Source organism: Equus asinus, chromosome 25, assembly GCF_041296235.1.
Source record: "Equus asinus isolate D_3611 breed Donkey chromosome 25, EquAss-T2T_v2, whole genome shotgun sequence".
In the NCBI taxonomy this organism is placed as follows: Eukaryota; Metazoa; Chordata; class Mammalia; order Perissodactyla; family Equidae; genus Equus; species Equus asinus.
The window spans coordinates 23510162-23567367 of record NC_091814.1 but is presented as its reverse complement, the minus strand read 5'-3'; the positions used below and the strand labels follow the sequence as shown (position 1 = coordinate 23567367).

At 44.3% G+C, this 57206-nt stretch overlaps 2 protein-coding genes and 2 long non-coding RNA genes across 6 annotated transcripts; all 4 read left to right on the top strand.

Annotated features, from left to right (window-relative positions):
- The first annotated feature begins 25949 nt into the window (after positions 1-25949).
- Positions 25950-27580, top strand: LOC123280748 (uncharacterized). Its single transcript, XR_006519974.2, has 3 exons — positions 25950-26288; positions 26367-26515; positions 27414-27580. It is a non-coding gene; the product is annotated as an uncharacterized lncRNA (long non-coding RNA).
- Positions 27581-28212: 632 nt separating this feature from the next.
- LOC123280655 (uncharacterized) lies at positions 28213-30781 on the top strand. Of its 2 annotated transcripts, none has more exons than XR_011498321.1 (3): positions 28213-28686; positions 29361-29480; positions 30615-30781. It is a non-coding gene; the product is annotated as an uncharacterized lncRNA (long non-coding RNA). The 2 variants fall into 2 exon arrangements; XR_011498320.1 differs by having other exon boundaries at positions 29361-29497.
- Positions 30782-39518: 8737 nt separating this feature from the next.
- Positions 39519-44928, top strand: LOC123280647 (putative NBPF family member NBPF5). Its single transcript, XM_044758125.2, has 5 exons — positions 39519-39645; positions 39746-39955; positions 41913-42015; positions 42820-43034; positions 44105-44928. Exons 2-5 carry the CDS (start codon positions 39778-39780, stop codon positions 44158-44160), a joined length of 552 nt encoding a protein of 183 aa, XP_044614060.2. The 5' UTR covers positions 39519-39645; positions 39746-39777; the 3' UTR covers positions 44161-44928.
- A 2980-nt stretch (positions 44929-47908) lies between these two features.
- LOC139041974 (NBPF family member NBPF6-like) lies at positions 47909-55588 on the top strand. 2 transcript variants are annotated; one of them, XR_011498103.1, is made up of 4 exons: positions 47909-47976; positions 51335-51571; positions 51876-52050; positions 54406-55588. XR_011498103.1 is itself a non-coding variant. In XM_070497190.1 (3 exons), exons 1-3 carry the CDS (start codon positions 51265-51267, stop codon positions 54425-54427), a joined length of 504 nt encoding a protein of 167 aa, XP_070353291.1. In that variant the 5' UTR covers positions 48577-51264; the 3' UTR covers positions 54428-55588. The 2 variants fall into 2 exon arrangements, 1 of the variants encoding a protein (XP_070353291.1); XM_070497190.1 differs by lacking the exon at positions 47909-47976 and having other exon boundaries at positions 48577-51571.
- The last annotated feature ends 1618 nt before the right edge of the window (positions 55589-57206 follow it).

Genomic DNA, 57206 nt, shown 5'->3' with positions numbered 1-57206 from the left:
GATCCCGGCCAGACCGGTTCTGAACTTTTGTGATGCAGAATTATAGAAAGGGCTGAACGGGAAAGGCAGCGTAAGGTAGTACAGGGCAGATTACTAAATCTACATTACAAGCGTCGGGGCAGGGAAGCTGCCCTGGAACTCGGGTGCGCAGCGAGGTTCGTGTGGGCTGGGGAGCGGGCGGGAGAAGGTAAGGGAGAAGAGAAAGGGGCTTATGGAAAGTGTTCCTGAGATTAAGCATTTATTCCCTTTCTCTGTCCTTCAGGGGGCAATGTAAAAAGGGATTTTTTCCCCTTAATTATTTTGCGTCTGTTTGGATTGTAATTTTCTAAATATGATTCCTCCAGGGGCCTTAACCTTACCAATTTTTTAAGCTTGTATGTCTACAAAGTTGTGGCAACTATTATTGCTAACACTACTGTTATGGGCCTAATTCCCACCTGCCCCCCATCCCATTCATAAATTGAAGGTCTAACCCCTGTGGATTCTTAGAATATGACTATATTTGGAGATAGGGCCTTTAAAGAGGTAATTAAGGTTAAATGAACTCAGTAGGGTGGACCCTAATCCAATGTGACTGGTGTCCTTATAAGAAGAGGAGATAAGGGGCCGGCCAGTGGCGCAGTGGTGAAGTTCGCACGTTCCGTTTCTCGGCGGCCCCGGGGTTCGCTGGTTCGGATCTCGGGTGCAGACATGGCACTGCTTGGCACACCATGCTGTGGTAGGCGTCCCACGTATAAAGTAGAGGAAGATGGGTGTTAGCTCAGGGCCAGGCTTCCTCAGCAAAAAGAAGAGGACTGGCAGTAGTTAGCTGAGGGCTAATCTTCCTCAAAAAAAAAAAAAAAAAAAAAGACGAGATAAGGACACAAATACAGACCCAGGGCTGACCATGTGAACGCACAGCAAGAGGGTGGCCATTTGCAAGCCAAGGAGCCAGGCCTCAGGAGAAATCAACCCTGCCAATACCTTGGGATCTTGGACTTCTAGCCTCCACAACTGTGAGAAAATAAATTTCTGTTGTTTAAGCCCCCCAGTCTGTGGTATTTTGTTATGGTGGTGTAGGGGAGGAAGACATTTCGTCTACCTGCTCTGGGTCGTTCTGGCCGGGAAATGAATTAAGTTCACATGAGACGGAATAACAGGAGAAAATTAAGCAAAGCTTTATACCATGTATGCATGGGAGAGGCTCAGGAAAAGTAAGCAACTCAGCCAACTGGCTGAGGCTGCCTGTTTAAGTATCTTCAGCTACAGACAGGGAGGACATTTGGGTTAGCGATTTGGGTCTTCAAAGGGAAGGAAGGCAACCCACATGGAAATGGAAAAGCAATGTTTGGTAAATAGAACTTTGATAAGAGTGGGTTTAGCAAGCATCTGCCTAGTCTACTGAAACCCACAGTTATCTATGGTGATGGCCTGCCCTGGAGACAGGCCTTTATTTTAAATTTGTTTTAGGCAGTTAGGGGGAAAGGTCGAATGTTTTTGCTGAGTCTGAGCCTTTATTGCCTTCAGCTCGAAATAATCCCCATGCCACAGTGGTGCATCTTGGGGCGGCCTGCCTTGAACCCCATCAGCGGCTCTAGCAAACTAATACAGCTATATTTAAGGATGATGCCAATTGAGCACACTCTTAACTTCTACAGGAAAAATAATCTGGGCATTATTCCAAGTTTCCATTCTTCCTTGACAGTTTTACTCATAACTCAATTTGACTTTTTCCACAGACGCTGGTGCCCCTTTGTATCTCGCCTGAATTCTGTTTTAGAGCCAGACTCTGCTGGGGCTCATACACTTCTCTACAGCTATAATAAGGTTTTGTTCCTGTCGAAATCTCATGCAGCTCATGTTTCCACTAGGTTGGTCTCATGCAGTTGAGGGCTATTGGCAGTTTCACCTTAGGAATCACTCTTGTGTTAGGTCCCCAGAGGACCTGTCTTTCTTTTGGCCCAAACAGAAAGAAAACAGGAAATTAAAAGCAGCATTAGATTGAGGACCCATTTTACATCTATTAATTTATAGCAAGAACAAAAAAACAAACAAAAATACACTCTTTCACCGAGGCAGGGATCTTTTGGGAAACGGGTATGTTAATGGACTGTTGGTGGTGGTATAAACGGTTACAACGTTTTCTGGAAGTGTTACAGCAGCATATTTCAATGGTCATAAAAGTGTTCACACCCCGAAGTTCCCCAATCCTTCTCATGGGAATCCACCCTAAGGAAATAATTAAACAGAAGCAAAAGGTCGTATACTTATATCTGTGAAAGATGTTCATTGTAGCATGACTTGCGAGAGTGAAAAATTGGAAAGAAACCAAATTCTCAACAATAAGCAAATTGTTAAGTTAGAACACAAAGGCAATGAAATATTAGGCAGCTATTGAAAATGATAATCATGAAGAACATGTAGAAACATGAAAAATGTTTATGATTTTTGCACATATACCTATTGAGAATGCAAAATAGCATCCATTTGATAATTACATGTATGTGAAAAAATATCAAATAGGCAAAAATTGATAAAAAAGAATGAATAAAAAAATTATCTTAGACTAGCAAGGTTATGAATTGTTTTTTCCTTTAGAAATTTTATTTGAAGTCCTACAGTCGGGGGGTTGGTTCCAGGACCCCCTTGGATACCACAATCTGAGGATGCTCAAGTCCCTTATGTAAAATGTTGTAGTATTTGCATATAACCTATGCACACCCTCTCATAAACTTTAAATCATCTCTAGGTTACTTATAATACCTAATACAATGCAAATGCTAAGTAAATAGTTGTTATACTGCATCATTTAGGGAATAATGACAAGTAGAAAAAAGTCTGTATGTGTTCAGTACAAACACAACCACTGTAGGCCTTTCATCTGGGCTTGGTTGTAACTGAGGACGTGGAACCTACGGATATGGAGGGCCCACTACATATTTATATCATAATTTTTATATTAAAGAAGTGAGCTGATTATGTAGGGCTGTGCCAGTAGGGTCTGTCAAAATGTAATATAAAACGTGCTGAAAACATGACTCGGCCAACTGTAAAGTGAGCACGTGTCCGTGGTTTATTTGACCCACGAATGAGGGACTTCATGGATAGCAACGCCGATTCAAAGAGCATTTTCAGCATGGATTTATGGAGCGAGGAAGGGCACGCTGGAATAAGTCAACTAAGTTAGAGACAAACAGGGCAACAAAACTTTGGGCTGGTCTTCAATCATCCGTGTTTCTACTGGGCCAAAATTTACAAGTTAACGTGTAACTTCAGAGTTTGGGTCTGAAGGGGAGCAGAATTTGTCACCCCAAAATATGCCACTTTGGCATGAGGATTATTTTGAGCTAAAGGCAATCAAAACCCAGCAGATTCAGGAAAAGCTCTGTCCCCCCCACCCCCTCACCCCCCCGCCCCCACCGCCAAGTGCCTAAAGTTACATTGGAAAGGAAGAGAGCTATTAGCAGAGATACCTTTTTACCTAAGAAACTTTCCTGCATAACACGGCAACCTTTGGTTTCTAAACATCTCCTCCCCTTCCTGTGAATGGCTGTTCTCCCCTCGGTTTCTCCAGACTCCTGCCCCTTTCCTTAGCTCAGGTTGGTACAAGCCTCAGTTACCTGGCTGCCCTTGGGTCTCATATTTTTATGGGGCTCCCAAATGTATGAAATTAATTTTTCTCCTGTCAATCTGTCTTATATCAATTTAATTATTGGACCAGCTAAAAAACCTAGAAGGGAAGAAAGGAAAATCTTTCTGCCCCTTCAGTCCCTAATTAAAACTAAATAGCAAATCAAACAAGTTATGTACCATAGAGCAGCACTGTCCAATAGAAGCATGATGCTAAAAAAATTTAAAAAAAAACAGGTGAAATTAACTTTAATATGTGTGTGTATGTGTGTAACCATCATATTATAATTTCAACATGTAGTTGATATAAAAATTTTTTTCTTCTAAGTCTTCAAAATTCAATGTCTAGGGGCTGGCACCGTGGTCTAGTGGTTAAGTCGGTGCACTCTGTTTTGGCGGCCCAGGGTTTCACTGGTTTGGATCCTGGGCGCGGACATCCCACCGCTCATCAGGCCATGCTGAGGCGACACCCCATATGCCACAACTAGAAGGACCCACAACTAAAAACATGCAACTATGCACTGGGGGGCTTTGGGGAGAAAAAGGGAAAAAATAAAATCTTAAAAAAAAAAATTCAGTGTGTCTTTAGTATTCACCGCTTGGCTCAGTTTGCATGCTAAATTTTCATCAGAAATTGTTCATCTGCATTTAGATTTCATAAAATTTACAGTTGAAAAAGTTGTTCCAAACATACTTAAAACTTTTCCCAGGAACAACAGATGATCAATTTTTAAATTTAAATTAATTAAAATTAAATATTTGTTTGTGCTAGCCATATGTGCCTCTCTCTCCATGTGGTATCTCACCCTGCAGGGCCTCATCACACAGCCCCTCTGTCTCTCCAGCAGGATAGCTTTGACCTCCTTATAGATGGAGGCTGGGTTCCAAGAGAACAAAAACAGAAGGTGCCACTTCTTAAGGGCTAGGCTACACCCACCTCATTTCTGCTACATTCTATTGGTCAAAGGAGGTCACAATGCCAGCCCAGATGAGGGAGGAGGGAAATGGGCTGCACTTCTTGATGGGAGGAATGAGTCACGTGTACAGGGAGGGGAGGGATTGTGGGCAGCATCTTTGGATTCTACCTACCACACCCACATTTAACAGCCCTTTTGCACTTAGGCAAGATCATTTGACTAGTTGCGGACAATGGCTGTGAGCAAAAGTGACATATTTCACTTCCAGGCAGAAGCAAAGAAAAGCCCGAGCAATCCTCCAGATGTATCATCTCTTCTGCAGCCAAGAAGGCCTCATGGTGAAATTATTCCATGGAAGACAATTACCTTGCAGAGTCATCCAGACCTGCAGCCAACTTCGCATTAGCAAGTGATAAACCTCTGTTGTGTTAAGCTGCTCAAGTTTGAACATTGCTTGTTAGGGCAGCATAACTGAGCCCATCCTGATTAAAACACATGGCTTGTGTCTTTGCCTCGCCCCTGAATTTGCTGCTGCTGCTGCTTCTACAGTTCTGACTTCTGGTTCTCTGCCTGATCTGTTGAACTTGCCCCTTTGTGATGTTGCTTCTGACTTCTCTAAGTAAACCTTTGCCTAATATAGCTTGACCCTGGAACCTTAACCTCTAGTGGCTAGTGTACCTGACACAAATTGGCCTTAGATACCCCCTTTCCCCCCAAGCTGTCTGTCATAGGTTTCATGAAGAACAGAGGGGGTTGCAGCCAGGTCCTTGAAGGTCCTTGTGGGTTGAGTTTAGACTTAAATGAGTAGGCAAAGGGGAGCTGCCAAAGGTTTTTATTTTTTAATTTTATTTTAAAGATTGGCACCTGAGTTAACATCTGTTGCCAATCTCCTCCTCCTTCTCCTTCTTCCTTCTCCTTCTTTCTTCTTCCCAAAGCCCCTCAGTACATACTTGCATATTCTTGGTTGTAGGTCCCTCTGGTTGTGTTATGTGGGATGCCACCACAACATGGCTTGATGAATGGTGTCATGTCTGTGCCCAGGATCTGAACCTGAGAAACCTTGGGCCACCGAAGCGGAGCATGTGAACTTAACCTCTTGGCCGTGAGGCCGGCCCCTACCACAAGTGTTCAATGTGGAGAGTGACTTGAAAAAAGAAAGATGTTTGAAGAACAATTTGCTGATGAAAGCAGGCTATCTGGCAGGCATGTGAGGTTGAAGAAAGAGTGATCAGTTAGGGAGATGGTAGTGTAATGCTGAATGCCAAAGCTGGTAGTAATTAAATTTGTATGTTTTACAGCTGAAGTTTCACTTAGATAATTTCTTATTAATCTTCATATTCCTATGGGCCTTTTACTCTCTTTGCAGCTGGAAAATCAAAGCTTGGAGAGACTGGTGATTTGTAGTATCTAAGAGGCAAAGCAAGTACTTTGATTTCCTTCATCAATTCATTCACGCAATCTTATTTGATTGATCCAAATCCCTTTTTTCGAATCCTGCTTGGCCAATGCTTCCAAACCTTTGCATCCTGGCACACACAGAAAAGGATAATATTTGCATGCTATTCCTGGGGGAGGTTCTTCTTGGTGTAACCAGCAGAGAACACTCTCTGGTGGTGGGCATTATGTCTGAAGTCTTTTGCCAAGATAGTAATAAGTGAATATAGGAAGTATACAGAGGAAGCCATACAAATAATGATCAAATATAATTTTAACTGAAGTAAAAATTTAAATGGTTGTGAAAACATGGTTTTGGGTTTTGTATCACTACAAAAAATTTGCAACCATCAGCATCTCCTGTGACACCTGTACCCTGTTTATCCCATGTCAAGGGGCTATGATACAGGAGCTGGGAAGCTCCAGGCAAGGCAATGTACTATGAGCTGAGAATACAAAAATGGAGGCAAAATCTTTATCCACAAGAACTCTATCTAAAGGCAAAACCCAACAAAACAATTGGTACAATGGAGTTTAATAAATCTGATGATACAAGTGTTTTCAGGGTGCATCTAACTCAGTCTATGGGAGTGAGGCCGTACTAATCATTCCTTTTATTTTCTGATGCGGTTACTGGCTTTTTCTATCTGAAATTAGAAGTATACAGGTTAAATAACAACCTGACTAGCAATGTCTTCCTTATCTGAAGTGAAACTTTCCCAGCAACTGAGGCTGGCAATTCAAAGTACGTATAATTTTTCCTTCCTCATGTTTCTCTGCTTACTCTCCCCCTCCCTTAGGACTTAAGAATAACTCTGGTTCCAGGGAGTCTGGATAACATCTTGCAACAAAGGGGTCTGGTTCTCGTGTCCTGCATCTCTCTGGCCATAAAGAAGAAAAATATCTGTGTCAGCTGACAAGGTCTGGCACCTGCCCAGCAATCTGAAGACCACCAGCAGGAAAGAAAAATGTGCCTTTTGGCACGTAGCCCTGAACTGGACTCTTGGACTTCCCCTATAAAACCCCTGACCCACTTCTTGACGGGGAGCCAGCAGTTCCTAAGGTGCTAGCCTGCTGCTGCTCCCTTTGCCTGGATTGCTTTCCTTTTCACCCAAAACTCTGTTCTCATTATTTGAATTGGCACTGAGTTCAGAGACTGAACTTTAGGTAACAACGCTTTGACTTCTTGGGGCCTTGTTGACACTGGAGAGACTGGAGGTTAACTAATTCCTAAAGATAGCAAGCAACTTGGTTGTGAGTGTGCCTTTCATATGCAATCCAGAGCCCATACCCCCAACCACCTGTCTTTTGGGATCTTATAGTCTAGGCCACTATCCACCTGCCCTAGTCACCCAGGATCAGGTACTAGACAACTAGGGACAGCCCTATGATCCAGGACCTGCTGAAATTATTCAAACTAGCCAATCCTAGGCCTGCTTACCCTGCCTCACCTGTTCCTTCCTATGGAAACCACGATAAAAGCTATTGCCCACATTTCTGTCTACTAGCCTCATCATACCTAATTATAATATAACATGTATGTTAACACATGGGCTGGTGTTCACATTGGCTTATCTGGTAGTAGACACTGAAAGGGAGTTTGGGGTTCAAGATTGTGATATTGTGATTTATAATAAGAAATATATGTTTGTTCTTTGTCCTCATTTTCTGCACAGAACTCCTAAAACCACTGGAATTTCCTAAGTGATAAAGATGTCTTTTGTGTGTTAATGAGGTGACTTTCGGAATGCCCCTAGGTCACCTAAGGGTGGGAACTGGTCAGCAGAGGAATCAACCATTTGATTAGAGGATTGGAACTTTTAGTCCCCCCAGCCTCCCTCCCCGGAAGAGGAAAGGGGCTGGAAGTTGAATCAATCACCAATGGCCAATGATTTAATCAATCATGCCTTATGTAATGAAGCCTCCATAAAAACCCAAAAGGATGGAGTTCAAAGAGCTTCCTGGTTGGTGAATACAATGTGAAACAGCAGGAAGCCAAGTGGGGTCATTGTAATCTAAGGAAAACAAGATGATGGTTAAGGTTTCAACCATTGGTTTTTCTCTCCATCCCTGACCCCACCCCCTACCCTTGTCCAGTCCCACAAAAACTCAAAGGCCAAGGACCCCTTGCCCTAAACCCCACATATCTCTGAGCTGGAATCAGGGCTCCCCCAACTCACAGACCTAGTTTGAGTCTCAACAGCACTTTCTTCCAGCTCACAGAGCTCCCACCTTCCCTCCACACTGACACCAGTTGCTGAGAGTTGCCAGCTGGGTGGAGACTGGGAGCTTTCTTGTAGAGGCTCCTGGTGTGGGTTGAGGCTCCTGAGTCCTTTATGGAGAAAGACCAGTGGGACCCAGCCCAGGCTTTCACGGCAGGATGCCCAGTGCAGGTGAGGCCTGTAGGTATCTAGGGGCAGGCTTTTTCTACAAGGATAATTCATGGAGATAACAGGCTCTAAAATACAAATCTGAAAGGTCACATTACCACACAAAATTGGAGTTCTCTGCCTGATGTGCATAAACAAGCCAATTAATTATGGCATCAGCCTTTGGGGGAGAATCAGCTTTTATTCTGTGAAATCAATCTTCAGGGAGACAGGCGGCATGTACCCTCAGATCTGTATTCCTGATTCAGGATTTGGGGTAAGATTTAAGAGGTTAGGGAGCATGGGCTGGTCCACAGAAACACTGCTAGGACAGGCTTTGATTGGTGGGCTTCAAGCATTTATGGTAAGGTTTTAAACACTTATGATAGGGTTCTAAACATTTAGGATGGAGTCCTAAACATTTTTGATGAGGCGAGGAAGGAATTTTAACACCAGATCTTCCTGAATGAGGGACCCCTCACTTCTGATAAGAGTCCAACTTTCAAGTTCTGGTCATGTCCCAGTCCTTGGGTTCTGTGGGTTGGTTCCAAGGTCATTTCAGGACATGATTTCTTCTTTTGCACATGTCATGGTGATGCGACTTTGCAGATTAAGACAATTCTTAATCACTCTGTTGATAAGAGAGAGGGTCAGTTGAACTGGTGCTGGAGGGCCTGCAGCTACAAATCCCCTCTTTTTGTTGTTCATTCCTCAATCTCAAGGGACATAGAGCAATGACTGTTGTGGCTTCTGCCTACTGATAAAGGGCATAGGTTGTTCCATTTATTAAACCAGCCTTTTAGTAAGGTGATGTAAGGGGGCTCCCAAAATTAGGCCTATATTGGGTAAGCAAGAAACCAGGTATTTAATAAGAAGCATTTCTAGGGAAACAACAAGGAAAACAAGGTCAACAGTCAGAGCAAATTATAGACCAGTTTCTGAGCCCGGGGATCAGCCAGTCAAAGAATTTCTAGATGTCAGAGTTGAGGCCTCTTTTATAATTTGAAATGTCTCTGATGATGTCATTAGGTGTTCAGGTATCTTTCAGAGCAGCTTACACAGCAACCAACATGAATCCTTTTTTTTTTTTTTTGAGGAAGATTAGCCCTGAGCTAACATCCATGCCCATCTTCCTCTACTTTATATGTGGGATGCCTACCATAGCATGGCTTTTCAAGGGGTGCCACGTCCGCACCCGGGATCCAAACTGGCGAAGCCTGGGCTGCTGAAGTGGAACGTGTGCACTTAGTCACTGAGCCACCAAGCCAGCCCCTCTCTAAAATTTATATAAAGATGTCCAGCTTCAGTTTGTGGGGCTTCAGGAAAAAGGACAGGTTCAGTTCTCAGTGATTCTAAATGAAAATGATGGAAAAATGGAAAATGTTAGTTTGGAGATTTATAGACAGATATTTCAGGAGACTAGTAGAATTCAAGATCCAGTCCAGTTAATAGATATAAAACAAAACCTCAAAGACAAGTATCAGAACTAGAACCTAATATCCATGAATGTGTACTATAGTTTCATTTGAAACAGAATTTTTGTCTTTAAATCACCTTCATTTTGACCAAACATGGCCAATTAAGACTCGTTGGTTTGTCCAATAAGTTTAGTTTTAATAAAATTGGCCCAATTATTTATATAAATACAACAAGAAAAGCAATTGACTATAGAGGTTGTTTTAAATCTGCTCCCCTGGAACTTTTTATAAGGAATCTCAGATTGAAATTTATTGGCCTCTCAAGGCCAGGAAAACCAAAGCAAGGAGTTGCCATCAGACTTTGGCTGCAATACCTATAGATTTCGGTGAATTCCTCTCTTTTTTTTTTGAGATTTCCCCAAATATCCTGAGGTCTTTTGCATCTGTCAGGGAAGAGACCTTCTTTACTCACTTGGAATCCTGTAACTAAGAGACCAGGCTAATGTTTCCAGGTGGCTTTATTCCATAAAGTCGACCTTTATTCTTCAAAAGCTGACTTGTCATATCTGAGTCTGCATGTTTCTCTCAAATATGACATTCCAGTCAGAGGCTTGGTAATATAATGAATTGTGTCCTGTTATAAGGAGAACAGATTCTTACTGAACTTAAGCAAGTAACTGTATTGCCATGAAAACAGCATTCACCTCACTAAGGGTTTCCAAATTCTGGAGGGATAAGCTAGGGAGAAAAAAAGAATGTTTCAATTTTGCCTACAAAGGTATAATTTTACCAAATTGTTATAAATCACAGTTAGCTTAAGGAAAAGAGAAAAAGGTTTCCTAAAATCTGGAAAAAACCCAAAAACATTAAAAAAATCAGCAATATCTCAAAAAAGTTATATAACTTATAATCACCCTCATCAGTTCATTCGGTCCTGTGTAATAGATTCTTAACCTTCTGTTAGCAGTTTCATGAAGTCATCGGTTTCTCCATTAGAGTTCTGTAATTTCTTACCCAGTTCAGTTTTATGATCTGAAAGTTTATCAGAAACCTGTATTCTAGAGTAAGTGTCAGTGTCTTTTCCATGAATCTCTCTGAAGATGAAACATATTTGCAAAAGCATCAGAGTAAAACAGCAACTATCTGCAAGTGACAAAAGACTCAGAAGGGAAATTGAAAAAGAAACTTGGCTATTTCTGTGACATACAACACTTCAAGATAGTAACTAGAATTATGGCTGGCAACCAGGACAGATCAGAATTTTAGGAGTGTTATATAATTTTTAAAACATTTATATTAATAACATCCACATAATACCACCTAAAAAGGTTTATCATCACTTATTTAATAAAGCTTCCCATGTAATTTAATCGACCAAATAAGCCTAATTAGTTTAGCACCTTTTTCTTTATAGGAAGAGAGAGAACAAATTTCTTTGAGTAGTCCCAGGGGCCTCTGAAAATTCTTAAAGAAAACTTTTTTCCCTTCGGGTCAAAAGAAAGACTTCACTTATGATTTGAATTTTGAGAGAAGCTTGTCAAAAATATCAAAAGTTTTTTAAAACACTTGGTCTAATAGGAAACAACAGTCACTGCAAAACAATTCAATCAAAGTGACAACAGAAACAGTCAAGGGCAATGAGGGAGTTAAAACAGTTTGAAAACCTTAATAGAGAGACTTCAGTATTATTGAACATAGGAAATTATTTTAATAAAACATTGATCTTCTGTCTTTTAGGTAAACTTACTCAAAAATAAAGAAAAACCTTTTATAAGCTCTTTATCAAGAGCAGACTAAAAGTCCGGGGAAATTATCCCAAGAGAGAGAACAGGGGCTGGCCTGGTGCTGCAGTGGTTAAGTCCGCACGTTCTGCTTTGGCAGCCTGGGGTTTGCTGGTTCGGATCCTGGGTGTAGACATGGCACTGCTTGGCAAGCCATGCTGTGCTAGGCATCCCACATATAAAGTAGAGGAAGATGGGCACAGATGTCAGCTCAGGTCCAGTCTTCCTCAGCAAAAAGAGAAGGATTGGCAGCAGTTAGCTCAGGGCTAATCTTCCTCAAAAAAAAAAAAAAAAAGAACAAAATTTTTATTTTGTACCAGCTTACTTTTTATGTTAAAGCTCATTCACTTAATTAAATTTATTGCAATCTTAGCTAACTTGACCATTCATAAAACTCTTTTCAGGCTTTCTCTTTCACAAATCTTCTATAATTTTCTTTTTACACTCAGAATTTGTCCCATGCCTTCTTTTTTCCCTTCTAGGGCTTTAGGGCAAATTTATTTTCTTTTTCTTTTTTAAAGATTGGAACGTGAGCTAACATCTGTTGCCAGTCTTCTTTTTTCCTTCTTTTCTTCTTCTCCCCAAAGCCGCCCAGAGCATCGTTGTATATTCTAGTTGTAGGTTCTTCTGGCTCTGCTACGTGGGATGCCACCTTAGCACGGCTTGATGAATGGTGTTATGTCCACACCCAGAATCCAAACTGGCAAAACTCTGGGCAGCTGATGTGGAGCGTGTGAACTTAACCACTTAGCCACAAGGCTGGCCCCTAAATTTATTTTCTCAACAAAACGAACAAAAATATTTCCATTCTTTTTTAAATTATTATTATTATTTTTTATTGAGTTATTGATAGGTTACAATCTTGTGAAATTTCAATTGTACATTAATGTTTGTCAGTCATGTTGTAGGTGCACCACTTCACCCTTTGTGCCCACCCCCCACCCCACCTTTCCCCTGGTATCCACTAAACTGTTCTTGGTCCATAGTTTTAAATTCCTCATATGAGTGGAGTCATACACAGATTATCTTTCTCTCACTGGCTTATTTCACTTAACATAATTCTCTCAAGGTCCATCCATGATATTGCAAATGGAATGATTTTGTTCTATTTTGCAGCTGAGTAGTATTCCATTGTATATATGTACCACATCTTCTTTATCCATTCGTCTGTTGATGGGCACTTAGGTTGCTTCCACATCTTGGCTATTGTAAACAGTGCTGCAATAAACATTGGGGTGCACAGGACTTTTGGGATTGCTGACTTGAGGCTCTTTGGATAAATACCCAGTAGTGGGATGGCTGGATCGTATGGTAGTTCTATTTTTAGTTTTTTGAGGAATCTCCATACTGTTTTCCATAGTGGCTGCACCAGTTTGCATTCCCACCAGCAGTGTATGAGGGTTCCTTTTTCTCCGCAACCTCTCCATTTGTTGCTATTAGTTTTAGATATTTTTGTCATTCTAACGGGTGTAAGGTGATATCTTAGTGTAGTTTTGATTTGCATTTCCCTGATGATCAGCGATGATGAGCATCTTTTCATGTGCCTATTGGCCATCAGTATATCTTCTTTGGAGAAATGTCTGTTCATGTCTCCAGCCCATTTTTTGATTGGGTTGTTTGATGTTTTGTGGTTGAGTTGAGAGAGTTCTTTATATATTAAGGATATTAAGCCTTTGTCAGATATATGACTTGCAAATATTTTTTCCCAGTTAGTGGGTTGTTTTTTTGTTTCAATCCTGTTTTCATTTTCCTTGAAGAAGCTCTTTAATCTGATGAAGTCCCATTTGTTTATTCTTTCTATTGTTTCCCTTCTCTGAGAAGACATGGTGTCCGAAAAGATCCTTTTAATACTGATGTCAAAGAGTGTACTGCCTACGTTTTCTTCCAGAAGCCTTATGGTTTCAGGTCTCACCTTTAGGTCTTTAATCCAGTTTGAGTTTATTTTGGTGAATGGTGAAAAAGCATGGTCAATTTTCATTCTTTTACATGTGGCTTTCCAGTTTTCCCAGCACCATTTGTTGAAAAGACTTTCTTTTCTCCATTGTATGCCCTCAGCTCCTTTGTCAAAGATAAGCTGTCCATAGATGTGTGGTTTTATTTCTGGGCTTTCAATTCTGTTCCATTGATCTGTGCACCTGTTTTTGTACCAGGACCATGCTGTTTTGATTACTGTAGCTTTGTAGTATGTTTTGAAGTCAGGGAATGTGATGCCTCCCGTTTTGTTATTTTTTCTCAGGATTGCTTTAGCAATTCGGGGTCTTTTGTTGCCCCATATGAATTTTAGGATTCTTTGTTCTAATTCTGTAAAGAATGTCATTGGGATTCTGATTGGGATGGCGTTGAATCTGTAGATTGCTTTAGGTAGAATGGACATTTTAACTATGTTTATTCTTCCAATCCATGCACATGGAATGTCTTTCCATCTCCTTATGTCGTCATCCAATTCTCTCAGAAAGGCCTTGTAATTTTCATTATATAGGTCCTTCACTTCCTTAGTTAAATTTACCCCAAGGTATTTTATTCCTTTTGTTGCGATTGTGAATGGTATTGTATTCTTGAGTTCTTTTTCTGTTGGTTCATTACTGGAGTATAGAAATGCTACTGATTTATGCAAATTGATTTTATACCCTGCAACTTTGCTGTAGTTGTTGATTACTTCTAACAGTTTTCCAATGGATTCTTTGGGGTTTTCTATGTATAAGATCATGTCGTCTGCAAACAGCGAGAGTTTCACTTCTTCCCTCCCTATTTGGATTCCTTTTATTCCTTTCTCTTGCCTGATTGCTCTGGCCAGGACCTCCAGTACTATGTTAAATAAGAGTGGTGATAGAGGGCATCCTTGTCTCGTTCCTGTTTTCAGGGGGATGGCATTCAGTTTTTGCCCATTGAGTATGATGTTGGCTGTGGGTTTCTCGTATATGGCCTTTATTATGTTGAGGTAGTTTCCTTCTATGCCCATTTTGTTCAGAGTTTTTATCATAAATGGCTGTTGGATCTTGTCAAATGCCTTCCTGCATCTATTGAGATGATCATGTGGTTTTTATTCCTCAGTTTGTTGATGTGGTGTATCACGTTGATCGATTTGCAGATGTTGAACCATCCCTGTGTCCCTGGTATGAATCCCACCTGATCCCGATGTATGATTCTTTTGATGAATTGTTGAATTCTGGTTGCCAAAATTTTGTTTAGAATTTTTGCATCTATGTTCATCAGTGATATTGGCCTGTAGTTCTCTTTTTTCATGGTGTCCTTGTCAGGCTTTGGTATCAGCGTGAGGTTGGCCTCATAGAATGTGTTAGGAAGTGTTCTATCTTCCCTAATTTTTTGGAATAGCTTGAAAAGGATAGGTATTAAATCCTCTCTGAATTCCCCAGGAAAGCCATCTGGTCCTGGGGTTTTATTCTTTGGGATGTTTTTGATTGCTGTTTCAATCTCTTTCCTTGTGATTGGTCTGTTCAAATTGTCTGCCTCTTCTTGAGTGAGCTTTGGGAGATTGTAGGAGTCCAAGAATTTATCCATTTCCTCTAGGTTATCCATTCTGTTGGCATATAGTTTTTTGCAGTATTCTCTTATAATCTGTTGTATTTCTGCAGAGTCTGTTGTTATTTCTCCTCGCTCATTTCTGATTTTGTTTATTTGAGCTTTCTCCCTTTTTTTCTTTGTAAGTCTGGCTAGTGGTTTGTCAATTTTATTTATCTTCTCAAAAAACCAGCTCTTTGTCTCATTGATCCTTTCTACTGCCTTTTTCGTTTCAATAGTATTTATTTCTGCTCTGATTTTTATTATTTCTCTCCTTCTGCTGACTTTGGGCTTCATTTGTTCTTTTTTCTCTAGTTCAGTTAGGTGTGCTTTAAGGTTGCTTATTTGGGGTTTTTCTTGTTTGTTAAGATGTGCATGTATTGTGATGAATTTTCCTCTTAATACAGCTTTTGCTGTATCCCATATGAGTTGGTATGGCATGCTATCATTTTCATTTGTTTCCAGGTATTTTTTTATTTCTTCTTTAATTTCTTCAATGATCCATTGCTTGTTCAGTAGTGTGTTGTTTAGTCTCCACATCTTTGTGGCTTTCTCAGCTTTTTTCTTGTAATTAATTTCTAGCCTTATAGCACTATGATCTGAGAAGATGCTTGTTATTATTTCAACTTTTTTAAATTTGTAGAGGCTTGCCTTGTTTCCCAACATATGGTCTATCCTAGAGAATGTTCCATGTGCACTTGAGAAGAATGTGTATTCAGCTCCTTCAGGGTGGAGTGATCTATATATGCCTATTAAGTCCAATTGTTTTAGTTTTTCATTCAGCCCCACTATTTCCTTGTTGATTTTCTGTCTGGATGATCTGTCCATTGATGTGAGTGGGGTGTTGAGGTCCCCTCCTATTATTGTGTTGTCTTTAACATCTTCCTTTAGGTCTGTTAATAGTTGCTTTATGAATCTTGGTGCTCCTGTGTTGCGTGCATAGATATTTATAAGTGTTATTTCTTCTTGATGAAGTGTCCCTTTGATCATTATATATTGTCCCTCTGTGTCTCTCTTTACCTGTCTTATTTTGAAATCCACTTGGTCTGATATGAGAATTGCAACACCTGCCTTTTTTTCCTTGCTATTTGCTTGAAGTATTGTCCTCCACCCCTTCACCCTGAGTCTGTGTTTGTCCTTGGGGCTGAGGTGTGTTTCCTGGAGGCAACAAATTGTTGGATCTTGTTCTTTAATCCATTTTGCCACTCTGTGTCTTTTTATTGGAGAGTTCAATCCGTTCACATTGAGAGAGATTATTGATGCATGTGGACTTAATGCTGTCAATCTGTCGCTCATTATCTTGTTTTCCTGTGTTTCTTTTCCTGTGTGCTTTAGACTACCCATTTAATACTGCAATTTCTTATGCTGGGTTTCTTAGATTTTTCCTTATCTGTGATTTGTGACTCTGTTCTGTACTTTATTTTAGTGTCTACCTTGAAGTTTGTATTTAGAATCTCGTGTATAATATAGTCTATTGTCTGGTGGTCTCTTACTTACTTGACCAATACTGATTTAGACCCTTTGCTCTTCCCCTCCTAAATAATTATTTTCATTTTTTATTCCAACTCGTCTTATTAATTTGTAGTTAGAGTGCTAAGATAGTCCTTGTTTTGGTAGTTTCCTTATTTTTACCCTAATGCTATAGTTGAATATTTGCTATCCTGTTCTGGTTCTATCCATCAGTCTCCCTAGTCTGTGGATTGTGTCCCCTTTCTTCCTTTTTTCTTTTTTCAAGTATGAGAGCCTTCTTGAGGATTTCTTGTAATGGAGGGCTTTTAGTTACAAATTCCCTTAACTTTTGTTTGTCTGGAAAAGATTTAATTTCTCCCTCATATCTGAAGGAAATTCTTGCTGGATAGAGTATTCTTGGCTGAAGGTTTTTATCCTTTAAAGCTTTGAATATATCATTCCATTCTCTCCTAGCTTGTAGGGTTTCTGTAAAGAAATCCGCTGACAGTCTGATGGGGGCTCCTTTATAGGTTATTCTCTTTTTTTCCCTTACTTCCCTGAGTATTCTTTCCTTATCATTCCTATTTGCCAACTTTACTATTATGTGCCTTGTGGTGGGTCTTTTTACATTGACAAATCTAGGAGATCTAAAACCCTCCTCTACACACATTTCTCCGTTGATCCCTAGATTTGGGAAGTTCTCTTCAATAATTTCGTTAAGCACACTTTCTGCTCCATTTTCCTTTTCCATATTCTCGGAAATTCCTGTGATCCTTATGTTCTTACTCCTCATTGAATCCATTATCTCTCGGAGATTTTCCTCATGTTTTTTAATTCTTAGTTCTCTTTCTTCCTCTGTCTGGCACCATTCAGCCTGTCTGTCCTCGATTATGCTGATTTGCTCCTCTATATTGTCTACACGGGCATTCAGGGAATCTGTATTCTGTTTTATCTGGTCCATTGTGTTTTTCATCTCAAGTAATTCTGTTTGATTCTTCTTTATGATTTCAATCTCTTTTGTGAAGCAACTCCAGAACTCGGCTTGTTTCTCTATCTTTCTCTCTACCTCATTTTTGATTATAGCTGCTCTGAATTCATTATCACTTAGTTTACCTAATTCCAAGTCCTCAGGACTTAATTCTGTGTTTTTATTGTTTTCCTTCTGGTCTGGGGCTTTTATAAATTGCTGGATGGTAGAGGAGTGGTTTTTTCTCATGGTGGTAGAATTCAGTTGCAGTTACAGCCTGTCGCCACTAGATGGGGGTCGAGAGCGGCGTGTTAGCTCTCTGCCTTGGGGCAAGATGGCTGCGCCCACTGGCTTTGCTGTGGGGGAGGGGCTGTTACTCACACGTGCCAGTCTGGGTTCAGATCAGTTCTGTTCTCTGGTCTCCCAAGGCCCTTGCTTTATAGGGTCCCCGCCGACGGAAGCTTCCCACCCGCCCCCCCCATCAGTGGGTCTCCACTGAATCATTGGCAGGAGTCCTGGATGATCCCCCGGTCCTGCGGCCCCTGCCCCGCTCCTTCCCAACCCGCGCTGCAGCCATCGCAGACTCTAGGGGACGGAGTGATGTTCTCTCCTACCGTTCCGGCGCCTCCGAAGGTGTAAAGCTAGGTTTATGATCTCCTCCTTCTTGGTATTGTAGGTCTCTAACGAGCTGGCATTATGTTTATTCTCTGAAATTCAGTTCTTCCAATCTTTTGTTGTATTTTGAAGGGGAGAGAATCCCGGGTCAGCTCACCCCACCATTTTGCTCCAACCTCTCAAAAATATTTCCATTCTTTATGCCTTCCTTACTGAAAACATATATCTTGCTTTCCTTGAATACCAAGATATTTTCCTTATTAATTTTTAGTAGAATTTTTAAACCTTGCAGACCTTAGTGAAAACTAAAAAGCAATTATGAGTTGTCTTTGATATTAGCATTCTAAACGTTTTTCATAATTTCCAGAAACATGCTAATTCATAGTACAATGTTTAATAAAATACAAGACGTATTTAGTAATAGGCCCAAATGTACTTTAGTTTGTCTGTAACAAGAAGCCAAAAGTAGATAAACATACATATTTAACAAAAATGTTTCAGTATGTTATTTGAAAATGACCCAGATATCCAATGAATTTTCATTTAATTTTGTCTAGCAAAACTTCTAAGTTTCAAGCTACCAGAAAGACTTTGGAAGTTATTTTAAATACACATGACATAATACATAATTATTGTTAAAAAGCACTTTTATCTTTTCCACATCTATTTAGTTTACTTGTTCCCAAAAATTATTTAGATTGCCTACAAAACTTCATGAGACATTAGACAAAATTAGCCACCATTTTAAGTTATTATTTTAGCTAAGCAGTTTTGTAGTAGAGATAATGTCAGCTTATATGACCCGTAAATGTATAATAAAGGCTGCATGTCTGCATCATATCCATTGCTGACAACTTGGAGAACGTGTCCATTTTAATCAAACCAACAACCTTAAATAAGCTTTCAGTTATCAAGGATTAACTTATATCATGTTAACTTGAAAGACATTTGGTCTAATTTCTATTACATTTAGAAATAATTTATATAAGTGCTTACTTTAAACCAATTGAATGGAACTCTTTAGAAATTATACCAGCCAGAGGCAAAATATCAGACATACATAACATACACATAGACACACACACACAGTCTCAACAGCTATTGTTTTAAAATTACTGCCAGGAATCTGGTACAGTAATACAAAGCTCCCTAGTTATGAATCCAAATTTTGTTTTAATCCTTTTTTTTTTTTTTACTAATATTTGTGAATAAGACACTCAAGATTCTAGATTTTTGTGAGGGTGCACTTATGGCCATTTTTCTTTCCCTTTTCCTTCTTTTTTCTTCAGTCCTAGGAATTAGTGATGGGCTAGATATTCCCCAGAGATATCTCTCTTTGAGATAAGTGAAATGAGTGGAACCTGAACTGCCTCTAGGGCTGAATTTCCAGTCTTGCAAGGATTTCTTAACAACAATTGCTCTTGAGGGGAATTGGAATTGGCCAGCCAAAGATATGTGTCTTTGGCATGAGGACTATTTTGGGCTGGTTACTTTTATTTTTTATTTTTATTATTTTTGTTTTATTATTATTTTATTTTCAGAAAAACATTTTATTGTGCAAATGTAACAAGTAATTCAGACCTGGTAACTTTAACATAATATGAAATGAAATTCAATGCAAAAGGCAATAAATGATCAGTGATAGATATTTCACCATTGAAAAGTAATTACAATTAAAGGAAGACTGCAATCATAAGCTCCTAAGAACTAACATGTTAATTTTAAATGAAAAATTAAACATCATTAGAAAATACAAGGGAATGATTAAAATTTCCCATTTTTAATATTAGTTTTAATATGTCATTTAAAAACAGATAAAATACTTTAAAATGTATGATATGTTTTAAAAACAAATTGAAAAACTGTAATTACATAGAATATATACAACCAACATATAGAATAATCATTATTTTATTTTATTTCTCATTTTTTATTGCAGTAACATTCAGTTATAACATTATATAGCTTTCAGGGCCAGCCCCATGGCCGAGTGGTTAAGTTCTCATGCTCCACTGCAGTGGCCCAGGGTTCGGATCCTGGGCGCGGACATGGCACTGCTCATCAGGTCACATTGAGGCACACGTCCCATGTGCCATACATAGAAGGACCCACAACTAAGATATACAATTATGTATGGCGGCGGGGGTGGGGGGCGGTTTGGGGAGATAAAGCAGAAGAAAAAAAAGATTGGCAACAGTTGTTAAAAAAAAGTTACATAGCTTCAGAAGTACATTGTAATATATTTCAAATTCTGTGTAGATTACATCATGTTCACCACCCAAAATCTAATTATAGTCCATCACCACACATGTGAGCCTAATCACCCCTTTTGCCCTCCCCCCTCCCCTCTTCCTCTGTGGTAAGCACCACTCCTGGGCTGGTTACTTTTAAAAACTGCAGATGTGAGAGAAACTCTGAAAAGTAGAAGTTACCTTTTGTTAAGAGACATTTACGTTTGTAAAGGAAATCATCATCTGTGAAGGTGTCTCCTTCTCTGTATCAGGAAGAAGAGGGGATGACCTTATCTCTAGAAACTCTTATCAATGCAGAAGGCAAGGACTTAAATCTGCATAATAACCTTACTCTTGTTTACTGTACTTTTCTGGTAATCTCCCATAACTGATTCCACACACCCTCAACATCCTCTTTTGTCTTTAGCTGAGGATGGTATTGAAGGTGAGAGCTTCTGCCATTTTGGTGGGTTACTTAGTTTTTCTGGGTCTCTCCCATGTATACATGTTATAAAGCTTTGTGTAATTTCCTCCTGTTATTCTGTCTAATGTCAATTTAATTCATAGCCCAGGCAGAAGGACCTAGAGTGGGCTGAGGAAATGTCTTCCTCCTCTACACTCTTGATTTCTCAGAAATTGGGTTGCAAGTCAAATGACATTACAGGTTGATCTACGTGTCCAGCTATATCACAAAGACACAGAGAAACCACTTAAGTTTTCTTCAAGATGATGTTTCTGGGGCATATTTGCCTTGTCAGTTTCTAACGTCCCAATATCTTTGAGCATTTTGAGAGGAACAGGGGAGTCTTTGGGATTGGAAAAGGACAAGTGAACTTTGAACCACCCTCCAGAGCCTGGCCCTGCAGGGATTTTCAAGACAAAGATGGTCTGAGTTTCCCCAAAGAAGTGAAAAGAGGTTGACCCACCCCTTTCAGCTACATTTTTCTTTTCAATTTAGAAGTTTTTCCAATTTAAGGATCCATCCTGGGGCTGGCCCCATGGCTGAGTGGTTAAGTTCGCGTGCTCCACTGCAGGCAGCCCAGTGTTTCATTGGTTCGAATCCTGGGCGCGGACATGGCACTGCTCATCAAACCACGCTGAAGCAGCGTCCCACATGCCACAACTAGAAGGACCCACAATGAAGAATATACAACTACGTACTGGGGGGCTTTGGGGAGAAAAAGAAAAAAAATCTAAAAAAACAAAGAAGAAAGGATCCATCCTCTGACCATTGGTGAGTAGGATCTTAATAGTGACGCAAACCAATAAGCATTTATGGCTTAACTATGGACGTAAGAGGCGCATGCAAAAGAGAGTGCAAAAGAAGCAGCCTTCATAAGATCTGGTAAGTTCACCCACAAAGAGAGTCCAAGAAAGCAAAGGCTTCAGTTGCGTAGGCAGTAGTGCACTAACAAATGAGGAAGGTTGAGACGACAGAAGCCCAAGATGAACTGGGACCCCTCGTGAGTAAAGGGGTCACAAAGCCAAGCTCTCAAGACATGAAACAAGGCAAAAGAAAAGAAAATCTCATCTTACATGCACATTAACAGTTTTAGCTACGCTTTGGTCTTTTGCAGCCACACTAATACCTAGGGAGAGGTGCCACAGGGTTGGGGATTGTGCTTTACAGAGTACCTCATCATTGCATGGACATTTTCTTGAGGTTGGTGGGAGACCTGTCATCATCTACCTCATTCTGTGACCAACTTAGCCTGTGACAGGAGACTTCTTGAGGTGTGAGTGCCGTAATGGCTCTTAACTGCTTAACACTTGCCCACCAATATTGTGGCCTTGTTTGACCTCCAAGATATCCCTTAGCAACAGCTTCCACCTTTTGCACATAGTCTATAGGCAGGCCCTATGGCAAAGTCTACTTGGGCTACCCAGACAACAGGCTTAGGGAGATGCCTGCTTCTTGCCCTACATTTTTCCATTTTATGACAAATGACACAGAAAAACAGAGATAAGGAAAAACAGCAACTGTCTTTGGGAGGAGAAGATGAATAAATCAATTAGTACTCAGTAGCTCATACTAGGTACTCATAGCTAAAAGTCTCCCAATTCCAGAGAATGCAGCCTAAGGGGCTACAGGTGGAGATCAAATTAGGATTTCCCCATTGTTTCAGAATTTAGATTTGTTTTAGAATTTAGCTAGAATCAGATGGTGAAAATTTCAAGCGTCCCTGAAATCAAAACCCTTACAGTGAAGGCCCAGCCAAGGCTTTCTCCTAATGGCTGATGTAATTCCCCTGAGGCTGACAGAGGTTTGGTGGGACCCTTAGCCACAAATGAGAGTGCAACCTGCATTTCTGCCCATCTCGGACTGCAAAATGGAGTGCAACCCCAATTTTGTTTTATGCAGCCTTCTGCATATTGTGTTACGTAATTAAAGAAAAATATCATTCTGTCAATGTACATCATGCCAGGAAGCACAAACTATGCTAAGTGAGCAGTTGGGTTATCTTCATCTGCACAACACTGTGAGGTGTGGGGCACCATTACAGCCACGTGACCCACGAGGAAATCATAGGATGTAGCCCCTTGTCCCAACCAGACCAGTGGTGGCACCAGGACTGGAGGAGGCCACGTCTGACAGAGACAATGCTGGCAACCACAGCCCTGACCTATTGTCCCTGGACCAACAGCGGTATCTCTGAGGAGCTTGGAACCCAGTGCATTCTAGAGCCATGGAATGAAGTGCCAAGCTTTTTGGGGTAGAGGTAGGAATAGAGAATTTTCCTAACTCGAGGAGGCTTTCAAAGCAGGAAGTGTGTGTGATAACCATGGCAGAGAAGGGAACTTCCCAGTTACCCCCAGGTATTATGAGGGCCCGTTGGGCAGAGCTCCTCAAGGGCAGGATTGCCAGGACATTCCAAATATCTCAGAGCCCTTAGACAAGCAATGCCCAAATGCAGAGGTGAGGGGATGGTGGCCTCCAACAGAAGTCAACAACGTGGGAAAGAACATACAGCCAGAGAAGAGGCAGAACCTACAGAAGATGGCCTGAGGTTCCCAGCAGCCACTTTCTCAGGTGTCCCCAAAAGCTCACCCTCCATGGAAGCACATGGGAGAAACACACACACACTCCCTCACAGGGCGACAACAAATGGAAAAACAACAGCTGACGCCAACAGTAGCAAAGCAGCAGACAGTGGAGACAATGGACCTAGCCAAGGCTGTTCCTCCTTTAGAGTCTGTGGTAGGCTTCGCGCGACATACAGGCGAGAACCTCGCTGTCCACAGCGGGGAGTCAGCGGAAGAGCTAGAGTGGTAAATTTGAAAGGAAGGAAGAACAGATGGGGAAGAACCAAAAAGTAGAAAACGGAGCTAGAAGCTCGGGATCAAGGCAGCTCTCCTGGACTCCCAAATAGAATAAAACCCATACACCGTAACTCCCCACCACATATTACAAAGTCAATTTGGTAGAGTCAGGAAAATGGCAGAGAGAAGAAAATATGAGGGATAATCGAACCAGCTTACCCTGAGGAAGCACAGCCATTTGGGGGATATCTGGGGAATTTGAAAACTTGCTTTCTGCCGCCCTGGCATACCCTTACATTCCTTACGCCGTCCACTCACCTTCTCTAGAACCACCCCCACCGCCCTGCCCCCTGTAGCCCCCCAGAGCTCCTCTACACAGAACTTGCACTCAAATTCATGCAACAGTCCTTGACTCGGTCCCAGTGGCTCAGGAAGTCTCCTAGAGCAGGAGTAACTGACGTCTAAACAGCTGCCCCCGGAGCCGCGTCATCCACATGAGACACGCCCCACGCAGGACAGCGCCGGCGTTACTTTCCTTCCGGCCCATGCCCCGCCCCCTGCGCACAACTTCCCCGCCCACTCTACCCTCCCAGCCAATGGCGGTCAGCAGACATAACAGGAAGTGACGTCCTCACCCTCCAGGTTTAGGCTGCCTGTGGAAGGTAAGGCCTCGTGTCCGTTGTTTTCTCTTCATCCAGAGATAAACTTTGAAAACGAGGTCGAGCTCTTGAAAATGAAAAGCACAATAGTAGGGTAAGAACAACAACAACAAAGATTTGCAGGATCATGCCGAGGACGTATGCCAGAGATCAGAGCAAAAATTTTAAGGGACTAAAAGGGGAAGAAAGCTACTCGCAAAAGGCGGGTCTGGTAAGTCCAGGTTTGAGGAACAGGATTTCCAGGAACAAAGAGCTGTTACCACAGTCACAAGCTCACCACGGAGAAGGAATTGGGAGCAGCATCCCACAGTTTAGTGGGAAGAGGCAGGGAGGGAAGGGCCACACACCTTTGTGGCAGGAGACCCCACAGAGCATGCCAAGTCCTCCATGCCTTTGGCCTCGGCTGCTGGGCACCAAAACCAGGTAAAGGCCTTTGCTACAGGATCCAGAGAAAAACATTCTAAAACGCTATTTAAATTGGGTGGGATAATGACGTCTTTATTTTGACTAATCTCTTTAAGAAATTAACACAATTTAATTAATTGTTTTATTGTGGTAACATTAGTTTATAACATCATGTAAATTCCAGGTGTACATCATTATATTTTGACTTCTGTATAGACTGCATCGTGTTCACCACCGAAAGCCTAGTCGCCGTCCGTTACCATACACACGTGCCCCTTTACCCTTTTCGCCCTCTCTCCATCCTCTTCCCCTCTGGTAACCAACAGTCTGTTCTCTGTATCTATGAGTTTGTTAGTTGTATCTTCCACATATGAGTGAAATCACTTCCTTTTGAATGTGGGTACATGAGAGTACTGTAACTTTGTCACCAACAAAAAATTCCAATTCTTATGATATCACGTTATGGTAGCTATAGATATGTCCACAGGATTCTTGGGCTCTTTCTCTGGAGCTGGCCAAATGTGCCAAGGCAGAAGAGCCCTGGCTGAGGAAGCTTGGGGCTAGAGAGACGTTGTCTAGAGGATCAGTGCCTGCCTTCAGCTGGGTAATCCATGAGCTCCTTCATCTGTTAACTGAAGGGTTGGTGGTTCAAGCCCAGTTGGTCATACTGGGTTTTGACCGATTCCAGGTTCTTTTCAGATCTGCTTGGGCTGCACATTTTCTCTTAACTAGCTTGTCTCTTAACCTTATCCTCAATCTCCGTACTTTAAATCAGACGTGGAAAAATCCTGCTTGAACTTGCAAGGTTCATGTTAGTTACTGAAGGGGCTTGGTAGAAAGAATTTTGTTTTAGGGGTAACAGCAAGTTTTGGAGTTCCAGAGCCTACGTTTCTTACAGACTGTGTGAATAATCTTTCTTCCTGAGGCTGGGTTTTTACAGCTGCTCGTTTCTGGAAACCTGATGTCAATACCCTGAAGTTAAACCATCAGGAAGACACGTCTTATTGAACAAGTTGCATTTTTTATTCCTTGCAGCCAGAAAAAACACACCCCGTGGTCTAACCTATGAAAGGACTTGGGCTTCGGTTGGGTGATTTGGGGAGGATGGGAGGAAGCAGAGTGTGCCCCCTAGTGAATAGTGTGGTCCGCACGGGCAGTTCTATGATTGGAGTAAAGAGGTAACAGTCATTTCCTATGGAAAGAGGAGGGTATTTGGGATTTTGTAGATTGCACAGTGAACTTGCCTTTGTCTGTGCCTGGACAGAATTATGAGGTAGCATTGTTTTGTCTCATTTTTATCTAGATTTCGGAGTAATCTTGTGTGAGGCTGATGTTCTACGTCTGAGGTGATTTCCGACAGGAGAACTAAACAGTCAGGCTGTGTGTCAGAGCAGTGCAGCTGAGCAGCGGAAGCTGGTATTTTCTATCTCACTGGAAATCCCTAAAATAGAGAAGAAGGCAGAACACTCCAGTCTCACAAGCTGTAGGGGCAAACCTGGCTGGGTAACAGTGTGACTTTGACGAAGTTTCTTGACTTGTCTGTGGCTCGATTTCTCCTTTGAACATGTGTCGGATAGGAGTTCTTCCTGCATGGTTTGTCCCAGGTTTACATGAGACGTGCAGGTGAAGCATGGAGCCCAGAGCCTGGCACATAGTGAGTACTCAGCACATAGTAGCTCTTGCCTTCCATCCCTATCAGCATTTCTTTGATCTGCCTTGTTCTTTTGAACAGCTGCGGGCCCTTTCAGGGTGTGGATGGAGTGTGACGAGTCAAGGTTCTCCAACTGAGGAACATGAAATTGGTTCCAGTGTCTATTTTTACAAACAGTGCTGCAGTGGACGTGTGTATATCTGTATTTATACATCTCCATCACCGCCTGTGTAAGTGTTTCTCTAGTATATACTCCTGGAAAGAGAATTGCTCAGTTTAGAAATATGTTTGTACATACCTAATTTTTGTTTATTCCTGCCCTATGGCCTTGCAGCGAAGCTTTACCAATTCGTATTCTGAATCATTTAGGAGAATATTCTTGTCTCCACCCTCTTGCCAACACTGGATAGCATTTATTTTTGCCAACACCTATCACTTATTTTTGCCAACAATTAACCCCTTATTGAGAGATTTACCCAGTAAGTACACTCATTGGCATAACTTATCTGACATCCTGGAAAAGCTGAAATCAATATGATTTTTCTCTATGCTCTTCTGTTTTCTGACTGCTGTGTTCTCTCAGATGATCTGGGCCAAGAGCAGTGCAAACATATCCCTCTTACTTGTTGGATGCTACTGCCTGTGGGTTCACATGCTGTTCTGGATTTTGAGGGTGAGGGGCTGGTTCACAGGAGAGGTTTGAGGTTGGGCTTACCTAACTTCCCTTGACAGACAGGCCAGGCTCGAGCAATTGGGAACTCAGTCATTCTGAAAAGTGAGGTTTCCACGATGGGGCTTGAGAAAAATACAAATTGGTAAACAGAGACGTTTGAATTTTTGTTAGAATGAGACTTTAAAAAATAGATCTTTTCTGTATTCCCAGTCCAAATAAGTGGGGAGATTGCATTCAAAGGACTTTGTCTGGGGAACTTACTCTAGCGGCGGCTCTCTTGCTCTCCTTGAATTGGTTCGTCCATGCTGGTAACTGGCACTTGCTAGAACACCTTGTCTGGTGAGTTCAGGAGAACAAGGAGCTAAACATAATCTGCAGTAGGAAACAGAGACAGCTGATGGATTCGTAGACAATGTTACATGGAGTTAAGTGTTGTATCCTCTTTATTCTTTTAGAGGTCTGCTTGGTAACGTGAAAGAGACGTTCGTCCAGTGCCTGAAATACCCTTCACAGTGTGTTCCCATTACAAGGGCTTGGGAATAGTCACCTGAAGTGAGCACACCATTTCTACTGTGGTCTTTGATTTTTTTGCTTTATAGGGATTAGCATACATGTTTCTGAAAATTGAAAAGTCAGGAGAGTAGAGGTAAGTATCTGAATTAGTTCCTTATTGATGCATATTAACAGATTACAAAAACAGTGGTGTGAGACATCACAGATTTGTTGTCTCACAGTTCTGTGGATCAGCATTCTAGAATGATGTGGCTGCGCTCTCTGCTGACAGAATTGGTCGGTATGTCCTCCCCACCTGAGTAGGTCTGATATTGATCATGTTGTGGTTCTATGTCACCTGAGAGGCTGCCCTCATGATCCGCTGTTTATCCCTCTCCCTCTTTATTAATATGATTTCTAGCAGTCACAGCATCTTTCAGCTCACCAAGGTGGCTTAGGAGAAAGCCTAGCTCTGTGGAGCCCCAGAATTGACCTCTGCCATATGTTTCTCCAAGAGGAGGCTAAAATAACAGAGGTCTTCATCAAGAAATGACCCCTATGAGGGCTGACATCCCCCAGTGATCAGAGCAGAGGAGAAAATCAAAGGACAAGGGAGACGCTAAAAGTCCAGACTGGGAAGCAGAGTCCTCTTTGCGTCCCACATCACTTAGGAATTCTTCCTGGACACGGGGACGTTTCCCGTTGAAAGGTGACCTTGGACAAGGGACTTGCTGTGCTCAAAGCTGAGTCATTCTTCTTACCAATGGGAGTCTCAGAGTCTCCATCCTAGGCTTTTTAAAATTTTTAAATGATGAGGCTTTTTCCTTGTATGAGAATCTCCTTGGAATTTTTGTCTGAAATGCAGTTTCTTGGGCCTTGTCCCCATAAGTTTTGAACAAGCACCGCGTTGACTCTGACGTAGGGGTTCTTTAGCTCTGCAGCTGGTGCCCAGGGGTTAGAGCCCTGTCTGCTGCTTGATATCACGTTCAATCATCCAAAACTGTAGTGGTCAATGCAGCTTCTGGACTTTACATTCTACATTCTTCTCTCTTGTACAGGGGATAGACGTGCTCAAAGCAGGCAATGAAATCATCCACTGAAGCATGTGTGGTCCACGGTGGAGCTGGTGTTTGAATCTTCCTCTGCCTTTCCTCAGGCTGTGCCTTTATTGCTTCTGCTCACACCTGGAATAGGATTTGTGTGGAAATGTGATTGGAGTAGAAGGCATCAGGGAGGGTTAGTTATTCTTGGAAACTGTTATTTACCCATTTGATAAATATTTACTGAATGGCTTCTCTGTCAGGCCCTTGTGGAGGCACTGGGGAGATGGGGCGAACGGGTGGACAGAGTGCCCGCTCTCTGGAAGATGAGCTTCTGTCACGAGAGCCAGACATTTTACAGATAATCATATAAATAGATTTTAATTTTGGCTGTGATAAATTTTATTTAATATTTCTGTGTTCCTTGGTCCCATGGTGTCAGCCAGGTGTGAAAACTGACTGAATATTAATAATAGGACTAAAGAACTGTGGTAAAAGATTTGTCCCTGGAAAGGTTCTTCAGCCGTTTTTGTTTGAAGAGTGGAAATCCTCATGTTTGAGCCATTGGCTCCTGAAATTCAGCCGTGGGTTCCTGGAGGGTGTGGCAGGCACTCTGGATGGGAAGCTTGTGACCAAGGCTTATGTGGGGGCTCTGCTGTTGTCAAGCGTTGAGGGAGTGTGGGAAAATCTCCTATTCCCTCTGGGCCTCACTTTCCCCATCGGTAAGATAAGGTTGTTAGTCAAATTCTCCAATGTCCCTTCCTGTTCAGTTTTCTCTGAGTGCGTGGGAGACTGAGATGTGTGTGGAATGTGCCCTGGGAACTGCGGGTGAGACCTGGCCTTGGTCCCTTCTCTGTGTGTCTCCTGTAGGAGCCTGAGCTGAGACCACATCTTGAAAACACGGAATTGAGGGAGCAGGTGGAAGAAAGAAAGTCAGCAGGCTTGGAGGATGATGATAACCCAAAGAAGATTAAGGTGCTGGTGGAGGAGGTGCGTTGGCAAAGGAGGTGAGAATAAGGACAAGTTGAGTTCAGAGAAATCAAGGGACACTGAGGAATGAGTACAGCATCCTCCACTCCTCAAGGAGCAACCTAAGCTGAGCAGTGAGGACTGGGAGAGTAACTTACTCCACAGGGAACCTGTGCAACAGCCAGGGAGACCCAAGGATGGATCAGGTTTGGTTTCTCCTGCTGGGGAGCACCAATTCCAAGAGGAGGAGGGAGGCACCCCCAAGGCTCTTCGCCAGACCCCCCAGCCTTGACCTCAGTGCTGCCCTCACAGTGGACGCCCTCCAAGTAAATGTGGGCTTAGAGGGATAAATGGTGTTTGGAGAAGGGTTGGAGATGTCCATTCTTACCTTAAGCAGTTGTGCCCTCGAGTCAGGAGGGGCCAGGGTAATGGGACCCTTGCATCTGAAGCAGTGATAGTAATATTCTTTTGCATTTATAGTTGAATAAAGCTTTAGCCACAATATCTCTTAAATATTTGTTGAGTGCTTCATTTTCCTTATGCTGTGATAAGGACTGGGAGTTCGCCTATTGGTAATATTTCCCTAAGGAAATCAAAGCAGTGAGAGGAAGAACACGAACAGACGGTTTCAACAAAATGATAGGTCTCCTCAACTGGGGAGTTGCGGCAGCCCAGATGATGGGAGGGTAGGCCAAGGCCATCTCTTCCTAATGACAGAGTGAACCATTGTCAGGAATCCCTCAGGACAATCCGTTCTTCATCAGAGCTCACCACAGGTGAGTGTCCTCAGACATGGAGAGTGTAGGGCAGACCCCATCCTAAGCAAGGTGATTTGCTACATCTTGGGAGAAAGCAGAGCATCCCTGACAGGACATTGGGGACAGGAGTGTTGTTGAGATGACTGACGACTTGCAGCCGCTTTTGTTCAGTCCGTTGCACAAATGTTGCTGAGAGCCTCCTCGAGTGCTTGAGTCGGTGCTAGGGGTCATGAACGCAGAGATGAATCAAAATTATCCCAACTTCCCGGAGCTCTCGGTCTAGTACCAGGAAGTCTTGAGAAGTGTAGTGGTGGTGGATTCCTTGGAGGAAGTGGCCAGTGCTACCCAGAGATGACCTCAGCGGTTTTCCTGGACCCCCTTCTGCTTTTTCCGACAGCTGGATGACCTGTCCTGACCCACGACCCTGAACCTCAGCCAGATTGCGGCCTCTCAGAACCAGTGCTTGGACTCCATGTTGGCTCCAAGCCCTCAACACTACCAAAGTCTCCAGAGGAAACAGCTGATGTCACAGCTACTGACTGTGTCCTGGCCAGCTGCAGAAATAAAAAGGCAAGTTAATCTGTCCTTTTCTTATTATTTCTTATTTTTCATTTTTTCTTGACGTAACTTTGGTTTTGTCACATTTTATAGATTTCAGGTATACATCATTATAACTTGACTTCTGTATATACTACATCGTGTTCACCACCAAAAGGTTTCCATTCGCTACCATACAAATGGATGGATTTTAAAGTCATTATGCTACATGAAGGAACGCAGACATGAAAGAATACAGGTATGGTTCCATTTGCATAAAGTTGTTAAAGGGCCAAGCCATCTGTAAGGACAGTGGTTGCCTGGAGCTGAGGGTTGAGGGGGTGACGGACTGCAAAGGGACAAAGGAATGCTGTGAGATCATGGAAATGCCCTGCACCTCGATTGGGGCAGTAGTTTCATTAGTGTTTACGGCTGCTGAAATGCACCGAATTGTGTACTTTAAAGTGGTGCGGTCTATTGTACCTAAGTTGTACCTCAATGGCATTCATATAGCAATGTACTGTATTTCTCCACATTAGCACTGAGTATTTAGAAAATGAAATTCAATAAAACACAATAGAGATTAACATTCACACATTCACAGTCATTAAATGCCTAAGAACACATATAGTGAAGATCCCTGAAAACTGTTTCTGAGAGAAATTAAAGAACACTAGATAAAGAGAAAAATATATATCAATTTCATAGATTGGAAGATTCCATATTGTAAGAATGTCAAATCAAGATTGTTCCAGTTAATATTGTAGCAGGCATTGGGAGGGGATTTACCAGCTATTTCTAAAATGTATATGGAAATCAAAGTACCTGTAATAGCCAAGACAGCCTTGAAGAAGAATTAACTGGAGACACACTTACTAGATTTCAAAAGAATTAGAGGACACACTCTACTGGATTTCAAAACTCACTTTAAAGCCACAGTAATTAACACACTATAGTATGGGTGGAAGTAGACGCCACACAAATGTATCATGTGAAAGAGCGGAGTGTAAGAAATTGACTCCCACACATACAATTATTTGATTTTTTAAAATAAAGTCACCAAGACACTTCACTGGGATAATGAAAGATGTTTTTGGTAAAAAGCTCTAGAATGAGTGAGTAATTATTTAGAAATAAATTAATATTCACAACTACCTTCTACCACACACTGAGTTAATTGGAGATGTGAAAGTTAAAATTATAAAGGTTTTGGAGGAAAAATGGACATATTCTCATGAACAAGGAATAAGCAAAGAAATCTTAGACATAACACCAAGACACTCACCGTGGATGAAAATTTGAGGTCAAACGAAACTGGTTTCTAACGCTTACTCCTCTCCTCCCTAGACTGTGACCTTGGAGTATTTTTTAACCTTTTTGAGCTTTTTTCCTCAAAAGGAAAAGGATAAAACCTGGCTAATAAGATAGTGCATAGGATTAAATACGGTCACTTGAACAATAATAGACGCTAAGAACAAATTTGTCTCTGAGTCCTCCTTTACCCACTTTAAATGTGTAGACAGAAAGCAATTGGCAGAGAACAGACAAGATGTTCTAAAATAAGTATTTTCCCACCATTTCTAGAAAGAAGTCATGTATGTACTACAAAGAATTAGAGGGGGGCAAGAGTCTTTTCAACAGCCATCCGCAAACCCAGACGCAAGGCTAGTTTCTCTCTAAGACCAGAGATGGAAGTCTACACCCTATCCAACCCCCACAGTCTTCTCTGTCTGGAGCGGAATGAGGAAGTCCACTAGGTTCAGAATAACCTGGACCCTTGAGTGTTCCTCAGAAAGACACTCAATCAGTTCTTCAACTCCAAAGATATTGAACAAATTTTGAAACCAGGAGAGGTCAAGGAGAAACTGAAGCACATGACCAGGACTCTCACCTGAGTCAAAGCCGGGATAGTCATAAATACGATTTCCCAGATCTCTGCAACGGCACAGGGATGTTCCTTTGAAGTGACTGGCAGACCTGTGAATATCGGTCAGGAGGGATCCATATCAATTTATAGGACTCCAAATTCAAAAATATCCCTGTACCCTAACCCAGGAAAGTTCTTATTCAAAGCAATGTGGTGAAGAAAGCATAGGTGTAAATCTTTGTAGTCTTTGATTAGATAAGGATATCTTAGATGTGACAGCTAAAGCAAGAACAGTCAATGAATAAATAGATAAATTGGATTTCATCAAAACTGAAATCTTTTGTGCTTCAAAGGATGCTAATAAGGAAGTGAAAAGACAACGCACAGAATCAGAAAAAACAGTTGCAAAACAGATATCTGACATGTGTCTAGTATTGACTCTTACAAGTCAATAATAAAAAGACAATTCAGTTTATCAATGGGAAAAGGATTTGAATGGACATTTCTCCATAGACGATGTACAAATGGCCAAGAAGCTCATGAAAAGATGTTTAACATCATTGATCATTAAGAAAACAGAACTGAAATCCACAATGAGATACCACTTCACACCCACTAGTGTGGCTGTAATTAAAAGATGGGCAACCACAAGTGTGGAGGAGGATGTGGAGAAATTGAAATCCTCATGCATTGCTAGTGGAAATGTAAAAAGGCGCAAACGCTTTGGAAAACGGCATGTCAGTTCCTCAAAGTTACATACAGCGTTGACATAGATGTAGCAATTCTACTCCTGGGTACATAGCAAGAGAATTGAAAACCCACGGTCACAAACAAACTTGCACATGAATATTCACAGCAGCATTACTCATAGTAGTAAAAGTGGAAACAACCCAAATGCCCTCAGCTGAAGAATGCACAAAATGGAGTATAGTCGTAAAATGAAGTCTTATTCAAGGATAGAAAGAATAAAGTACAGATACCTGCCAAAATCTGGATGAACCTTGGCAACATTATGGCAAGTGAAGAAGCCAGACACCAAAGGCAACGTGTTTTATGATTCCATTGAGAATAGATGTCCAGAGTAGGCAAATCCATACGGGGAGAAAGTAGATTAGCAATTGCCAAGGGCTGGAAGAAGGTGAGGAATAGGGAGTGACTGCCAATAGGGACGGGGTTTCTTTTGTGAGGTAAAGAAAATACTCCAGAATGAGATGGTGGTGATGGTGTCACAACCTTGTAAATAGACCAAAAGTCACTGAATTGTACACAAAACGGAGAATTTTATAGCCTGAAAATTACATCATCATCGTAAAGCAATGTGTCTTTGCACATTCCCACGTCCTGTATTTTCATTAGCAACGTGTCCCAAGTTAATAGTCAGTGGCCAGGATAGGATGCTGTTAGCCTGTTGTGAAATATGTCAGATGGAAATATATCGGATGGAAACATTAAAATCAGGAAGTTTTTGGTAGAAATGTGGTATAGGCAGGAAGCATGTACGTGGAAAGACCTGACACAGAGTGAATTGGAAAATGTGGGAGAGGGTTTGGGGTGGAGGGGCACTCTACCTGACACCTGGCTCCAGCACTTAGAGCGAGGGCACTTTGGGCTAGTCTCAGACCCTGTCTGTGTCTTGGTTTCTTCATCCGCAAACCAGGGAAAGGCCACGCTCTCCTCACAGATCGATCGTGAGGATTAGAAGTAGTATGTATGTGAAATGCTCGTCCCCAAAACTGTGAGGAAGGTCGATGCTATCAGTAGGTCCTCAACCTGACTGTACATCTGAGCAACTTTAACAATAGATTCCAGGCCCCCTCAGCCCACTGAATCAGAGTCACTACAGATGAAGACTCTGGACTTGTATTTGTACTAACTCTCCCAGGTGATGCTTTTGTTTTTTTTTTTAAATTTAAATAGGTTTAATTCCCCAAACCCAGTAAAACTAAATGCAAGGTTGTTGAAGTTGTTTTTACACTTGACCATGGAGTCATCTATGAAAATCAAATGTTTCAACTCAGAACTCTGATACACAGGAGTTCTAATGAAATAGTGAGGAAAGTGGTAAAATGTCGATTCAGGAAGGCTCCAGACATAAGAAGCAACGGTGGGCTAGAGTTTGGGCTGAGAGGAAAGGTGGCTTCCTGGGAGAGACAGGAATTCCTTCCACGTCGGGCCTCAGCAGCCACAGAGTGGAAGGCACTGGCAGGAGAGCTGGCACCGGAGATGGCAGAGATCTTCATCATAGAGTCCTTGGTGGCCTCAGAGCATAGTTGCCCCTTTGGTTATCTGCAGCTACCAGATGACCAAATGGCAGGTGCACCTTGGTGACCAGAGAAGTTTCTGGAATGCAGATTTCAGTCCCCTTGGGGGATTCCCAGAGCTATTTCAAAGGAATTTGAAGAGAGTTGGGGTTCTTAAGAAATTGGTAGGAGTACAGCCAAGAACATTCATCTTTGTAATATTGTTATAAGTCTTCGGTCAAATCCATTCTTCTTGGTTTTTCAGTGATCTTCTTACCACTTGTTGTGAGCCTATGATGCTGACAGAATTAATATTCCAGGTAAGCTTAACATTTTAACAGGGTATTCCTGTGGGATGTTTTGATCCGAAGAGGTGAATTTTTAATGGCAGAAATTTAGACGCTGCAAGGGTATGCCTCGGCAGAGGACCTCTAATTTCTCGCAACAGGTATTCCATCTCTGCTTGACATATATTTCCTTTTTCTGTTAAATTAATTTTTATTGCAGTAATACTGGTTTATAACATTATATCAATGTTAGTGTACATCATTATATTTCAACTTCTGTATCGACTCCATCAGATTCACTACCAGAAGTCTAGTTGTCATCAGTCACCCAGCATATGTGCCCCTTTACCCCTTTGCCCTCTCCCCTCCCCCCTTCGCCTCTGGGAAACAGCTATTTATTCTCTGTGTTTATATGTTTATTTGTTGTTGTTGTTGTTGTTTTATCTTCCATGTATGAGTGAAATCCTATGTCATTTGACTTTCTCCGTCAGACTTATTTCGCTTAGCATAATACTCTCAAGTTCCCTCCACGTTGTCAAAAATGGCAAGATTCCCTCTTTTTATGGCTGAGTAGTACTCCATGGTGTGTGTGTGTGTGTGTGTGTCACATCGTCTTTATCCATTCATCTGTTGATGGTCACTTAGGTTGCTTGCAAGTCTCGGCTGTTATGAATAATGCTCCCATGAAAATAGGGGTGCATAAATCTTTTGGAATCAGTGAGTTTGTGTTCTTTGGATAAATACACAGAAGTGGACTACCTGGCTTATATGGTAGTTCTGTTTTTCATTTTCTGAGAGATCTCCATGCTGTTTTCTATAGTGGCTGCCCCAGTTTACATTCCCACCAGTAATATATGAGGGTTCCCTTTTCTCTACATCCTCTCCAACACTTATTTTCTTTTTCGTGATAGCCATTCTGACAAGCATGAGGTGATATCTCATTATGGTTTGGATTTGCGTTTCCCTAGGAATTAGTGATGTAGAACGTCTTCTCAGGTGCCTATTGGCCACCTGAATACCTTGTTTGGAAAACTATCTAAGATCCTCCGCACATGTTTTAATTGGGTTTTTCCTGTTTGTTTTGTTGTTGTTGAGTTGTATAAGTTCTTTCTATACTTTGCATATTAGCCCCTTATCTGATTTATGATTGGCAAATATCTTCTCCCAGTTGGTAATGGTCTTTTCATTGTGTTGATGGTATCCCTTGCCATGCTTAATATCCCAAGAAATAAAAGGAGGACAGTTTTGTCTCGGTGTTTTTAGACACACACATAAGAAAGAACGGTGAGAATTATGCTTCGATATTTTTAGGAAACAGGTCGCTATCAGCAGAAGGGCAGACAGCTATTGGGAGTGGTGGCTGAAAGGTGGTCCCCAACAGTGGTGGCCTTTGGAAGAGACCAGGCAGCCTTGGGTATCAGCACAGCCCAGGCAACTGGAAGGCAGGGGCTCCTAAGATTCCATGACACCCCCACCTTCCAATTCTGTTATTGCAACACCAGACCGTTAACTGGCGCACTGAGTCCTCTCTCCATCACTCCCGTCTGACTCTGAGTTACAGGCGGTGCCTGTGGCTCTGAGCTCTGGCATCTTGAACCTCGTTTGGCAGTTCCGGACCCTCAGCTATTGTGGAGTGCTGATCAAGTCGTTCTCAACCGTGAGTTAAGAAGTCTCGTTTGACGTAGTCCCATTTGTTTCTTCTTGCTTCTGTTTCCCTTGCCTGAGGAGACATGATAATCCAAAGGATACTGTGAAGACCAATGTCAAAGAGTGCACTGCCTATGTTTTCTTCTAATTTTCTGGTTTCAGGTCTTACATTCCAGTCCTTAATGCATTTTGAGTTAATTTTCTGTGTCGTGTAAGATAATGGTCTACTTTCATTCTTTTGCATGTGGCTGTCCAATTTCCCATTAACATTTATTGAAGAGATGTTCCTTCCCCACTGTACGTTCTAGGCTCTTTTGTCAAAGATTAGCTGTCCATAGATGTGAGGGTTTATTTCTGTGCTCTCCATTCGGTTCCATTGATCTTTGTGTCTGTTTTCTTTCCAGTATCATGATTTTTTTTTTTTGAGGAAGTTTAGTCCTCATCTAACATCTGCCACCAATCTTCACCTTTTTGCTGTGGAAGATTGGGCCTGAGCTGACATCCATGCACATCTTCCTCTATTTTCTTTTCTGTAGGACCGGTGCCACAGCATGACTTGTTAAGCAGTGAGTAGGTCCACACCCACTATCCGAACTGGCGAACCCTGGGCCGCTGAAGTGGCACATGTGAGCTCAAAGCACTCTGCCTGCCAACGGGCTGGCCCCGTAATGTTTTGATTAATAGAGCTTGTAGTATATTTTGAAATCAGGGAGTACCATACCTCCAGCTTTGTTTCTTTTGTCTCAGGACTGCTTTGGATGCAGGTGCCTATTATAATGATTGACCTGGGGGTAGGAAACATGGAGCTGTATAACTTTTATGCAAAAGACAAAAGCAGGACAGAGCAGAACAACAAGGATACTTTCAATCAAGTCGCTAAAGCAGGGGAGAAACTGTTGGAGGACTCTAGAATGGAAGGGGACCTGGCCCATCTGACTGCATTTTAACTTCATCCATTTTATAGCATAGACATGAGGCCTTAGGGACATACGCCTCAGGCACCCGGCACTCCACCTTGACAACAGTGAGAGCCATAATTTCAAATTCTAGCGTGCTTTGAGTAGAAGTGAAATTTACTCTTTCTGCTCATCGATGAGACCAATCTTCTCTGAGTCTCTCACTTTACAAAGTAAGTCCTGTCATTATTCATTCAAACTTCAACAGTGAGGTTTGAAGTCAGAAAATCTTATAAATATTCTAGCCACCTAACAAAACACCAGAAAGTTGGCAAGTCCATTCCAGTTCAGGACAGTTGGGCCCACTAGACCACAGACTTTCAGACATAAAGAAAAGAATGTCACATCCAACTGACACCAAAAGAGAGATTTCTTTAAAGCTTTTCATGGCTCTGACACACCAATAGCATTCCACAGTGTCGTTGGAGGATGGCGTGGCGTGGGGAGGAGATGAGCCTCAAAAGCGGTTGATGCGGTCCTCTGTGCTTTACCTTGACATGAAAGCTCGGTGGTACATGGCCAGACCCATCACGCCCTCAGCTCGGGCAAGTCCAGCAGCTAAACTGAAGAGACCAATGCCACAGGGGGTCTCCCAAGTCTCCTCTCCACAAGATCCGGGTGGGAACAGATGACAAGAAAGTGAGCAGGGCATTCAGGGCACCACTTTCCCCTGCCTGCCTGTGCCTCTCTTGCCAACCTCACCTTCTCTGTCACTGAACCCCATCACACACATAACACTGTGGGTCATCCACCATCCCTGAACCGTGACCTTGAAATTCCACATTCTGGTAGAGGAATATAACCGCAGGTCAGTAGCATGATGACAGCTCGAAGGGATCTGTCCAGCAACAATCCATCAACACTGCTCCGCATCCCTGATCTGTTCCAAACGTGAGTGAACTGAATGATGACAAGAAATAGCATCAGGTTGACAAGTGTTTGCAAAAGAAAGGGCCACTACGTGTATTCAGGATATACTCATAAACCACTGTAATCATTTTCAGAGCTGGAAAAGAGCTCTTGTTTGACTAGAAGGCATAATATGTGGATATCCGGAAGCAACAAGTAGGAAAGATAGTGTTTACGGACATTTAAAAAGTAACAACCACAAAAGCGGCCCACACATAGAGAAGGATTTTAGGAGGTAGAGATGTCACACTGACTTAAGTTTGAAGATAAGCCAACATGCTGCCCTAGTGAGGGGCAAGAAGTCGACACAACACAGGGGTGCAGCAAGAGGAGTATTGTGAGTCAGGACAGAGAATAATTTTTTAACGAACTATTCATTCACTTAGTATTACACTCTGCTTTTGTCCCTTTTAATGGATGTAGAAAAAACTGGAGAAAGCCCAGCGAATAGCAGCATGAGAGTCTAAAAGTTTGCCATCTTTCACGTCTGGGAAAACCTTAAGATCTGTTTACATTTAGAGAGAAAGTGGGGTGACTTCGTGACGGTGCTTCAGAAGACAAACTTTGTTGGGACACTGGTTTCTCTTTCTGTTTTGAGATGCACACAGGAATGGGCACTGAGAACCAAGCTTAGATATTTTCTGGAAAGAGACAGGTCGGTAGTGTCACCACGAGAGTAGACAGCTGCTTTGGGGTGATGCCCATCAGCAGTGGCCTTCAGAAAAGGCCGGGCAGCCTGGGGTAGCAGCAGGGCCTAGGCAACTGGAAGGCAGGGCCTCCTAAGATTCCATGACACCTCCACCTTCCAATTCTGTTATTGCAACGCCAGACCGTTAACCGGCGCGCTGGGGCCTCTCTCCATCACTCCTGTCTGACTCTGAGCTGCAGGCGGTGCCTGTGGCTCTGAGCTCTGTCATCTTGAACCTTGTTTTGGCAGTTCCGGACCCTCAGCTGTTGTGGAGTGTTGATCTAGTTGTCCCCAACGGTAAGTTAAGGATTCTTGTGTAAACACCCCTCTGGCCTGATGAAACCTTTTTGTTTTTGCTTGTTTTTAACTCGTTATGTGTTTGGGATTCTCTGCCCAGTCTCTGGCTCTACCTCTTCTGCCAACATCACCATGGCCGTGTGTCCTCACGCTTTGTCTGATCCGAGGGCAGAGGTGACCCTCCAGGAGTCCAACCAGGAATTGCGTTCACAGCTGGCACAAAGCAAGCAGGACTTCCAAGCCCTCATGGAGGAATTCCTTGTATCCGAAGCTGCTGCCTACTCCCTGGCCACCGAGCTGCAGAAGCACAGTAAGTCTCCCAGGGCCGTGCTCCCCAGATGGGTGAGTGATCCCTGTCTGCCCTCTAAGACGCTAAAATTTCTCCAGACTTTATCCTCTGGTCCCTTTGTCAAAATAACTTTCATTCTGACCACAATCCAGGAAAGTCAGAGGTAGGTATTTTGCCCTCATTTTGCTGGGGATGGAGAAACTGATGCACAAAGAGTTTAGCAACTTTTTCAGATTTGCAGTGTGGCATAGGGCGGCTTTAGAATTCGAGTCCCAGACATCGATTGCTGGTGCAGCCACACAATTGCGTCTTCCTCTCAGGAAAGGGCTGCACTGTTTCTCTCAGCATCCTCTCTGTCCTTTACCACATCCTGCATCGCTCTTGGCCTAAATGTCTGGGACAAGTGAACTCCCTCAGTTCAAGCTTCTCTGAGGTCCCATGGGCAAAGCACTGTGCTACTTACAGTGGGAAAACAGATGATAGTAGCTGCTTTATAGGAGCTTAAAGATGAATATGCTCCTCACCGAAACTGTGCTATCCAGGAGTGACACCATCAAGACAGGGAATGCCCTGGTGAGAGGGAAGCCCTCTCTTCCAGGGCACGGGCTCTTCTTCCTGAGTCTGAGGAAGACGTTTGACACCCTGTGGTAAGGTTGGGGCTGTTTCTATGGAAACCAGAGAATCTGTCCCGCCACCTGTATCTCCCTCTCAGCTGGTGAACCCTCAGGGATGCAAGGCAACCAACAGGTCCAGGTGACCTTGAGAGTCTGGGCTATGAGACCTGTGGCCAAATTGAGGCCACAAAGTGAGGTAGGTGGGGGAGACCACCAGCCCCAGGAAAACTCAAGCCAGTGTGTGAGGCAGGCCCTTCCCTGCCCCAGTCAGCCTCAAAACTGGAAGCTCGATTGCCTGCTCAGTGAGACTGGGCTGTAGTGACGACAAGAACCGTGACAACCAGGGCATGTGCACAGCAGAGTGTTTAGAAGGATCTTGACAACTCGGAGCCTGAATTGGGGTCGTTTCCTACAATTGCTTTTCAATAAGCCATTGAGGGGGGAGTAACTAAAATGACTGACACAGAGAAAATCAAAGCCTGCCATTTAAAAACTGAAGAGATGAGCTTTCAGGAAAGGACAAACGAAGTTTTATTTACATCCTGCCTTAGAATCACAGCGTAACTGTAGGAAACACATTTTGAAGCTGATGAAGAAGAAAGATATCACTTAAGACCTGGGTGTCAATGTAACACGGTGCAGTGGTGAAGAGCATGGACTCTGGGCCAGTCTTTCTGGGCTCCAATCCAAGCTGTGTGTCTTTCTGTGCCTCAGTTTCCTCCTCTGTTAGTACGGTGCTGTCATGGTACCTACTTGTTTGAGTTGTTGCAATGCATCACATGGATGATTTCTGTAAGTCCCTGTCACAGGCCAACACTATTTGTTAGTTCTTCCTTCTATTGCTTTTAATTTAACACAAACTTTCTTAGTATCTGTGCACGTTTCCTTCAGAAATTTATGGGCAAATGCATAATATTTTACAGGGTTGAATCCATATAAATGTCTTTATCTTGGATGTACTTGACCTTGAAATTCTGAGCTCAAGGGAACCAACAGTCAGTAGAGTCCACAGGGCCTTCCCAAGCACAGCGCCTGCTTGGTGTTTCACTTAAGAGGCTGCGAGGCTTGGTAACGTGACTAAGGCCCACGACTCAGGGTCAGTCTCAGGGGATGGGAATTCTGCCTTTGTCAAATAGAAGTTAATGTATCTAGTTACTTTCTGTGCCTTGGAGCTTCTCTTTCCTCAGCTCTAAAATGGGGAGTAACCCAATGCTGTGTAGTAGTTTGGAGGCCGAAGAATAAGATGCGGAAATCCCAGTGTGGAGCCTGGTACTGGGCATGGACCCTGCTTCCTCCCTTGAAGGCAGTGACCACAGCAGCATGGCCAGCTTTCCACTGAGGCAGGGCTCTCTGTCCTTTTTCAGAGTGTGGAGAGTGCAAAGACATCATTGAATCCGTGCTTGGGGACAAGCTGCCTTTTGAGGAGGGGAAGCTGGCAGAGGAGTCAACGCTAGCCAAGAAGCTCAGGTAAGGAGGGCTGTGTGGGGGTAGGCTGGTGGGTAGCTGTGGGAAAAGCTGAAGTGGGGCAGGGAGCAACTTTGGGCCAAGAGAAGGCAGAAATGTACACGGCAGGCACTTGTGTTCAAATGTTTATAAAGCAACTAGGGAAAAGTAATTGGAAAATTATGGACTCCAGTTATCCAGAGGCTCACTTACTCTTTTTTTTCAAAACTATAAATTTTTGAACTGAAATTCACCAAACACGAATTTGCACAAATTGAGGTGAACAATTCAGTGGCATTTAGTATGTTGACAGTGTTGTGCCATCACCCGCTCATTTCCCTTTAATCACAATCACCGCCTGTCTCACGAGGGCTTGTTGTGTTTTCTTTCTAAAGAATTCTGTCTCCTTGACCCTGTCATTCTCGTGTTCTTTCCAGCTAACCCAGCTGTGCTCGTGCACATTTCTGTGTGTGGCTTTGTGTCCATTCACTGCAGAATGCACCATGTGTATTTCAACATAGAAGCGGGCATGGCTGAAGGGGGTAACTGAAGAGACACGTTTTTAAAACAGGTTTAGGAAGACACCTGGTTTTGTTGACAGCAGGAACAATGAGTAGGATGTCCAGGAATCTGACAGGAGCTCTCTCTGATACAGAGGAAACCTGTGATTTACCTTCCTCTTTCTCTTTGCCACAGGCAAGTCGCCACACATCGGCCAGAATTCTCTGAGGACTCCTTGGGGGCAGTTCTCACAGAAATCTTGAAAATCTTTAGAATCTGTCACTCATCCCTTTGGACTCTCAAGTTTTCTCTTCTGTCCCACCTTAGGGAATCCAATCTCCTAATTCAAGAGCAGGAGCAGCAACTGGCCTATCTGCGGCACAAGTTACAGGAAGGGCGAGAAGTGTGGGCCCTGCTGAGTCAGCACCTCAATGACCTGCTGACACACAACGGCTCTGATGACCACCAAGGGCAGGCCTTCCGCCAGCAACTGGCTGAGGGATATAGGCTGGCCAAGCACCTTGCCCACATACTCGGCCCAGGTAAGGTGGCCACAGGCCCTCACTGCACTGAACTTCTCCAAGGTGCCTGGCTCACAAGACCCTCTACACCTCCCCTCGTAATGTTTTGACTAGCTGTCCCAGTTTGCGTGTTGCACTTGGGACCATGGTAGGACCAGGACTGGCTAGGTGGGCGCAGAGAGCAGATATGCCCAGGGTGGAGGTCATAGTGGTGCAAGTGTCGGCTTCCTTCCTGATGGACTGTGACCTTTAGGGCAGGAGGCCACACCTACCTACTGTCAGAGGACACAAAAGAGGATGTGACAGGAGGCAGCTTGTTTGAGTGAAAAGAGCCTTGGACTAAGGGTGGCCATTCCCAGGCTCCAGCCTGAGAGCTGACGGTACTAACACTGGGTGAGAGATTGATTTTTACTTCATCTGTATCAATCTCCTCAGCAGTAAAATGGATCCAATAATCTGTTCACGGTAGCTGTAGTCATCAAACGTAGGAATGTCTATGAATGCACTTGAGAACAAAGCAAGCCCCTCGCTCTGTGGGGTTGGGCAAGGTACTGGATGTGGTAGAACTTGGTGGTAGAGAGTTTAGACTGGAGACCTTTCCGTAGAGAGAATTTCCCTCCACAACACACAGAAGCCAACTTGGAGGGCCCTTAAAGTCCCCAGATGAGGGATGTTGGCTTGGGTTCTTTCTTGTCTCCTTAGAGAAAGGACGAGGTTCTCTGTGTGAGAGCTGGGAAGGGATATAGGGCCTGTGCCTTTGGCAGGATTTGTGGCAGAATGGAGCACGCAGTCGCAGAATTCAAGATGGAAGCTGGACAAGTACCCAGTGATATGAGGAACAAAAGACAGCTTAAACTTTTGCCCAATTTCAGGCAGAGTCTGCAATGATGGTGATCCAGCGGATCACAGACACACCGCCTGGTAAATCAGAAATCCATGCTGGGGCAATGCTTTCAAGACAATGCACTAGGACTTCAAGACCATATGGACTCCTGCATAGATATTTATGTCTCTATGGCTGTTGAGGTCACTGCGTTTATAGAGGTTAAAGTGGGAAAGAGCTAACTGGACATTTCTGAATTTATTTGCAGGGAATAACGAAGACAAGGAAGATGAAAAGACACAAGGCACACTGACTCACAGGTGACAATGAATAATCTGGTGCCGGTAATGGGTGGGGAAAATGTGGAGACGGTATCAGAAAGAACAGTAAGTGAGGGGAACAAAGTCACAAATGCCAGAGGCAAGAGAAGGAAACGTGGAGGTTGTAATGATTTAATTCACTCAACCAACAAGGAAAAGGCTCTGTTAACTTCAATGTTACTCATCTCTATGGACCTGTAAGTCTGACACAAGAGAACGCAACACCCTTAGGAAATCATGCACATAGAGAAAAGCTCTATTCTCTCCTGCAAGAAAAATCAGGGTGAGACGCATATCTAACTGCTACACATTAATGATGGTCTCTGGAAGGAAGTAAACTAGCAGTGCAAAAACTAAAGGGATGATTAACCGCATTAAACAACAAAAATGGAGTGAGATGAGAAAAATGTACCTGTTCTGTAAACAGTCAGAGAAAGAAGCATAGAATGGAGACCATCATAGGGATTATACAATGAAACAAGAAGGGACTTCATTTGAAGGGGAAATGTGATGATCTCAGGTATAGGGACATCAGGAAGTGCTCGCTATCCCCGTTTCCCCATGCAGACAACCACCAAGTGTCCCTTTCCCAGAGTGCTCTGTGTTTCTCACCGTGGTCCTCAGATGGGCCAATTCCGTGATCTCTCTCCAGTGTGGTCACGTGCAGTCAGATGCCGGAGGTGTGCTCATCTGTCAGCGGATGGCGTGCGCTCTCCCGTTCTCTCTTTTTTCCGTCACCCAGCGGAGGACGCATGTCTGCCTCTGCCCGGTTTCCGTTCCCACGGTGGCGGCTATTTCCCGGCCAAGACGGTCATTCGTGACCAAAGTCCGCAGCATGCCCCAGTCGGGAGAGAGGCAGACCTTGCAGCTTCCAGATTTCTAGGAGTCGACAGTGGTGCCAGAGCCCAGGCAGGGTTCACTTGGCAGCTGTCTGTGCATTTCCACCAACTGGATGCAAGAGTGTTGACGCCGCCTTTAGGGTCCTCTGAGTGGGTGGGTGTGTGATGACTCTTGTGGAGTGGAGGCGCTCGTTCTCCTTGCTCAAGAGCTCATTTTCTGCTCGGTGCTCTGAGCAAGCTCTGCTCGCTCTCTCCTCCTCTGTCTCTGTCTGTGTGTCTGTCTCTCTCCCTCTCTCTCTCTCTGTGTCTCTCTCTGTCTGTCTCTCTGTCTCTGTGTCTGTGTCTGTGTCTGTCTGTCTCTCGTCGGCTCACGCTGGATCGCTCGCTCTCTCGCGCTCTCTGTCTCTCTCCCTGCGCGCCCCACCCCCCGGCCCTCTCTGTCTCTGTCTCTGTCTTTTTCCAGCTCTCTCTCCTGTTCCCACTTCAACTGCGGCCTGGCCCCAGCCAGAGGAGGATTGTGTGATCTCCCTGGCTGAGCCCTTCCTATTGCTCTTCTGTGAGCAGACCCTTCCACCTTCCAGGGAAAGCAGCTCTAGGAATGTGTGTTTCCCAAAGCCGCTTGTCTCCACTTGAGCCCTCCCTCCCCCCACAGGCTCGGCAGGGATGTGCCGCCCACGGTCGAGCCTCCGCTCCCGAGAGCGTGCCTGGAGGAATACTCCTGGACATGTGCCACGGATGTCGGCCAGTCCGAGTCCTGCTGGACTCAGTCGAGCAGTGCCGTCTTCTGCTTCCAGGGCCTGGCCGTCTCCTCCCTGGCAGACACCCCCAGTAAGTATTGCCGCTGTGCAGGGGATAAGGCTCCAGCTGGACTCCCTGGGCGGTCCGTGTCCTTGGCATGCCAGCCCTCGGGCTGTGCAGACACACACATTGAAGGGAAGCAGGCTGGAGGATGGAGTTGGAAGCACAGACGGGAGACGCTTGAGGGCGCTGCGCTCCCTTCCTTCTTGCCAGGATGCGCCCAGGTGCCCCTGGCCCCAGTGACACATCACGGGACCCAAAGCCGGCAGGACAAACTCAGCTCCCCTAGGCCGCACGTAGCGCCAGGGCAGGTGTCTGTCCAACATCCCCACTGGCGTGAAATGTCTCCTCGCACCTTCAGTGCCCTAACTTTCACGCCTGAGGCGTGTCCCTCCAGATTCTAGGCCCACCCCGTGCGCCTGGCCTCCTTGTGGACATCTGCCTCCGAGACGCCTCCCGGGCTTCACTCTTGTGGGCCCCACTCTCCGTCTCCGTCACGTTGGCCTCTCTTCCGAAGCAGTCCTCGGAAGAACGCCCCTAGCCACCTGTCCCGTTTCCCGTGCTCCCGTGTTTCCCGCGTGCGAGCCTAGGCCTTGGCCTTCTCCCAGCCCACAGGGTGGCCAGTGTTTCTGCGGAGCAGGGGGCGACGATGCCTCTGGATGCCAGGGTTTGTAGAGTGCAGCCGGCCTTCTCCCCTCAGGCGATGAGTTCGACTCGAGCCTCCACAACTAGTGTCCCCGCGCAGAGAAGGCTGAGTAGCGCAGCACTTGTGCGAGCAGGCACTTAGGCTGGTGCCCCAGAAGGCGTGAGCCCCACGCCTCTTTGGCTGTTTTCCCAGACTCGGGAGAGCATCCTGGGCTGAGGGCCTCCCCGATCGGGGAGACGCGGCCCGCTGGCTCAGGAAAGCCAGGCCGGCGCTTTCACGAGACACCGCCTGAGGTCTCCTGGCAGATTGCTCTTCCCGTCTGCCGTTGTCACGCTGAGGGTGTGGAGGTCCCTGGGCTGGGACTGGACACTGGATTCCCAAGGGTCGAGTGGGGATCTGCTTAGTGTGACTGGCCCCGTGCGAATTTCTTTCCAGGCCAACACACCGATCCGGAGGACGACGGGGGCGTCCAAGACGGCCTGTGTTGCAGGTAACTTGGAAGAATCCCGGGACTCCATTGGAAGGGGCCATCTGGGCATCTCCGATCGAGGGAATTCAGCGAGCGCTGACTATCCCCGTTTCCCCCACGCACGCAACCGCCAAGCGTCCCTTTCCCAGAGTGCTCTGTGTTTCTCACCGTGGTCCTCAGATGGGCCAATTCCGTGATCTCTCTCCAGTGTGGTCACGTGCAGTCAGATGCTGGAGGTGTGCTCATCTGTCAGCGGATGGCGTGCGCTCTCCCGTTCTCTCTTTTTTCCATCACCCAGCGGAGGACGCATGTCTGCCTCTGCCCGGTTTCCGTTCCCACGGTGGCGGCTATTTCCCGGCCAAGACGGTCATTCGTGACCATAGTCCGCATCATGCCCCAATTGGTACTAAAATACATCCGAAAGCCCAGCTTCCTCTGCGTTTACCCTCATGCCAGAGTCAGTTTACCCTTGGCTGCTTGGTTTATGTCCTGCCCACTTTATGCAATACTATTCATGCCACCCTTCTTCTTCTCTGAGTTTACGTTTTTCATGTCTCTCGTCTCCTAGTATACTCAATCCTCTTTCTCATCACATTTTTTCCCTCTTTCTCATAATCTTTTCTTTTCCTCCATCCTCTAAGCTATGTCTGCTGGGTCCTTGTTCCACTTGTCTTTCCCTCTTTCTCTTTTTCTCTCTAATGATCTCCCTCTCTCTCCTGTTCACTTTCCAACCACACTCTCTTCCTAGACAGGGCAAGTTTCCTTTTTCTCTCTTCATGGGTGCCTTAATTCTGTTTTAGGTGATCCCACTCTCATCCTTCCCATCCAAACCATCCCTTGGTTTTTGTCTTTCCTAATGCCTTTTTTTTATCTTCACTCATCTGTACCCCAACACCCTCAGCAGCAATCTGCTCTATATGAAAGATAATGGATTCCCCAAGGACGCTGTGAATAAATATTTTGTTTGTTGTTCCATTGAACATGACCTGTCCTCCTCCTACAGACCTTACAGTGATTCTTCATTGTCATTTGACAGACACGAAATCTTCCAAACCCTGGATGCAGAGGGTGAGTACTCCCACTGTAAATGGCACAAATTCCTTGCAGTTTTCTGGTAATGTCTATGTTCTTTGAATCCAGCACCCTGCATTGGCTGAGAGGTGCATCCCTGCCAATGGGTTCTGTAAACTCCTTCTAGTTTGAGTTGTGCTCCTGCAGTTAATTTTAAGAAGCATCCTGTGGTCGGATAGTTTTCTTCTTCTAGTCTCAACTCCTGTCACCTGGCATTTCTCACAACTGCAGACTGTTCCTATCAAGTCAGGTTCAAGAGGGGAAATAGAGGGATAATGGAAAAGTCTCAGCCATCATATTGTTACCTGGAGGAATTTGTGAAAAACATCTCTTTTTCATCCTAAGAATTCTCATACTCATGGAATGATGTTGCTGCTTGTATTTCCTGAGTAGTTTTGTACAAACTCTCTGGCTTTCCACACAGGTTTGCAGTCTGCTCAATATTTGCAACATGTATTACATGGTTCCCAAGCTCAAAGTTTTTCCCCTGGGGTGCCAACCCGCTTCTGAAGCATTTGGATACGAGATCCTGAACACCAAATCCTGCCTGTTTCTGTGTTTTCAATGAAGCCAAAGCTGTCATTCTGATTTTTCATCCTCCACCAATGGCCATGGGTTTCGTCCTTTGTGCAACACCATTGATTTATTCCGTGTGGAGGTTGTAGTTTCAATCACGTGTCTAGTCTCGGCGGTATCATCTCATGTAAACTATCAACAGCCTGTGTACCTGATGGGGGTATTGGCCTAATTTATGAGCAAAGCACACAAGCTTCCCTATCCATTATCTCCAGAAAAGTCCTCCCTGGTGAGCAAGATCCCACTGGGGCCGCCATTTCCTCAAGCAGGGAGATTCAAACACAGTTTTCATCTCCTCTCCCGGAGGCGATCTTCCGGACTTCTCTTCTGGCCGAGACGGTTGGATTGTTAGGAGCCTTTACTCATGAAATCATCTTGTAGGAAGAGCCAGAAACTCTGTGGTGTTCCTGACTCTCTCTGACTATTTTATAGTGAAATCGACCATGAACAACTTGTCCTTCAACCTTTTCGGGTCAGTAAGTGCCTTTTCACACTGCACCGTCCTCTTTCCTGTTTCCCGTTCTTCCCGAGGTGCAGAGAATCGAAGGCTTTCTGAGGATCACAACAATTCATGACTGAAAATGTCACACAGGTCTTTTGTGTCTGTTGTGTGCCACGCCCCTTAGCAAGTGAGCTCCGTGGACACTATAACCCGTTCGGTCCTCACAGAGCCACTCTCAATAGGTGAGGTATCTCACGTTGGAGCCGAGGGCACTGAGGCTCAGCAAGGTCACTTTGCTAGCCCCAGACCCCCAGTCAGTGCACAGTGTGACTGTGGCCCCCGTTTGGCCTGACTCCCCTGCTCAGGCTCTGTCTCCTGCTCTCAGCAGTCGGAACATCAGGGACTAAGCGGGGATGGTGCTCACCCTCTTCCTTGTGCTTTGTTCCAAACTATGTCAAATAATTTTAAACTTAAACAGAAAAGTTGGGAGAGTCATCCAAAGAACTCCTGTTTCCACTCATGCCGATCTGCCAGCTCCTACCCTCTCAGAGCACTCCGTCCTGTGAGCAGAGCCAGCGGCTCACCCAGGCCCTCCCAGGGGAGCTGCAGCTCCATGAGGAGCTCTCTCCATGGAAAATCAGCCAGGGCTGAGAGATCTGTCTCACCAGCCCCTGCCCTCAGGGCTTTTCTGCTCTCACTTAGAGTTGTCCTGCCGCCGTTGTAAAGCTGCACATCTCTGTCTCGGTTACTCTGACAGCCAGGTCTCGGTCCCCATGAGGAGGATGAGAAATGCTCAGACACACGTCAGAAGTGAGATGTGTGTGATCTGGCATGGCCTTGCCAGGCCATCGTTCAAAATGCAGCAGGAAAGGACAAATTGCCCCATGCAGATGGGCTGAGATAAGTGAAGAGATCACCTAAATTCTACACGGACCCGTCCTGTGTTGGGGTTCGCTGATGACAACATGTAAACACTGTGTATGGCAGCAGAGGGGCTACAGGCAGTACAGGGTACAGCCCGAGAGAAGTCCTTGTGGAAAAAGACCTGGAAGCCAGAAGAGGCATGTGGTGCAGGGCTGGGGTGGGGGCTGGAGGGCAGGCTGATTCCAGAGGATTTATCTAAGGGAGGTGTGGGAAGCGATGCTGTAGAAGAAAGAGGGGCCAGAAGAGAGAAGGAGGGAGTGCAAAGGAGGTGCAGAGTTGAGAGTGTGTAGAAGAGAGGGGAGAGGAAGTTCCCCCAGCAGAGCAGGCACAGGATGGGGCAGGATCTGGGGTAAGAAGGCGGGTGAGACATTTGCTGGTGAGAGAGCATGGAACCAGGGAACGCACCTTGAGGGAGGCTGGATGGAGCACGGACAGGAGTCAGGAGAGTCTGTGATCTGGAAGACGAAATGGCAACAGACACACAGAGACATTTCTATGGAACAGTGAACCCTTGGTGAGAATGAGGATGGCTAGAGGGCAGGAGAGAGGGGAGCCCTCGCAGTGCAGAGCAGGCCCTGCGGGCCAGGAGCCCGCCTGAGTCTGACCTGGACTGGCCTGAGGCTATTTGAAGTCTTTGTTAGCCCCCTTTCTGAGAGTATGTGTTCATTGCACAGTCAAAATATACACGTTTATTAGGGAGAACTGCCCAGCCCCCACCGAGGGGTGTGGGACACAGGATTGAGCGCTCTCTTACCTCCCTGAAGAACCACAAAGTCTGACTCTGTGGCACTTCTCTGTCCCTAAGTTTCCAATCGGGGACTCAGACCTCTACTACATGTCCTGTAGCTGCCGGTGCCCTGCGTGGCTATAGATATTTACATGTGTGGGTGGGTGGAGGGCAGTCAAAAATTACAGACAAAGCTGCTCAAAAGGCCGCAGAACTTTACAAAACTTCGGATAACTCGGTCCCTGTTCTACGTTTTCCCAAATGTGTCTTCTACCGGACCTGAAGACTTGTGGCCGTACTTCTCTCCCTGTTCTTTTATACTGTGGGTACACGTCAACATCGCTTTCTCCCCCATGTCCTAAGGCCTCTCTAGAACCTTCTCTCTAAGCTATAGGACTAAGTTAATGAGAACAGATTCACAGGCATGACTTCATCCTTCCATCCAAAATCCTCTGGACTCAGTGGGTTTCTCACTTCTGGGACACTGCATCCTGTCACCTGCCATCTCAGCATCCCCAGGGACACACGTGAAGCTGACAGCTCCTTCATGTACATGAGGTCTGCCTTTTTGCTTTGGGTTGCTGGGTGGTCTCACTGACAGGCATGGACATTAGAAATGGGTGGGCTCCCAGGGCTGAGGAAAGGAAAGCTGGGATTGGTCCCACTGAGCCCTCTTCTCCTTTCAGCTCCCACCCTGGAGGCCAGTCACCGAGGGCCTTTGAGGACAAACTGGAGTTTCCAAAGGCCAGAGCTGCAAGCTTCACAGACACAGCTGCAGCCAGGCACCCAGGTGACCAGTTATCTGCTGCTGCAGCTGGACCAGTTGGACTGTGGTGATGGCAAAGCCAGGCTTGGCCTTTGCTCCACCACCTGGAGCTTTAGAGCCCACGATCCCTTCAGAAATCAGTGGCCGCTCTTCCAAGGTGAGAGAGAAAAGGGGAATACGAAGCTCTGGTCCATTGTTAGTCGTCAGAGGGTGGGAGCGGGGAGGTGATGGGCCTCTCCCACACCTCCTGGCAATCTCATCACTACTGGGTAGTGTGAGTAAAATCAAAGAAAGAGAAAATATGAAAGTGTTGCCATTGGCCTCACCTCACCCATGGACTTTCAGTGGCCTTTCTTGTTCTGGCCACTCTGCTTATTTGATGTCCCTCCTGGGTGGAGGATTAAGTCCCAGTACGATCAGGAATAACAATGGATCCTGTTGGCTGTGGTTTTATTTTTCAGGACTGGGTTTCGATGCTTCCCTCAGAGGAAAGAAACCTCCCAAGCTGGAGGGTGATGCTCTTGAGGGCTCAGCGGCCTTAAGTGCCCAGAAACAGAAGATTATCAAAAGAAAACTGCTCTTCAACAAGTGGAGGATAACATGCAATTTCCCCAGCCTTCAGCTGAGGGTACTGAGGTAATCACATCGGTGGCTCTTAGATGCACTTATGCCTCATGGCTCTCTAGCTAAGATTCTAGCTCAATCTCCCGCTGTCTCTTCTCTTCCTCATTTGTTCACTCCAACAGCTGATGCGACCTCTGTCTGGCCTTCCCTCTGTTTTCCATGGGGGCTGCCACCCTGCCAGGCCCTTCCAGCTCCATCTCGTTTGCCCTCTGAACTCTGCTGTGTTCCTGCCGCTGCTGTCCTGATATTCCCTCTCTGCTTTCATCTTAGCCACGGGGAAGCCTGAGCCCATGGTCCTCCTCATCACAAGAGCATCACTGATGCCGCTGAACACAAGGCACTTTGCCTGAAATCACACACTTTCTTCATTTCTTTGCCTTCCCTTCCCAGCTTCCCCAACTCCACTGCCTCTTTCTTCTCAATGAATCACTCACACATGGATCTTCCTCCTGAGTCATTTTGGGAATCTGACCTAGGACAACCCTTAACCGTGGACCTCTCCATGTGAAGAAGAAGAAGAAGTGTTAAAACTGAGGACAAAGAGCCCAGATGACAAAAACCAAATGAGAACCTGGGTCACAGGTGGGAGTGCTGGACTGGCCTGGAGCCAGCTTTCTCCTCGGCCCACATGTGCAGGCCTGTGCTAATGTGCATGGGGCTTCCAGGGACTCAGCATCCTCACGTCAGGGCCTCATTGGAGCTGGCATTAACACTGCCCTGTAATAAGCACCTGGTGAAAATTTAATTAAGATCAGTGCCTTGACCTCCCACCTGGCGATTCTCATTTAAATTGTCAGGAGTGGGGCTTGGGCTTCAGTAGATTTCAAACGCTCCCCAGGGATTCTAACATGCAGCTAGACATGACAAGGACCATTCCTCTACGATGATCTCAGGTTCAGAATAGAAATGCCCAGAATGTGTGGCTGCTTCATTAAAAAGCCTGAATATCCATCAGCCATTGAGGGGATTTGTATGCCTCTCTCAACAACACTATTTGTACAACGTGGAAAAAAGTGAGAAGATAAAAGAGGTAGATGAATGGATTAGACTTCTGACCTCCCTTCTTTGAGGAGAGTTTCTCCAACTTTTCTGAAGACAAGATAAAACAGGAAACGAGCATTTCATTGAAACCCAGTGCACAGAAAACAATACCTCCCTTATTACGCACAATAAAATTTAGTATTTTCTTTAATATTTTTCATATAAAACTAGAAGTTCCTATTCCATCCAATTGATTTCAAGTCCCATGCGTTCAGCACTACAGTTTGAGAATTTTAGTATTGATCAATTTTTGTCGTTAAGTAAAAGCCCCAAAGAGAATCTTTATGCTCATTCCCGTAAAGAGAACGTAATAGTAAGTAACAGCTGAAAGTCAGGAAAAGATTGCATGTTTATGCTTCTTATGCCATTCTTTCCACTGGCATAAAAGACTAAAGGAGAATCTTGCCCTATGCAGTGCTTTGTGGGGAATAAAGGGGTGGGGTGGGAGAGAACATAGTCAAACCAGGTGCCTCATGCTTCCCCTTCGGAGTTTTTGGTCTAGATCTTGAGAATATTCCTAGAAATGCCCTAAGGTGCATCCTGTGTGGAATCAACGCTAAAGAATGAAGGAAAATGCATGGGGCCATGGTTACCGTCCCTGCTCTCTTTTTGTTAATTCCATTTTGAGTTTCTCCTTTTTTGGTTCTTTCCTCAGTCTCTTTGGAGAAGAATTTCTCTGTAAAACCTTTTTTCCCGTTGAGCCAAAGTGATGCAACAGTGTCTGTGGACACCTCCAGATCGGAGCCCTTCCTCTCACCTTCCACAAATTATGGAAAGGGCCTGAGGCCTGGGTTCCAGTTCAAGCGTTGTGCCCCTCCTCCTCAGAGCACTGGGACGTGGAGTTAAAGAGGGTGTGCTTTTCTGCCCAGGGTCCTCTCGTTCCGTTCCGACAGCAGTCTGTTTCTGAATGTGGGGGGTGGATGCTAAGCACATCCCTCCCTGGGAGGGGTGGGAAAGCCATCACTTTGCTCCAGACTGAGGGGCTTCAGGAGTGAAGTGGCTGCTGAGGAAAGGCTGGTAGGGCTCTGGCTAAGGCTCTGCAGCCACTCTGAGCTGGGATGTCACCAGGCTCCTGGTGGGGTGAGGACAGGGTGTCCCTCGATGCTGCACCACAGCCTGGATGGAAGTGCAGGGAGGTGTTTCTTCTACCTTGTGGCTCTCACTTTCCCCTTCAGCGGCCTGTGCTCCTCCTTCAGCTCCTCCCCTCAACAGGAGCTCAGCGTCCTGCTGGCCTCTGTCGCCACATAGCCATCCCTCCAGGCTCAGCTATCATTGGGACCTGCAAAGACTCACATTTCATTTTTATTTTCTCTTTCTGTCTCTCAGATACCAAGATCTCTGGAACTAAGGAAAGATATTACTGATTTGAAAGAAACCGCATCACAAAAAGTACCATTTTCACTTGATGAAAAAAATCTGAAACAGCAAATCAATTTAAAACCCAAACAGAACAGTGAAGGGATCCTATGCTGAAGATCAACATCACAACCACAAAGCACTCTCCAAGGTTTTTACTGCAAAGCCTGCTTTGATGGGAAAAATCCCAGCCCTTCAGCCTCCAACTGCGCTAAGTCACTGAGGAGACCACCGCCCAGACCTACACACGGTTATGAGAGACCTTAACCCTTGCTGCTCTCAGTTCCCGTCCTGCACATCAGCGGAATCAGGAGCAACTGGCAAAAGACAACATGACAGACCGGGCGTTCTGTGCCACCAGCTGGGCTGTGCGAGGAACAGACAGCACTAACTATGCAGTGCTATGGTGACAACGTTTAGCCTGAATTCAGTCATGAGGTAGTCCTGAGACAAGTGCAGAATCTAGACCACTGCACAAGACAACTGGCCTCACCTCTACAAACAAGGCAACGTCACCACAAGTAAGATAACAAAAAGGAGAAGAGACTTTTGGGCTGCTAAACGACTAAAAAGATTTCTTTAGTCCTTTGGATCCAAAAACCTCTCCTCACCTTTTGTTGTTTTTGGTGGTGGTGACATTGCCTTGTTTGTAGAGGTCAGGACAGTTGTCTGGTTCAATGGTCTACATTGTGTACTGGTCTGACCACTTCCTCATGACTAACTCAGGCCGACCCTCTTGCCAAGAGCCCTACGTAGTTAGTGCTGGGTGCTTCCTAGTGGAGCCCACCTGGAGACTAAGAATGTCTGGTGTGTCCATCACTGTGACTGCCGTACTAGCATGGGTCACGTTGTTATGGAGGGGCCTACGAGATCTGTTCATTGTAAGGGCACATTTTTTCCTTTCTATAATGAGTAAGTAATTTGGTGAGTGGTACTTTGAGAGTGTGTGAACATCCTCTTTTCTAAAGATCTTTCTCTAAATATTTTACCATCCTTAATGATCCCTGATGTATGTCGATTAACATATTTGCATTTATACATTGGAAGTTTTCTAATCCGTTCATACCTATAGCCTTGTATTTGTTGGCATTGTGCCATGAAAAAGAACATTCCTTCCCCTTCTATGCTATTAAAATTTTTGTTTTGACTGTCACTGTGGACTCATGAATTTTTTAAATTCAGTGTTATAATCAGCATCATCGTGACTGACTGGGTGGATATAAACATAAATTAAGATAAACATTCTTCTCTCTCTTCTTCATAGTTACGTCCTACAGTCTCCCATACGTTTTAGGCTGTATTACCCACCTGTAGTAGATGGTATTTACTATTTTCTGTTTCCATGTTTCTGTGTGTGTGTTTCATTTGATATTTAAGAACTGTGTAGCTAGTGCTGTATATTTCACTAAGTGTTTTTGATATCTTAGTCCCTTACTAACTTGTCAAACTTCTAATAATTGCTTTATGAGTTTGAAATGACATCTTTCAACTGCAAACTTTTACCACTGTGACCATCCAGGACATTTGTTCTGTTTTTCTCGTTTCTTCCATCCTTCCTGGCCACTTCTCATAGAATTATTTCAACCCAGTTAAAGGAATACCATTGACACACTGTTTTTCTCCCCTTGGCCCCTTCCAGATTTCTGCTTTAGATCTACAGTTAAATACATTCAATGACGACCAGCTGTTCAAAAGTCCCAATTTCCTCAGTCCTCTCTTGTTGGGTGGAGTTCATCCTGAAAAGACTCCTCAAGATGGAAGCAGGACTCCCTGAGCGTTGTATGTGCCACACTCTTTTCTGCTGCCTTGACACAGGGACAGCTGGGTGACTATGAAGTACTTGCCCACGATGACTGTCACTGAGTTTTTATAGGGTATTGTCCCGCATTGTTGTTCTGTTGAGGTGTAGACGTAGATTGATTTTCTCTCTATTGTATGTGAATTGGCTTCTTTGAGGAGCAGAGAGGGGTCTGGAGCTTCGCAGGAAGTTGTTTCCTTTCCTTTAAATCTGTCAGTTCCAGGAGGCGAGGTCTTAGCGTTGACCACCCCAGTTCTGTTTCTCCCCGGGATCTAGACTTTCTCTCTGATCCTTTTGCAGCATCTTTTCTTCATTTCTCTTCTGTTTGATGCTTCCATTTCTTTATTCTGTGTCCCTTATAGTATTTTTAGACAGATATGTTGCCCTTATGAACCTTGTCATTTAGCCTATTTTTCAGAGAATTTTCTTTTTCTCCCATTTTTCCCTAATTTCTGCCAAGTCTAATTTCTCATTTTCTGTTTCTTGTCCACTTCTCTTTGGAGTTGTGTATTTCTTATGTGGTTTTGTTTTGTTCGTGTGTACAAATGCTTTGTTGGGCACGTTTAACTCAGATTCATTGTATGTCATTTTAGAGTTTTCCTATGCTGTGTGATTGATCTGGAGAGAAATCCTTTCATGAGCTGAAATTTTCGACTCTCTATTTCTGTTCTTCTCTTCTGTCACCTTGGAACACATGTCTGCTGTGTGATTTGCATGTCAACATGCCTAAGTTTCCCTGAACGAGAAACCAAAGTTCTATGTAGGAAGGTTGGGTGCTTTGAGTGGCTAAGTTGATTTCTCAGGTCTGGGTCTCTCTCTTTGGGGCGATTCTAACGGACATAAGGTCTGAGGGGATAGGCGTGGCGTGTTCTGATTCTGAGGTCCTATTTTCTTCCAGGAGGACCTTTAATTCATACCAGTTGCTTCAAATAGATTCGCAAACACTGCCAATTCGAATTGAGAACCACAGGGC

What these genes read in the sequence shown, in the direction of transcription:
- LOC123280647 (XM_044758125.2), top strand. Translation starts at nt 39,778, where the DNA reads ATGGCCGTGTGTCCTCACGCTTTGTCTGATCCGAGGGCAGAGGTGACC. An exon ending in CACCGAGCTGCAGAAGCACA is followed by an intron (nt 39,956 to 41,912) that starts GTAAGTCTCCCA and finishes GTCCTTTTTCAG; the next exon opens with AGTGTGGAGAGTGCAAAGAC. An exon ending in ACGCTAGCCAAGAAGCTCAG is followed by an intron (nt 42,016 to 42,819) that starts GTAAGGAGGGCT and finishes GTCCCACCTTAG; the next exon opens with GGAATCCAATCTCCTAATTC.
- LOC139041974 (XM_070497190.1), top strand. Translation starts at nt 51,265, where the DNA reads ATGGGTGGGCTCCCAGGGCTGAGGAAAGGAAAGCTGGGATTGGTCCCA. An exon ending in TCAGTGGCCGCTCTTCCAAG is followed by an intron (nt 51,572 to 51,875) that starts GTGAGAGAGAAA and finishes TTTATTTTTCAG; the next exon opens with GACTGGGTTTCGATGCTTCC. An exon ending in CTTCAGCTGAGGGTACTGAG is followed by an intron (nt 52,051 to 54,405) that starts GTAATCACATCG and finishes TCTGTCTCTCAG; the next exon opens with ATACCAAGATCTCTGGAACT.